This window comes from Sorghum bicolor, chromosome 3 (genome assembly GCF_000003195.3).
Source record: "Sorghum bicolor cultivar BTx623 chromosome 3, Sorghum_bicolor_NCBIv3, whole genome shotgun sequence".
Taxonomy (NCBI): domain Eukaryota; kingdom Viridiplantae; phylum Streptophyta; class Magnoliopsida; order Poales; family Poaceae; genus Sorghum; species Sorghum bicolor.
In genome coordinates, this window is record NC_012872.2 from 47,172,475 (window position 1) to 47,244,563 (window position 72,089).

The 72,089-nt window shown below is 44.4% G+C and overlaps 2 protein-coding genes across 5 annotated transcripts; both read left to right on the forward strand.

The window, feature by feature from the left end:
- Positions 28,532–33,357, forward strand: LOC8074974. Of its 3 annotated transcripts, none has more exons than XM_002455691.2 (3): positions 28,532–28,746; positions 28,823–28,974; positions 32,958–33,357. In XM_002455691.2, the coding sequence occupies exons 1-3, from the start codon at positions 28,656–28,658 to the stop codon at positions 33,012–33,014; spliced, it is 300 nt and encodes a 99-aa protein (XP_002455736.1). In that variant the 5' UTR covers positions 28,532–28,655; the 3' UTR covers positions 33,015–33,357. The 3 variants fall into 3 exon arrangements, with proteins under 3 accessions (XP_002455736.1, XP_021313346.1, XP_021313347.1); XM_021457671.1 differs by lacking the exon at positions 32,958–33,357 and adding an exon at positions 32,716–32,930 and having other exon boundaries at positions 28,541–28,746; XM_021457672.1 differs by lacking the exon at positions 32,958–33,357 and adding an exon at positions 32,570–32,708 and having other exon boundaries at positions 28,541–28,746.
- Positions 37,638–57,665, forward strand: LOC8075436 (ABC transporter B family member 11). Of its 2 annotated transcripts, XR_002450899.1 has the most exons (13): positions 37,638–38,098; positions 50,925–50,979; positions 51,171–51,346; positions 52,417–52,638; positions 52,752–52,990; positions 53,330–53,855; positions 53,948–54,221; positions 54,666–55,332; positions 55,766–55,994; positions 56,084–56,350; positions 56,433–56,696; positions 56,776–57,473; positions 57,594–57,665. XR_002450899.1 is itself a non-coding variant. In XM_021455669.1 (12 exons), exons 1-12 carry the CDS (start codon positions 37,787–37,789, stop codon positions 57,418–57,420), a joined length of 3,876 nt encoding a protein of 1,291 aa, XP_021311344.1. In that variant the 5' UTR covers positions 37,638–37,786; the 3' UTR covers positions 57,421–57,665. The 2 variants fall into 2 exon arrangements, 1 of the variants encoding a protein (XP_021311344.1); XM_021455669.1 differs by having other exon boundaries at positions 56,776–57,665.

The window sequence follows — 72,089 nt, forward strand, 5'->3', positions numbered from 1 at the left end:
CGAATGACACCACGTAGCCCTCGGGCGGCTGAGGCGCCCTGTGGCTCGCCGGCGGCGCGATCCACTCTGGCGACGACAGCGAGGTACGGCGGCGCAGCAGTCCCTCCTTCTCAAGCTCCAACAGCCGGCGCTCCGTCATCGACGACGGGCGCCAGTCGTCGGCGGCAACGAGTCTTACAGGCATCTTGGCTAAAGGGACGGCGAGTTCGCTACAGCTCGAGGGGGCGTAGGCGCGTGAGATGGCAAGAAGGCAAAGGCAGCGAAGGAACAAGAGCAAGAAGGCGGAAGAGAGAGGAACGGCGGTGCCGCGACGACGTATTTATAGGCAGCCGTCCGCCAACGGACAGATCCGAGAAGTAAGGTAACCCCCCCCATAAATGCGCCGCCTGACAGTTCTCTCTCTCTCCTCACAGGCCGGACTCTCCGAATTCCTCGCCGATACGGTGTTGTAACGTCATCCGCCTAAAAAGACGCGCCCAACGGGCAGAAAGGCGAACCGCCACGGCCGTTTCCTTCCCTCGTAAACCAAGAGACATAACCGCAAAAGTCTCGAGAGGTCGATGGCTGGCCCGCCGAAAGGGTTCGACAGCCGATCTCGAGCGCCAGAGTCAGGGATCCCCAGCGAGCGGTCGAAGATCGAGGCCCGCCTCGAGGACTTGCTGGCGATGTTCAAGGTAGGGTCGAGACAGTCGAGAGGAATCCCACCGAAGGGAGGCATCGAGCCACTGGACTCTATCGAATGAGACCGGTATCCCCGACCACGTCGACCCTGCTTTATGAGGACGCCTCCGGGCTACAGCTGACCCCCTCGAAGGGGGCACAGGTTCTCACTTGGACTACCCGCTAGGAACTCAATTTGGGGTGGAAGACGCTCGCTCTATCGAGAGTACGTCAAAGCCCCCGGGCAAAAACGAGCTAGTCAGAACCTTCCACCACTGGTGTCGAAAGCGCTTCTGCGAATTAGATAACATAACCCTCGAAGGAGTTAAAAACTCCTCCGAGGGCTCGGGGGCTACCCCGCGGGGTCGCTCGCGCGCCCCCACGAAAATTCAACCGTAAATCAAAAACCTCCATTCGAGCGCTAGCGCTCAAATGGAGGCTCGGGGGCTACTGTCGAGGGTATCGGTAAGGGGTACCCTCAGCGATGCGCATTATGAGATTGCCCGTACGAAGGTTGGGACCCTCAATGCGACGCTTTAATCTTACGTACGCGCCGCCATCGACGGTCACAGCCTCGAAGACGGAAATAGCGTCGAGCGAATCGGTCAGGGCTCGAGCGACGATTACCGTCGAAGACGGAAGCGAGCTCGAGCGAACCGAGAGACGTCGAGCGTCAGGACACTGTCCGCCGCCTGACGCGCGCACGCGGGCGGGAGCATTAAATGCATCTGACGTTTCCCACCTAACACACGGGTCGCGGAAGGCGTGATAGGGAACAAGCTTCTGTCCCATCGTTCTTTTTGCAGCCTTCCCACCGAACGACCCAGGGTGTGTCAGGACGCAGGAAACGAGGATGGAACGTCTAATCGGGACCCCCTCGAGACACCCAAGGTCAGCGCTACGGATAACAGCATATTACGCGGCGCCCGACCCTCGACCGAACAAGGTCCCTTCCCAGGGACAAGCCGGGCGTCGACTGACAACACCACAGCTGCTCCGCCGGATCCGCCACCATACCGTACAAGCATGCGACCTCAGAACCAGCACAAGGCGGCTGGCAGGGCAGAACACAGGAGCACGCGCAATCATCACCGAGCTATCAAGATGGGACAGCTCGAGGCCATGCCATACGGAAGCCTCGAGTAGGTCAGCGCTCCATGCGGCTATCGATCCCTACTCTAACATCTATGCATGTACCCTGTGACTCTCCTTGGAGCTATAAAAGGAGGGACTCAGGAACAGGAGGAAATATAGATCACAACACAAGCACACACACACGTAGTAGAGCTATACACTTCATACCACGCTTGTATTCGCCCCTGTACAAGCACTTAGGTGCAAGATAATACAAACTCTCTCCCCCCGCTGGACGTAGGGCCTTCCTTTGCCCGAACCAGGATAAATCTCTGTGTCTTCTTGCATCACCATCTGGAAAGGGGAGCACGCATACAAATTTACTCGTTGGTGTGACCCCCCGGGGGAAAAACACCGACACCTGCATCAATAGCATCAGATTCGAGCGCGTGCTCGTGGACGGGGGAAGCTCCATCGACATCCTCTTCCGCAACAGCCTGCCCGCCCTCAAGATATCACCGGCACAACTAAAACCTTACGACGCCCAATTCTGGGGGGTTTTGCCAGGTCAAAGTTCGGTGCCCCTCGGACAGATAACATTGCCTGTCCAATTCGGCACACCCGATCATTTCCGGACGGAGTTCATCAACTTCGTAGTCGCGGATTTCGACAGGACCTATCACGCCATACTGGGCCGCCCATCGCTGACAAAGTTCATGGCAGTCCCGCACTACTCATACCTAGTCCTTAAGATGCCCACGGAGAAGGGTGTCCTAACCGTCAGAGGCAACGTCTACACCACGTACACCTGCGAAGAAGAAAGCTTCAAGATCACCGAGGCAATCGACCTCTCAATCCGCATGGCGGAAACAGCAAACCAAGCCGCACAGCTGCCTCCCGATCAGCTCCGATTACCTGAGCAGGAGACAGCCAGAAAGAACTCAAAATCCAAGGAATACAAAGAAGTGCAGCTGGTCGAAGGCAACCCCGAGAAGACAGCCCTCATCGGGGCTAACCTGGATCCAAAATAGGAAGACGCGCTCGTCAGGTTTCTAAGGGACAACATGAGCGTTTTCGCATGGAAACCCGCAGACATGCCCGGTGTCCCACGAAACCTGATCGAGCACTCCTTAAATGTCTCGAAGACCGCAAGACCAATCAAGCAAAAACTGCGACGGTTCGCTCGTGACAAAAAGGAGGCTATTAGGACAGAAATAACACGGCTTCTAGCAGCCGGATTCATAAAAGAAGTGTATCACCCCGATTGGCTCGCCAATCCGGTTCTTGTACGCAAAAAGAATAATGAATGGAGAATGTGCGTTGATTACACCGATCTCAACAAACACTGTCCTAAAGATCCTTTTGGTCTTCCTCGCATCGACGAGGTGGTCGACTCAACGGCCGGATGCGAACTACTCTCCTTTCTAGATTGCTACTCTGGTTATCACCAGATCTCGCTAAAGGAAGAAGATCAGATCAAAACATCCTTCATCACACCCTTCGGCGCATACTGCTACACTACCATGTCTTTCGGACTTAAAAACGCCGGGGCCACTTATCAAAGGGCCATCCAGCAATGCCTCCACGACGAGATTCGCGATGACCTCGTCGAGGCCTATGTGGACGACGTGGTCGTAAAAACAAGGGACGCGAGCACCCTAATCGACAACTTAGACCGAACCTTCAAGGCACTCAATAGGTACAAGTGGAAGCTCAACCCCAAGAAATGCATTTTCGGCGTTCCTTCCGGTCTACTGCTCGGCAACGTCGTCAGTCGCGACGGCATACGACCAAACCCTTCAAAAGTCAAAGCCGTACTCGACATGCGACCACCGAAGAACGTCAAGGATATTCAGAAGCTAACCGGATGCATGGCCGCCCTCAGTCGTTTCACCTCAAGGCTGGGAGAAAAAGGCCTCCCTTTCTTCAAACTATTGAAAGCGTCAGAAAAATTTTCTTGGACAGAGGAAGCCGACGCTGCGTTCACTCAGCTTAAGACCTTCCTCACTTCACCACCTGTCCTCACAGCGCCTCAGCCCAATGAAGACCTACTCCTTTACATTGCTGCAACCGACAGGGTTGTTTCCACGGCAATAGTGGTCGAGCGAGATGAACCAGGTCACGTCTTCAAGGTCCAGAGACCCGTTTACTTCATAAGCGAAGTCTTAAACGAGTCCAAGGCCAGGTACCCACAAATACAGAAGCTTATATACGCCATCCTGATAACGTCAAGAAAGCTGAAGCACTACTTCGACGGCCATCGAGTCCTGGTGACAACCAGTTTCCCTCTCGGGGACATCCTGCGCAATAAAGACGCCAATGGCAGAATCGTGAAATGGGCAATGGAATTATGTCCATTTTCCCTGGAGTTCCAGAGTCGCACCACTGTCAAGTCTCAAGCCCTGGTCGATTTCATTGCCGAATGGACGGATCTCAACGAGCCTTCTGTTCCCGATGTCTCAGACCACTGGTCAATGTTCTTTGACGGGTCCTTGAACATCAACGGTGCAGGCGCTGGGATATTGTTCGTATCACCCAACAAGGACAAACTCTGTTACGTCCTTCGGATCCTTTTTCCGGCGTCAAACAACGTCGCCGAATACGAAGCATGCTTGCATGGCATACGACTAGCCGTTGAACTGGGGGTCAAGCGCCTCTACGTCTATGGCGACTCCGCTTTGGTCATCAACCAGCTCAACAAGGAGTGGGACACAACCCACGAGAAGATGGATCTCTACTGCAAAGAAATTCGCAAATGGGAAACTAACTTCTATGGCATAGAGTACATCCACGTGGTCCGGGATAAGAACCAAGCAGCAGATGCGTTGTCAAAGTTAGGCTCATCTCGGGCCCAAATCCCGCGGGGTATTTTCGTCCAGGACATCCATGAGCCGAGCGTAAGCTCCCCCTGGTCGACAAGCAACCCACCGAGGCAATGCTCATAGATGACGCCACTCCAACAACCGGCGGGCGTGACTGGCGTACCCCGTTCATCAAATACATATCAGACGGGACAGGCTTTCAGGACAAAACAGAGAACGAGCGCCTCATCCGACGATCAAAGAACTACATCCTGGTCGACGGAAAACTCATGCGGAAAAACGCAAGCTCCGAAGTACTGCTCAAGTGCATACCCCAAGATGATGGTATCAAGCTCTTGGAGGACATACACGCTGGATCCTGCGGCAATCACGCCGCATCTAGAACGCTGGTCGGAAAGGCTTTCCGAGCAGGTTTTTATTGGCCAACCGCGGTCGGCGACGCAGAAAAACTGGTTCGGCATTGCGAAGGATGTCAGTTTTTCGCTAAGAGGACCCACGTACCTGCCCATGAAATTCAAACCATCCCGTCGTCTTGGCCCTTTGCTTGCTGGGGGCTTGACATGATCGGACCATTTAAACCAACCCCGGGCAATTTCAAGTTTGTCTTCGTGTTAATCGACAAGTTCTCCAAGTGGATTGAATACATGCCCCTGGTCAAGGCAACCTCCGAGAAGGCTGTGGAGTTTCTCAATCAAATCATACACAGATTCGGCATCCCGAACAGCATAATCACCGACCTGGGCACCCAGTTTACTGGCACCACTTTTTGGGATTTCTGCGATGACAGAGGCATAGTCATAAAATATGTGTCAGTGGCACATCCACGTGCCAACGGTCAAGTCGAACGTGCTAACGGAATGATCGTTGACGCCCTAAAGAAAAGGCTGTACACCGAAAACGACAGAGCACCCGGTCGATGGATGAAAGAATTGCCGGCAGTGGTCTGGGGCCTCCGAACTCAGACCAGTCGAAACACAGGGGTGTCTCCCTACTTCATGGTATACGGTGCAGAGGCGGTCCTGCCGTCTGACATACACTTCGGATCCCCTAGAATCGAGCACTTCGACCAGGCGACCGCCGACAACGCCAGAGAACTCGAAATCAATTGCATGGAGGAAAAGCGTTTAGTTTCATGTCTCCGAACAGCAAAATATCTCGCGGCAGTCAGGCGATACTACAACAGGAACGTCAAGGACCGTTCCTTCGTGGTCGGCGATCTGGTGCTTCGATGGAAAACAAGCCAGCAGGGAATGCACAAGCTATCCACTCCCTGGGAAGGACCCTTCGTGGTGACCGAGGTCACACGACCTACGTCCTACAGATTGGCATACCCAGACGGAACACGAGTGCCTAACTCTTGGCACATCGACAAACTGCGACGTTTCTATCTATAAAGTTTTAATCACTTTCTTTTGTAAGTATCTTATAATTTTTGATAATGAAATTCTCTATTTTTTGCCTATACCTTGTCACACACAGCACTCGGCAAAACTCCTGCAATGGATGCTCTTAGCGACAACCAAGACAAATACGGTGACACGTCACTCAGATATTTTTACAGCGCTCAAAACAACAGTCATGACAAAAAGTAAACTTTATTACAAACTTTACATACAAAGTTTACAATAAATACCCTGACGGGCAGACACTAGTCTATTCCTACAGACTACTTTATTGGCCTAGCTGCTCGGGCTGATCACCCGCCTGGCCCTGCTGCCCGGACGAAGGGGTCGGGGCCACCGGCGCCTGGCTGGTCGAGACCGCAGGCGTCGACCGCCCATCTCCAGCAACGGACGCGCCCGACAACTCCCTGGCCGACCTATCTGAGCTCTGCTGGTCTGGAGGAGTGGCCGTTCCGCACAGATTGATGTCGCCGATCACTGTCGACGACAAGTCCAGCAGACTACTCCGAAGCTCGTCCGCGTCCTGCGGGCCGACTTCCTTCGGGTACCCCTTCTCCAGCCTGCTCAAGTCGACCAGGGGGTAGTGGGCGCGCACCATGCTGAGGACGTGCGCGCCGGCAAACTCCCCGGCGTCCTTCACAAACTGCTGGAGCCAGTCCCACGCCCGTTGCGCCTTCTCGACCGGGGTCAACTGCGGCGCGCGGGGCTGGCTCTCCGGGAGCTCGGGACTGATCAGGTCTAGGACCGGGGACACTCCTTTCCAGATCCTACAACAGTTGACCTTCCAGGAGTCCCGGTCCTTGGTCAGATCGTCCAGGTGCTTTTTGGCGTTCACCTTGAGCACTGCAAACGAAACGAAGCGTTATTTTCGGCATAAAAAAGGGGCAGGCAGTAACCAACAAGGCGGTAACCATTACCAGATAGCTCCCGGTCTTTTCGACCCAACTCCTCTCCTGCTCGCCGCCCGGACTCCAGCGCACCGGCGAGCTGTTGGCTGAGCTGCTCCTTCTCTTGTTGGAGGCTCGCCACCTCCTCCTCCAAGTCTGCGTGAATCCTAAACTGGTCAGCAAAGCAAACTATACAAGTACGCGAAGCTGCTCGGAGCGTGTGACTAACCTTCTTGCAGCCGGTACTGGTCGGCCAAACGACGAGCGAGGTCGAGACGACGCTCCTTTTCGGCACTCATCTCGACCACCTTCTCCCCGACCTCCGCCCGCAACCGGTCTACCTCCGCGGCAAGGGCCTTGTTCTCGGCCATGACGCCTTCTATCTGGTCAAAGCACCGTTTCCGGTACTTCGCCGTTTTCATTGCGTCCTACAAAGCAAGCATATAACGACCATGCAAGACAAGGCAAAAGAATGTGCAGCAGTGCAAAAAGCCGCTTACCTTGACTTCGTCGACGAGGCGCTTGGCCGCGCGCTCCACCCTAGCGGCCTCTTCGGTCTCGGCGAGCTCCTCATGCCCGATAAAGTGATCCCCGCGTTGGCGCCACACATACACGTGTTGGCGGCCATCACGGGGACGACCCTCGATCTCTTCCACCTCATCATCGGAGGCCGCCCGGGTTTCCTCCTCCTGTGCTGCGTCACCCCCGGTGGTGGTCCCAGGTATTACTGGCCCTTGGACCAGACCTGGGGAGCCCGCAGCAGAGGAGGCTCCTGCTCGGGGCGGCGTGGGGACTTCACTCCCCCCGGCAGGAGGAGCGGTCGGAGATCTTCCCTTCTCTGAGGAGTCAGTTGGGGGAGCCTCTCCAGCCCTGGTCGGGCTGCTTGTCGTAGTCGGTGCCGCGCTCGGGAGCCCCTCGGTGCTCCCAGGCGCGACTGCAGCTGTTGGCTGCTCTGTGGTCTGGGGGGCCGCATCCCCAGAACCGCGGGCAGGCTCGCCCGTCCCTTGGCTGGCAACCTGGCCGGGGTCGACATCCGACGCCGCACTACAGGAACAAAAGTCAAATTTCAAAAAAAAAAAATCAAAGAGGAGTCCAAAAATACGTAAGTCGAACACTTACAGGTCTGATCGACGGTGGGTGGCGGTGAACCTCCTCCTCGCCCGGCCGGTCGGCACCTGCGCCCCCGTCTCGACAACTTGCGGTGCAGGGGCGTCGCTGGCCACTCGATCAGTAGCGGCCGGCGCATTATCTGGGCGACCCCGGGGCCGTCGGACCAACGACGGCGCAGCCTCCTCGTCGTCGTCGTCGTCAACGATCCGCACGAGCCGACGACGCTTCGGTGCTTGGCTGCTCTCCGCCGGAAGATCCGCCGGCAAAGGATCTGCCGGCAATGGCCTCTTCCCCGCTACCCTCTCCTCGGAGGTCGGGATGGGGCGGGCTTGGTCCTCTTCACTGCTGGTGTAATGAGTACACCGAGCAGCGTCCTCCTCTGGCGGGTCTTCTCCCGCAGGATTTTCCATCCCCGGTGCCAGTGATACATACACTGTGCACCGGTCGACACCGCCGATCTGCAAAAGCAACAGAGATGAGTCAACTGCCGATGATATACGAATGCTAAAACAGAATCTGCTACATACCTTTGGTGCTGGTCGTCCTAACTTGAAGGCTTGCACCCGATCACTGCCACGGATGAAGCCTCCGTCTGCGAAGTTAAACAGCTCGTTCAACAGCTGTTGTACCTCCACTTTCTCCAAGATCTCCGACCGCATCCTGGTCGGGTTTGCGCTTCCGGCATACTCGTACGCCGAGTGCACCCTCTTCTGGCAGGGCATCACCCGGCGGCAAATGAAGTTGCCGACCACGCCAAGCCCGTCCAGGCGCAACCAGTCGATCAGCTTCATGAGATCCGCCACTGGACCGTCGAACTCCGGGCGGTCGGTCCAGCTCGTCCTCTTCTCAGGAATGTATCCCACGTCGCAGAACGTGGAGCTGCCCGGTTCCTCCCTGATGTAGAACCACTTCCTGTACCATTCGGTCAAGGAAGTGTTCCATGGACAGTGCAGGTAGCGATTCTTCATTCCATCACGAAGGTTGAGGTATACTCCACCTGCAACCTTGGAGCCTCCAACTGCTCCCTTCTTCCTCAAGCAGAAAAGATACCGGAAAAGATCGAAGTGCGGCTCTATGCCAACATAGGCCTCGCACAGGTGGATAAAGGTGGAAATGAGGAGAATTGAGTTCGGGTGCAGATTGCAAATCCCGATCTCGTAATACAAAAGAAGACCTTGAAGAAAAGGATGAACAGGAACACCAAAACCCCTCTTAATGAAATCTTCAAATACGACGATCTCACCGGCACGAGGGTCGGGGTAGCTCTCCCCCTCCGGTGCCCTCCAGCCGTCGAGCTCCGGGCCGTGCAGAAGCCCCATATCGACGAGGTCACCAAGAGATTTTGTGGTGCTGCGAGACTTCTTCCACTCCTTGGCCATCAGTTCGGCCCTCTTCCTGGAGTCGCTCTTCGCCATTAGAGGTGCGAATGTGGGCTTGAGTTAGGAAGATGCAGGAGATTGGAGAAGATGAGAGCGGAAGGTTTGAAGGCAATGGCAGGGTAAGCGGTACAGGCGGACCTATTAGGCTCTTATCAGCCCGCAACTCCACCTCTCCCACTTCCTGTATTCTCGGGAAGTGAGCAGGCCATGCGGCGGACGCGGCGTTTCGGTTTACAATGATTATAGACAATTAATGCGGCGGATTTTTCGTACCAATTGATGGTTTCCTTTTCTCAAACCATGCAAAGGCGGTTGCACAAGTTGCCAGGCGCAACTTTTCATGCATCCGTCTGACACCCCGTCAGGAGGCCTCGTCACGTCAATTTTAACTGGGAAGATCTTTTCAAAAAAAACAAGACGACACATACGCCAGAAAGTCAACAATCCGGGGACTGCACCGACCATCGGGCATTCGACGCTCGGGGACTGGTCGCCCAGTCTATCAGCTCGGAATTTCAAGGACTGCGCCGACCACCGAGCACTTGACGCTCGGGGACTGGTCGTCCAGTCTATCAGCTCGGAACTTCAAGAACTGCGCCGACCACCGAGCACTCGACGCTCGGGGACTGGTCGTCCAGTCTATCAGCTGGAAGCTTTAAAGGACTGCACCGACCACCGAGCACTCGACGCCCGGGGACTGGTCGCCCAGTCTATCAGCTAGACGCTTTAAAAAACTGCACCGACCACCGAGCACTCGATGCTCGGGGACTGGTCATACAGTACAGCGACACAGGATTCTAAAAAACACTTGGTGCTTGGTGACTGGTCGATTAATCTATTCAATTGCAGTCAGACTGGTAAATTCCACTTTTTAGACCTTGCTACAAGGTTCATACTTCGCCTTCCAGCAAGCTCGGGGACTACATCGGTACGATGCATCTCAGTTACAGAATTTCTTTGAGGACTTTTGTTTTGACCCTGGCACCACGTGCCTGCGTCACCTACTACCAGGCTCGGGGACTAAGTGGGCACACTTCACCTTGCGGTGAATTTGCTTGCTTTTTTGACGTTTATACCTTTCAAAAAAGTAAAGTGGGCACACTTCACCAGGAAAGAAATCTTTTTTGATTTAGAGCACCATGCATTCTTCGAACAACCTGCTTCTTTGAACCTGCTTCTTCAATGTCAATGTTGATCAACTGTCTTTTGAGTTGGTCAAAATACCGTTGCAACTGTTCGGGCAACTTTCCTGAAGACGTCAAGCCTCACTGATTGAAGAAGCTCAAGACGGCGTGTTACACCATAATACATGGTGCTCGGGGACTAGCTGTGGGGGTATAAACCCCTATACCCTTACGGCTGGACTTGGGCCAGGAGGCTTGGCCCATTACGAGACGAGTCCAAAGCTTGATCCGACAACCTGGAGTTCCGCGCAAGGAAACAAGACGTGGAGATCAAGCAGGATTCTGGTCGGTTAGAATAGGAATTGATATCGAATTATCTATGGCAATTGTAACCGACTAGGATTAGTTTCTAGATCTGTAACCCTGCCCTCCAGACTATATAAGGAGGGGCAAGGGACCCCCCTAGGACACATCATATTCTCTCAACACAAATCAATACGACCAGACGCAGGACGTAGGTATTACGCCAACTCGGCGGCCGAACCTGGATAAAAAGCTTGTCCGTGTCTTGCGTCACCATCGAGTTCGTAGTTTGCGCACCGTCTACCGATAAACTACTACCGTGGGTATACCCCAAGGTAGACTGCCGACTAGCTTTCGTCGACAGCCCCTTTTTATTTTCTCGTATATTTTTGCATAACCCATGCCTCTTCGGCATTGAATCTTTTTAGAGAGAGAGAATAACAATATTCGAGACAGTGAGTAAAAATATTTTTAGCAATTTTAATGATTGATGATGGATGCTGTGGTAGATGCGTGCAAGTGAATATCTTAATTTAACCGCATGAAAAGCTCCTAAGGGTCTACACAGCTCGATCAAACTCAATGTGAATATAGTAAAAGATGTTATAGCAAGTATGGCTGTGGTAGGTAGTTTTGTTATGCTAGGAACTCATCATGTGATTTGTAAGTTTTCAAAAATAAATCTCTAGAACTTGGTGTAGTAGGAACAAGATAAACAGTGGCTCAACTTTATATCATGCCTTTCTCTTACTAGACTTTAGTTTTATGCTTCCCAAAGATAGTAATTTTAGTTTTAGTAATTCCTGGAAGAATTCTAATATAAAAGCTAGGTACTTGTAAGTGAGCAAACAGAGCAACTATTCATCATTTCCATCATGTATATTTTTTGTCTTTTTTATTTTTTTTCTAGAGATTAAACTTAGCAGAAAAATAAAACACACTTATCTACACACTCTTTTTATTTTGTTTTCATGTTTATAAAGTGCAGTAAATTAAAGCAAGAAAATATTTATTTGGTTTTCTAAGCTTTTCCTTTTAAGATAAATTAAATACTAAGACAGAATAGAATAAATAAGAAGAGCAAATAAAAACTTACTTGATAAATTTGGGAGGAACTCCCCCAAGCTGGATGTTGACGTCGGTCTTACCCGATGTTCCAGAACCGCATCATGGTTGTGATGTTGTTATTCATTGTTGTTGTATCTTGTCTTAGCTCTTGTACTGCAGCGGCATGGTCCTGGTTCCATTTTTGTTGTTCTTCTAGGAGTCTTCCATGTTCTGCTTGCGTGTTCTGGATGTCGAGGAGGGTGTTGTCGGTACGAGTGAAGAAAGCACCGGCCTCTTGATAGTAGTCATTCGTGAAGGCGTAGGAGGCGTCGGAGTATCGTCCTGCATCCAATTGGGGCGGAGGTCTGGATCCTGAAGCTCTGTATGGATCAGTGGAGTACCTGCCCGTATGAAAAGGCGGGTTTGTCCACTGGTGATCTTGGCTCTCTAGCCATGTCTCCTCTGTCGGCTCTTGTGGTTGCGCAGGACGAGCCCATGGGTCTCGAAGGACTCGAGGGTTATAATCGCAATAATGCAGGTGTGCTGCTTCTTCTGGTCCAGGGTCAGCTCCATACCAAGTGCGTTCTCGGTGAGTGGTTATCCTTTCAGATGCCACTCGTTGTGGAGTTCTCTGGTTCACTGGTGTTGCTGCAATCTCAATCAAAAAGTTTTGCACAGCGTAGAGGCCAAGGTTCGGGTTAGGTAACCGAATCTTGCCTTTATCATCATATAGCATATACATTATATTCCCCTCTTTCTTTAACATCCGAGCTTGTCTAAATGTGTCATAGCCATGATAAATTCTTAATTCTTCTATGAAGTTCAACGATGAATTTTCTAGTAAGTGAAGATTAGTGGCTAGACGAGTGATAAGTGAAGTACATCCTACTGGTCTCTGAAGACTAGGTATACTAAGCCAATGTGAAACTAATAATGTAACAGGTGAAGTAGGTACTTTACTAATAGCAGCATATAAAAGTTGTAAATCTCCTACTCTTACTTTCCTAATATCGTCACGATAGAAAAGATTGTACCCAAGCCATTTGTGAAACATCCTAAGAGTGGGGTGTTCCATGTCACTGGTTCGGGCTTGACTATAAAAATTATCTCTAGATATTTCTCTCCAAAACTGGTGTCTCTCAAAATTGGGTAAATCGGAGTCAATGTTCAGGATGCATCTTGAAGAGAAACCAAGATGGTCGCTCAGCTCTCTCCAAGATAACATAATTTCCTGTTTAAACATCCGAAAAACAATTCCCCCCTCATAGTATTGTAAGGTGCAAAGAAATTCGAGGGTGAGAAGACGAGAACCCAACTCAGTTATATTGCAAAAATTTGTCCAACCCATCATCTGAAAAATTAAGTCAAATTCAGTGTCCATACCTGTTTCTCATAGTAGGATTGGATCGATAGTAGGGGTGTGAATGAAATCCTTGTTCTTCAATTGCTAATAGACTTCCTTCTCTCTTCGGGTCTTCAGTCCAAGGTCTCCTATCTTGAGAAGGACCTTGACTTGCTGGCCTGATGAAGATGATGGAGCTTGTGTGGGTGTCGGGTCGACGCTCATCTCTGATGGCTGTGAGGAGTGTCGGGATGAACTCCTTGTTCCAATGTTCTTGAGAGCCTTCCCTGCATTCTTCACCTTCTTAAACATCCTGCAAACAATAGTTGGCAAAAACACAACTAGTGGAAAATGTGAGATAAAATGTTAGTGGTCAGCTGTCCGGAATGTCAGTAGTCCAGGGGTTAATCGTTGAGGACAAGTTTCTATTTTGGTAGAGCCTCCCCCTAACAACTTTTACTTCCGCTTAGACAACGGGATCACTACTTGCTAGGTGATAATCACTCTCCCAACCTTATCTTCCACTCTCCTCTTTCTCTCTACTCTCTTCTCTTCACTACAAAAGCTCCTTCTCGGGAAACTGATACTTGTGTGGTTTTCTGGAGTGCTTGTGTGGAGAGAAGGGAAGCTAGAGGTGGCTTTTTATAGGCTGAGCAGGGGACAGGGCGGGCGCCCAAGGTAGGTGGGCGGGCGCCCACCCCTGGTGTCCATCCTGGGTGTGCCTCCTCCACATGCTTCCTTGCTTTGATCTCACGCAGAATAATGTTGTGTTGGTGGTGGTTGGACGGTGGAAAGATGTCAAGTGAGTGGAAACATATTGGTGGATGAAATTATGTGATGGGATGTATGTGAGGTGAAGTGTATGACATGTGGGACCCAAAGAGTGTGGGTCATGCTTCTAGAAGATTAATATGATTAAATATAATGCAGGAAAATCTATGAGAATCGAAACTTATTGAAAATGATATTGGAAAATATTTTTGTGCCTCCATAATAATTAATAATATGGGTTGTTACACACCACAAATATTATTTATATGGGGCTTTTTTATTATTATAATTATGCTATGAATGTATATGACTAATGCAAGAATGCAAGAATTTAAATACGAGAAAATTAATAATGCGGATAAATACCGATTTACCTCCCGGTGAGGGTTTGGGTTTTTAGGTCCCCCAAGCTGGACCTCCAAATCTTTTAATCTTCTGAGTTACCTTCCTCTGGAGATGGTGTCTCCAGTGGTTCTTCGTGAACTTCCTTCACTGTAGAGTCTCTCTCTGGTCTGGGTTTGAATGTGAAGTGTTCTTCTTGACCGTTTATGTTGAACTTGATTTCTCCTTTCCCGACATCAATGTGGGCATTGGCAGTGCTCAGAAATGGCCTTCCAAGGATGATGGACACTTTCGAGTCAGGACTCATGTCCAGTACTACGAAGTCTACTGGCACCAAGAAATCTCTGATCTTGACTGGAATGTTCTCGGCGATGCCCAATGGGTGTCGAACCGATTGATCCGCTAGTTGTAGGCACATTGATGTTGGTTCTAAGGCTGCATGATCAAGCTTTTTGTAGACTGATGCTGGCATCACACTGACACTTGCTCCGAGATCACAAAGTGCATTATTGAAGTGTTGGTTTCCGATCGAGCAATCAATAGTGGGACATCCTGGATCTTCCTTCTTCTTTGGTGGTTTATTGAGGATGGCCGCACTACATTCTTCTGTCAGCTTGATAACCTCAGTGGTGGGCAGTGGTCTCTTCTTGTTAAGAATATCTCTGATGTACTTTGCATATGTAGGTACCTGTATGGCATCGAGCAGAGGTATGTTGACATATAATTTCTGAATGACCTCTACAAACTTACCAAACTGCTCATCCGACTGCAGTCCTCTGTTTCTTCTGGGAAATGGCAAATAGTTGGTGTCGTAAAAATCTTTCCTCATTTCTCCAGTTCTTGGTAGTTGGAGCAGATCTTCTGCTCCAACTGGGCTTTCCTCTTCTATTACTGCTGGTTGCACTGGTGCTGATGTTCTTTGTTTCTCTTTTGGGTATGGTGGATCTCTGGTAGCTTTGCCTCCTCTAGTAGTTATATTCTTTACCTGCTCAAGGTTAGTAGCAACAGGCAGTGCAGCAGCTAATTTTATTAATTTAAGCTCTACCCTTTTATTAAGAGTGTTTTGCTCATCAAAGGCAGTTAGTAGAAAATCCATTTTATTGTGTATATCTTTTAGAGATGATTCATTTGTATCTAGCCTTTGTTTAACTTCATCATTAATTTTGGTTTGTTGAGCAATTATCTCTTTTAATGAAAGTTGCTTGAAAGTATTACATGAATTCATACCTTTGCTATTGGGTTGACTTGAAGTTGGTTGATATTTGTATGTTGTCTCAATGGCCCTTCGATCTTCTTTGAACTTGGCCCTCTGGTCAATCCAATGGAGCAAATTTTCCATCTTACTTGATAACACATTTACTTCTTCTGGTATTTCTTCAGTTTGATGACATTGTTGAGCTTTATCTTGGAACCAGCTTTGGTTTTCTGCTATCTTATCCAAAAGTATCTCTGTTTTTCCAGTTGTAAGCTCCAAGAATGATCCTTTAGCAGATGCATCTAGGCACTCACGAGCCTTCTAGGTTAATCCATGGTAGAAGGTCTGCATAAGTAACCATGTGGCCATTCCATGGTGAGGACAATCTGATATGTATCCCTGAAAACGCTCCCATGCTTCTGAAATGGCTTCTATCTTCTGCTGTTGGAAACTGACAATATTTCCTCTTAAGGCAGTTGTTTTGCCTATAGGGAAAAACTTTGATAGAAAGGCATCTGACAAGTTCATCCAGTTGTTGATGTTATCTTGATGAGTGTAGAACCACTTCCTCGCTTTTCCTTCTAGTGAGAATGGAAAAAGGCGAAGCAGTATGACGTCTTTGTCAACTCCGTTGATGTGGATTGTGCTTCCAATCTCTAAGAAATTCTGCAAGTGTCCACTAGCATCTTCATGTGCCTTTCCACTGAATTGTGTAGCTTGCACCAAATTGATGAGGCTTGACTTGAGCTCAAACTCAGGTATTCCTTCTTCTACTGCAAATCTTGGACCAGTTAGAATGTTCTCAAGGCTTGGAGCAGAGAATTCTTGCAAGGTCTTTTGTGCCATAGCTTCAGCAATTGGTAGCTAGCTTCTTCTTCTCTTGATTGCTTTGGTTCTGATGATGAAGAGTTGAATGTACCCAAAGTCAATCCTGTTATACCCTGTATAAAAATACAAACATAGAAAAACAACAGGGTGAACCTGCCAAAGCAGCGGTGCCTTGTTATGATTTCTCACTTAGTAGCTGTTTTTATGCAATTATTTCTCTATAGTCTAGTCTAAAATTTTATATGAATAACCTTGATTGATTTTCTGGCTTTCCTTAATATTACCCTTTTGTTCCCTTTTATGACTTATTCCTGAGGCTCATATAATTCCTATAATTTCCTGTAAGTTCCTATAAGTTCCCCGGCAACGGCGCCAGAAATGCTTGTTGACACTAGCTAACACCACTTAGATACTAGGTTGTCGTCCCTAGCATGGCGCCAGAGTGTACAAAAGTATTTATAAATGTAAAGGATCTCTAGAAAATAATCTATTCTATCCGCAAGCGCACAGATAAAACACCTCATTGTAGCATTTCACCAGGATAAGTATTCCAGGTATCGTTATTTATAATTTTGCTCTGGGGATCTAAAGAAGATGGAATTAAATCAAGGGACAAAATCTATCAAGGCATAGACTAGAGATAAACTTGAAAGAACATGATTACTAATGAGAAACTCGTCACACAGTCACATACTTTAGCAGGGGGTAAACCATAAAGATAATGATAATAAAGTATAAGTTCATGGGTAGATAGCACAGCGATTAGAAAATAGACTACTACTCATATATGTAGGTGATGTCGGATTAGCTAGAGAATGGATTCTAAGTGATCTACTAACTACTAAGTCATAATCTACTATAGTTATCTACAAGATCATATATAGCATAAAAGACTCTTCATTCATGTATAAGGAACATTGATAAAGTAAATCAGAGCATCGCATGACTTACTCCACAATACCGGTTCCGCCTGTCCTATCAACGGAGGGTGGACTATATAAGAATCAACGAAGCTGTCACTATCGCGAACTACCACACGACCCGGCCAATAGGATACATTTGCAGATAAATAACATCTAAGCACCACGCTCACATGTGATCTATCACCTAACTCCCTCGCGTCAAGAGCTAAGCGCTTTGCAAACTTATACATAAACTCATTATCAATTAGAACTATATCAAATATAGAACTAGAGCAAACTAAGAGCATAATAATTAGAGACATAATGCAATTAGAACAATAGAATTAGAGAAAGATATGAATAATACCAATCTTTGTTACCGAAGATCCGAATCCAGAGCGTAGTGCTCTACTTCTCTAATTGCTATCTAATCAACCTCTAAACTTGAAGGATTAGGGAGTAGCTAATTCTAATTCTCTGTGGGAGAGAGATCTAAACCCTAACTTTGATGGCTACCTCTGAATAATGATTTCTCCTCTCTCCTCCAGGGGCCAGGGAGTCTGGTTTTATAGTCCCCTCAAGTGAACGTGAGCCATTGGATCAAACCGACATAGATTGTATGGTTTAGATTGATCCTTTAGGTTGGTGGAGCCTTGCCCCAAAGCAGAGTCCTGGTTGGCTTCCTGGCCAGGGCGGGCGCCCAAGGGGGGTGGGCGGCCGCCCAGCCCCCGAGCCCGAATCGCCTCCCGTTCGTTCCCGTGGCTTCTGGATCCTTCTAGATGGAGGAAAATTGCGCGGCACGTAATTATCTCGTTGTAAACATGACATGTGGGCCTTCTCTCCATATTTTCTGATAAACCCCTGCAGAAATAGATAAACACCAAAGCTCGTGGAATTCTGTCAGATAAAACCCTAATTCTAGATGTTTGTTTCATATTGATCCTTTTTCATGTTTATTTGATTATTAATTTTAGTACTTAAGGACCGTCAACATGGGTGTCCTGTGTTTCTTTTCTGCGGAGGTAGGAACCTAGCACCTAGGGCAGGAGGACGATACTATTGACGTCCTGCCACTGGTGCCTTGGACTGAGACGATCCAGCTTCAAAAGCTCTCTTGTGTGACTTGGATGCACTATAGTTGTTGTTATTGTTCTCTTGAGTCAGACAGTCGCTGATGTAGGCATTGAAGGTAGTCTGGGTCCCTGTACCCATAGTCTTCAACATCTTCGGGCCTAAGCCTCTCTGGAAACTGGCAATCTTCTTGGCCTTTGTGTTCACAAACTCGGGAGCGTAACGATTAAGATTGTTGAAAGCGCGCAGATACTCTTTCACGGACTTAGTCCCCTGAAACAGCTTCATGAATTCTCCAACCTTCATTTCCACCACACATGGAGGAATATAATTTCCCCGAAAGGCGGTGGTGAAGCGGTTCCAAGTGATTGGGGTCCCCCCTAGATAGGTGGTGCGATGATGGGACCACCAAATCCCAGCAGGCCCCTGCAACTGATGCGCTGCATACTCTGCCTTGAGCTCTTCGGTCATTCGAAGGAGACAGAACTTCTGCTCCATGGTGTTAATCCATTCATCTGCCTCAAGCGGTTCCATGGCCTCCTTAAAGACTGGTGGTTTGGTATCCATGAAGTCCTTGAAAGAGCTGTACTGATTTACTTCACGGCCGCCTTGGTTATCCCCACGGCGGGTGTTGTCGGCGATATTGCGTAGGGCTTCTTCCATGTTGCGCTGCATCTGTTCCATGTTGCGTTGGCTCCCTAGAAACTACGCGAAAAACACGTCCGCATTGTATGGAGGGGGTAGTGGTGGCGGCGGTGATGGTGCTCTTTCGTCATTCCTATGAGCCCCACCTCCAGAGGAACCTTCTCCAACACCGGGGTTGCTGTTACCCCCGCCACGCGTTTGCACCATCTGCATGCGTCAACGATAAGCAAGCATTAGGAGTTGTGATCAACCGGTAGATATATGCAAAATCGTGCCACACTGAATTTACTGATGAGAGATAAATCCACATAATAAACAGAGGCACAACAATTCATCATCCACACACAACATCGCTAACTGATTACTTAGCATGTAGCCAACAGGGTTCGCATACATCCAAAATTGCCAGCATACATACACTGGACTTTCAGCGTCAATACATCTCAACACATAAAGTCTTACACATCTGAGATCCAACAGATTACAACACACGTCATGCGACAACAACAGCAAAAGAAGAAAGACTAACTCTAGAGCCCTAGCATCTACTCGCTATGGTCACTGTCCATGCTGGAACCTTCCTCGTCCTCATCTCCACTAGCGTCTGCCTCCATCTCCGGATCCTCATCCATCTCATCCTTAGAATCCAGCTCAGCTGCTCCAGGCAGGTGGTGAGGGTGGAGCTGGTTATGCAGCTGGTGGGTCTCCTCATGTAGGTTCTCATTGTACTCCTCAGCATTAGCTAGCTGCTGCTCAAGCTCTAGCTGTCGGGCTCTCAGGGTGTCCACCTCGTGCTAGGCTTCATTCCTCTGACCAAGAACATGAACTAGCATGCGCTCGTAGTTCCTGTGAGTGGTGGTCACCCTGTCCCTCTGCTCTCTCACTGCGAGCAGATCCTGACTCAGCTCACTGTTCTTCTGGACTGCCTGGTCCCTCTCCAGAGTCACACGGGCCAACTCTGCCTGCAGCCTCTCAACCTCACTGTCAAACTCACGCTGTAGCTGGCGCTTCTCATCCTGAACTATCAGAAGAGACCCAGACAAGCGTCCCAAACAGCGCTCTAGACCCCCATAGGTCTTCATCAAGGCAAACATAGCACTGATAGCTGTGCTATCACTGTGCTGATCCTCATCCACACTCCTCTCTAGAGCATTCGCCTCGGACTGATCCCACACCGAAGTGTAGGGGTCACCCTGGGGAAACACCCCAGTGAAGGCGTGGGCCAGCTCCTGCGGAAACCTCTCCATGATATCCCTCAGAACCGCAAAAGCAGCCCTGCTGGCACCCTGGAAAGGCGTGGTACCTCAGGACTCGTACACCCAACCACCCCAGGCGGGGTCACTTCCACTGGTAGGGTCACTGCCTCAATCCCCACCAGGGTCCCGTCACCAAGCTGCTCCTTGTTCCAATAGTAGCGAGGTTCTCTTCTTTCAGGATACCCCATCGAACTGAGCACTCTCCAGAGCAAGGTAGGCATCCCAAACTCCCCTAGGAACTTGCTCTTGTGACGCGAGCTCCTAGGTGCCAACTGATGGTGAAGGGCCCGCCCACCAGTGGACTTGCGAGCGGTGAGCCTAGTGCGTGCCATCTGCTGAAAATAGAATACCTTGGGTAAGACTGAGGATTATCTTTTATTATTTTAATTAAAATTGGGACAGATTTAAATAAGGGGAGGAAGTAAGCAATGATATGGAATGAACAAGATGCATGCACGAACTTATGATCTCACAAACTTAGAAACAAAGTTAATACTAATCGGTATATGCGGTGGCACATAACGTTTTCTCATAACGTAACTAGCGTTCTATGCGAGAACGTGGTTAGCGTACCTGTAGAAGACTCATTTCAGCCCAACCACAGTATGAACATGCAAAACAAGAATTTAAAGCTATGCACCCCACACACACAGACACCACATCTATGCATATGGTGTGCCACTACCCACATCATCGCCCTAATGACGGCATCGCCTCTCAGGACAGAATCTCCCAACATATGGTACTGTTCCCAGGCACACTGAATATGCGTGCATGGCACAGCACCTAAAAGCACTTCCCTAGATCGGCAGTGTATCCGATCATGCTCTCACAACTCCCACTTACCGAGGCGTAGAGGGAAATTGATCCATACATTACCACTCAAATAAATGGCACTCATACTATTACACGCCGTATGAGCGACGAAATAGAAATATGATGCATAACCCCCAAGTTAGTACTTAATTAGCCACCTTAGAGTCCTTAACTGGGCATAAAGGATATGACCATGGCACACCGTGTAGTTTTCCAAAAACTCATTTTAACACCTTGATTATCATTAATTAGATAGTTAACTTTTATTAACCAGTTTAAGTTTGTTTTAGAACGTACTTATGAACAGTAACTCGCTAAACCTTGCTCCGATGCCAGTTGTAACAGAATCGCCCAAATTATAAGAGATTAACCCTAATAGTGACCATTTTGCCAGTCGAACCATCAAGCTTAAGCCCATATAATCCTGGTAGTCCGTGAAATCTCGAAGGATTTCACATCACAACTCGTACATACAGCCAAGATCATAATAAGTTCAGCGATCACCATTCACAGTTACATTCAGTTCACAACATTCATCACATACATCGGAGTCACTTAAAGTTATTACAAACCAAGTTCACGAGTAGCGGAAGCTTCATAGTTTTAAAATAACACACACACTTAGTCTGATACAGTGCCATAGTTTGATCATTCCCACAAAAGCAAAAGAGGAGGTAGAGTGACCATCGCCCTTGGTCTAGTCATCACCCATTGCTAGGTACAAGCAGTGAATGCAATAACCATAGTACATCTGCCCATCTACAAAACAACATGGGAATGGAACCCTGAGTACGAGAATGTACTCAGCTAGACTTACCCGTTATAAACCAAAAATAAAAGACTCCTCAAGGATCATGAAGGCTGTATAGTGGGGTAGCTAAAAAAACCATTGCATAAAAGCGTTGCCCAACTAGAATTATAATCTGGTACCCTTCTTTCTTTTAATTAGCTCAAGTTAAGTATTATCATTACCTATTATCTAGGTTTGCACCTGTACTATTGCAAACAAGTGTTGTGATATGATAGCACCTCATCGTATCATTCACGATTCATTACTTATCACGACCCAAGTGCTTCATAGTCCTTACTACGAGGACATGGCTCATGTCAAGTGCTCACTATTCAGGAGCGATGGCAATTCGAGTCGATTTCTGACCAGCTGGCGAGTTTATTCCCCACACAAACCACACTCACTGATCAAGTGAGCTACAGATCACCGTATTGCACTATCCAGGACTAATTCGCGGGTTCGACAGGCACCGCCCGTACCCGAGGACCGTTCCGGCGACCGAGGTATCCAAGGTATACCAAGGTTGCGCGCCGTGCCCTCGTCGTTCTCCTCAACCATCACCAATACAGTGCGTACATCAGGCCGATTCCCGGCCCGGATAGTGCTCAGGCTTCGCGGTCGGAATGACTTATCCTTCCAGCTAAGTGTGGGGCATGCGTTCAACATGACAAGAGGGCCGTCAACAATCGGTCCTTAATCGACATAGGCAGGGGCACTACTATCAACATCACCATAAGACCCTGTCCGGTCTCAAGTTCATTCCCACACTTGGTTACTTTTCATCATAGCATTGATAGCTAATCATTCAGGTATCCACCTATATCTCGTAGGTGACAGGAAATCACCCGACTTCTACCGTACTAAGCAAGCTAAGCATAGACTCCGAGCCTATCTACATAGGACAAGGTAGATAAACGGATGGTGATATCAAGGAGTAATTATGCATCAACGGTATCAAGCGACTCCTATCACCTAGATGCAGCATAGTAGAACAATCATAATATATTAATTAAGTTAGCGATAATAGGGAGACTTAGAATGCTCCGGGCTTGCCTTTCTCAAACGTGCTAGGCCTGTGGTCCGGGCACTCCTGCAGCTCTCCTTCCGGCTTTGGTCCTCCTAGAAGTTCCTGCTTGTCTCCTCCCGTTCCTCGGGTCCCACCTCATTCTCTTGCGAGCCTGTATGATGCATGGGTGCTCATGAGTGGAGTGCGAAATGCCTGGGGTGCAATGCTTATGCAAGTGAATACCAGATGGTCATGACATGGTGTAGGTGACATAAGAGATTATTTCTACAAGGTAGTCAACATCATCCAAGGACTTGTAACCAAATTAAGCATCTACTGCATTCTCTTCTACAAGTTGTTCTCATTGTTATCCAGCAAGCTAACATGATGCTTCGAAGATACACAAAACACCCTTTATTCCATTTATCTCATGTATAACAAGGTATAATTTATTTAATTATTATTAGACCTACAACAGTAGCATATACTTCTGATCATCAATAAAATCTACAAAAATTACAGTAGATCACTGGTTAAGTATAAAGTCCACCACAAAATTTTCATAATATTTGGGCAGGTAGTTTAGCCTACACAAAAACACAAGTTTATTCTATATAAATAAGTGTAATTACCCCACTGGTGATAAAGTGTCAAACAACAGATTTCATATTTTTATAACTTACTTACTAACATAAGAAACACCCACAAAAATTTCCAGATTAATTGCATGATTCAATTATTTATTAAAAATCATAAACCACTGACATGCAAGTATTTAAATCATTATAAATTAATTTATACAGCAAATATTGTGTGACATATTTTTCCCAGAGACTAAACATCCATGCAAAGCTAACCAAACAAGAATCACATTTTTCTGAGTTATATTCTAATTACCATGCATTTTCTAATTATCAGCAAAAACATGGATTAAATATATTTGTACAGAAAAGTTGTCCTAACATGACATGCAATTAAACCAAACTGTAGCTCTAGATTTATAGAACACACCAAAATTTATTTCATTATTTTTGGAGCCATAGATCTCAAGATACAAATTTTACAAGGTTTAAAACAATTCTGAGAAATCATTTTCTGAAATTCTTTTTCAAATCTACCCCCGGGATCCGGCTAGGTGCACCCGGTGCAGTGCACCCGCCCTCAGCGCGAGTGACCGACAGGTGGGCCATGGGTCCCACGCGTCAGCCACGCAGAGGAGGGGGAGAACTCCGGCGAGCCGGAGCTCACCGCTGGTGACCCCTTTTGGCGAACCAAGCACTCCTACGCGTTCTACGGCTCAAGGCGAACCAGATGAACCCCCTATCGCGACCTAAAGCGGACCAGAGCGAGCTCGCCGCCGGCCATGGCGGAAGGGTGGTGCTGCTCACCGTCGACCAGAGGCGTTGGCTCGGTAGAGCGCGATTGGAGTGGCTCGCAAGCGTCGCGGTGCGGAGGCGAACACGATGCGCTAACTAGGCGGTGCTGGAAGGCACGGTGGCGTGCGGACCACGTGCGCGGCGGTGGTGCTCTCGCCCGAGAAGAAAGCGAGGGCGAGCGGGGCTCACCGTGCGTTACCAATCGCTCGGAGGTGTGTCCCGCAACGGCGAAGCGAGGGCGGAGCTCGGAGTGGGAGGAATCGACGAATGGCTCACGCGCTGGGGGAGAACGGCCGAGGCGGAGCTCGGAGCTCCAATGGCGACGGTGGTGCTCTGCGCGCACGGAGCGAGGGCGAGAGAGCGAGAGAGAAGGAGCTGACGGGCGCAAATGGCGGCGGAGGAGGAGACGGGCGCTCTTGGTGGCCGACCAGGGCGCGTCCAGGTCGTCGCATGCGCGCCACGCGGCGGCCGAGTTCTGCCGGCACGCAACGGCGGCACGGCGCGGCCATCCGAGCGCGTGGACGCGGGCGCTGGTGCGGGGAGGGGGGTGACGCGCTGGTGGGCTAGGCCGCTTCGGCCAGCTGGCCAGAAGCGAGGTCGCGGCCTGCTAGCGCCCCCCTTTCTCTTTTTCAGATTTTTTTGAATTTCTTTTTCTAAATATTTTTCCAAGCTCATTTTGACCCATTTAAAATCCTTTTCAGGTTTTCCCCCTAAAACAAAAATTGTCACAAATAAAAAGCTCTACAACTTTGGTTTAGGCTGAAATTCCCAATTCCAAATAGAATTTGAAATGCAACTCAAAACTAGTTATAGATTTTTAAATAAATTCCTTTTGGAGCTTTTTGTATAAAATCCATTTCTCAAATTCTATAGCTCCAAAAATTTTACAAAATTATTCTTAATTCTCCTAAAACATATTTCAACCTACTTTGATCATCACAAGAATTTTGGAAGCAAGCATACCATTTTTATCATATTTAATTCATGTAAATTAAGCACATAAAATCACACTTGAAATGCTACTATACTCATGTGATGCTATGCTCATGCTATGCTTATGAGAGAGTTTATGAGACTAAGTGCATGCTTAACACCTAGGGTGTTACAGCACACTTCACCGGAAAAGAAATCTTTTTTCTCAAAGAGCACCATACATTATTCAAACAACCTGCTTCTTCGGTGTTGACACTGATCAACTATCAATTGTTCGGCCGTTTTTCCTACTGGTCGGAGACGTCAAGCTTTACTGGTCAAAGAAGCTCAAGACAGCATGTTACATCATAATACATGGAGCTCGGGGACTAGCTATGGGGGTATAAACCCCTATACCCTTACGGCTAGACTTGGGCCAGGAGATTTGGCCCATCACGAGACAGTTCAAGACTTGATCCAACTGTTCGGAGTTTCGCGTAAGGAAACAAGACGTGGAGATCAAGTAGGATTCTAGTCGGTTAGAATAGGAATTGATATCACATCATCTATGGTAATTGTAATCGACTAGGATTAGTTGCTAGATTTGTAACCCTGCCCTCTAAGGACCCCCCTTAGACAACACAATTCAACTCATCCCAAATCAATATAATCAGACACAGGACGTAGGTATTACGCCCACACGGTGGCCGAACCTCGATAAAAACCTTGTATGTGTCTTGCGTCACCGTCGAGTTCGTAGCTTGCGCACGTGTCTGCCGATAAACTACTACCATGGGTATACCCCAAGTAGACTGCCGACTAGCTTTCGTCGATAAAAACATATTTGTATAAATTTTTGTTGTATATGTGGACTAGCCCTTGTAGGAAAATATTAAAAATTAATTAGGAATGTTAGGGGATCATTCTAGAAATAAATCAAGGTTAAAGGTATTTTCAAAACAAATTCACACATCTTTACCTTAACCTTGTTGAAAGTAGTGATGAATAACAAAGGCATATGATACAAATTGATCTTTAACTCCTTGGCAACACTATCCTTACTTTGAATCATTTGTATGCTCCTTCGGGTGTGTGTTGTCTATTAATCCCTTGCAAAGAAGAAATAATGAGATGAGTAGAAGGTTTGAAGAGTGATAAAGGAGTGCAACATATGAGACAAGATGCTCATGAAGAACCCAAGATACTAGGAAGGAAAGGACCACCAACAATCACCTACCCTTTATCACATAGGGTCATCACACTTCAGTGATGAAGGTAACATTTTAAGGTAAGTGGTTATCCTTTTCCTCTTGATCTTGGTATGCACATAAATGAAGAGATAAACATGTTAGAGCTACAATTCTACCTGATTAACCTGATTAACTCAACATGATTTGTTCTTTAAGTTTGTTCACAATACCATTCTCTTGATCTCAGTCTTGACCGAATGAACTAAAATACTACATATCTTATCTTTAGAAGATGATAATCATAATTATGTAAACTTTGATATATTATAAAGATGAACAATCCTTTCATAGATTAAGCAACTCTATTCTTTTTGTCTAATGTTCTCAAATGCCATATTTATATTCCTGATCTTCTCACCTGTGTTATAAATGAACATTGTACACAATATCAACCCTACCATGTCTAAGGTTAGAGAAGAATAAATAAAATTTTTGGTTCTGTTGCGCTTGATCTCTACCTTGTCTATATGAGTAGAACACACTTCAATAAAAGTGTGAGGAGAATGATCCCCTAATTCTACAAAAGAAAGTTCTCGCAATGATGCACGCAAGATTGTCACTGATGATTGGCTTCAAAACATTGAATAAAGAGGAAGGAAGGAGGCACTACCCCAAGAATCTTCATCCTTACAAGTGAAATAAGGTATCGAATCAGCACTGCAATGAGCAGTCCTATCCAAAGAACTAAAAACACCAAACCCTCCTCGTGAGGTAACATCAGTAGTTATCCATATTTACCTTTTAGCATTGCATAATTTTTATTTAGCATATTTATCTTTTTGCATTAGCATAACCGATTCTTGTTGCATAATTACTTTGCTATATCTACATTAGAAAAGAAAATAAAAATATTTGCTCACTACATTGTATCATAAATCTTATGCCCCATGTAAATAGTTTTGTGGCATAAAACCCATAGGAATATTCTGTGGAGGCATAAAATATAAATAAATATTCATTCATTTTTTTATTTTCTCTTGCATCGTATCTATATCTATTTATAAAGAGCCAAAATTTCAGTCTGCCAAACTTTTATTCTGCCCGCCAGTGTGGAATCCGCCATGATACGTAGTGGAAGAAGAAAAAAGAATAAAAAATTTTCTAGGGTTCCCAATACAAAACTTTCTATACACATAAAAGCATATTAAAAATAAAAAAAATATAGGAACCTAAGTGTAAAGTTGTCCCCTTCTCTCCGTCCGAATCGCCTGGGCAGGCTGGCCGCTCGGCCTCCGTCCAGAATCGCCCCGGGCAAGCTAATAGAAGAGTAAAAAAAAGAATATACGATTTTTTAGGGTTCCTAATGCAAAATCTTTTATACACATTAGGTCAAAAATAAAAAAAGTATAGGAATCTATATACAAAGTGTTTGTCCTATTAGTTTACTAATTTATTCTTTAAATCGGCTGAAAATTGATAAATACGTAGTAATTTATAGAAAAATCAAAAAATTACAAAACAAATTTTGTTCAGCTCTACATATGTACATCCATGCAGTAAACAAAAAATATCAGAAATTTTAATATATTTTTTGCTGGAGATGCTTGCTATGCTTTTTAGTGTAGAATTAAAATTATAGTTATCTTGCTCCAATTATTATGAAAATTTTATGATAGCCTATTTAATGTGATGCTTGATTTGTGATAAAAGTTTTAGCACCATTCCTGCATATCTCACTGATTTACTAATTTACCTAAATTTATGTTTGAGGATGCTTCCACTGCCTTTGCACGATGTGTTGTTATATCATAAGAACACTTTATAAGCCCGTATGTTCATAATCTACATACATTTAACTGATATATCATATTTTATAAGAACCCTAATCTAAATAAAAAAAACTAGCAACAAACTTCTCATGTTTTAGTATATTATAAGAGGTAATATTAGAGTAAGATAAGATTTGACTAATTTCTATTTTTATTATTAAATAAATATGTCTCCAAGCTATATATATTATTGTAAATATTAAGTATTTAATATCATAGATGTCATGATTATCAATAAAATAAATTACGGACTTTAAATTTTATAAAAAGAATAAATATAAATAGATATACAACATTATGTCATTATTTTTTATGGTCATTTGATGTTTTTCTCCCGTTGCAACGCACGGACATATTTACTAGTAAACTATAAAAACTCAAAAATATTGAGAAAAAATCCTGTCGAGAAAAGATTATAAATAAAAGCTTCAGACAACTAAGACTTAACAAAGTCATTGCCAATTACCGGGCCTTCCCCTGCACTCTTGGGGTGCGGCGGCGCAAGGGTCGTCCACACCTTCACCGGGCCTTCCCCTGCACTCGTCGTTTCTCTCAATCCTCGCTGCTCCCATCTCATGGCTCTCGCGTTCGCATCTCATGCCCGCCGTCTCCTCCTTGCCGGCGCTGGAGCTCCGGCGAGATCGTTACACGCCCAGCCCTACCAAGGTATGCCCGCTTTTTCGCCCCCTTAATCTCTTCGTGTTTCTCTTTGGTGACTGGATTGGATCTTTGCCGGGCGCAGCCAGGGTCGACGTGGCGGAGTTCCTCAACGGCGTGGGAAAGCGGGTGGAGAAGCACGCCGCGAAGCCGGAGGACGCAGTGGGTAGCGATATCCAGAGGCTGATCGAGGCCGGCAAGCTGCGCCGCAAGAATCGCCGCATCCCCTGCAAGCGTGTAAGCCACAAATTCTCCTCTCTCTTGGGTGACAAATGACGAAGCGAGTGTCTGATGTGCCTCTAGTTTGAGCATTTTGCCATGGAAATGTAGTTGTTGCTCGGTGAGGTTTTGATGTCTATTATATAATTCGATCCCTAAGTAGAATTTATGGGCCGTAGCCAAATGTTGGTTTGGGAGATTTCCTGTGGTGTTTTCTGATTGAGATGCAAAATGCTAAAATTTGAGGTGACTTGGCATGTTTACAAATCAAATCGACATGTTTGTAGAATAAATTGGTCCTTCTAGTGAATTACTTTGTTCAAATAGTTTCCTAGCCTACCAAAGTTTTAAATAGCGGGCTAAGCCATTTAGTGGCTGAGCAAAAAATATATCAAACATTAGATAATTTTACACAACATCGTAAGCCAATGTATTTACAGTAAAGAGTAAATTTAATATCCTATTAACAACCACAGTAGCACGCTTAATGCACCAACCTTGAAGAGATCTGATACTCTACTTTCTTCATGGGATAAATGCCAATTTATTTGCAGTAAAGAGTAAACCAATTAACGGCACTAGCAAGCTTAATGCAGTAGTACAAAAAATCCTAAACTCAGCTATTCACTTCACCATGAGAATGAGATGCAGCAATACGTCACTCACTACTCACTACTATTCACATCCAGCATCCCAATACGTAAAGAACAGAGGAAAAATGAAAAGAGTTTGAAGAACTTGGCTGTCGCAGCAACAGCAGCAGGCCCTGCCGCTTGCACGCCGTGTGTCGCTGCCCTTTGCATTCGCTGCAACAGCAGCAGCTGGTGCCGTAGCTCGCCGCTGCTGCACTTCAGATTCCCCTCGCCGCTCGCCGGTCACAGCAGCAACAGCATCTGGCGGCGCCGCCACCAGCACTAACGCGAGCTCAGGAGGAACCGTGTAGAATGGCTAGGGTTATGCGTGTGACAGCTTCCCATCGGTATATCCCAGCGATTTGGGCCTGTGCATGATTTGGGCCGATGGATATGAAAGCCCATGCAGCATAGCAACGCTAAATGATCCTCGATTTAGCGGACATAGCGCGCTATTAGCCGCTAATAGCAGCAAAATTAATTTAGCGACAAAACTGTCGTAGCTTATTGTCGGACCTGCTAGAACCGCTAAATAGCGCTATAGCGGCCGCTAAATCCCGCTATTTTGAACTTTGTAGCCTATACGTTGCTTTGATTCTTGTGAATATCAAACCAGTTCATAGTTAATAGTTTCCTTATGATAGATTGTTTTCATAGCAAATTTGGCGTCAAGTAGTGAATCTAGGTCTCTCAAACCATGCATTGGGTGTTGAAAGTCTGATGAGCTGACAAGAACACACGATCAGTTTTTGTGTTTTCTAAACACTAAAGAGTTTTTTTTTGGTTGATGATGTTCTCTCTAGTTAGTTTTTCCTTTTGACGTTGGAATTAGTTTTCTAGAAAGTTGTGCCTGGCACAGTGGTAGTGTCCTCCCACTCGTATCCCAGTGGTCCTTATTCGGGTCAACCCCTTTGTAAAAGCTGCCTAGAGATTCCCTTTGTAAACAGCAGATGCTACTGCCCCTGCTTATTGAAGGTTGCCATGTGCTGTGCTATCTGGTTTAGTTCTTCTAGCATCTGAAGGTTGCCCGAAGGACAGGGTGTCATGGCTTCAGTCAAAGGAGCTAGACAACAAGAAGAAAATGTTTATTCATGCAACCAGAGATGGCTGTCAAGAAACCAATCTATGCAAGGAATCATAATCTCTAATGACGACAAGAAGTAGATGGATATTTTGTATTGCTAGGATCTAAGTGTCTGATTCATTTGAAAAAAAAAATCTGGAAGGTGAAATTTTGTTGGAAAATGTTCATATTCTGACAAAAGACATTACAAATAAACTCTTGCACGGTCTTTCCATCTGCCACGGTCCTTACAAGCTTGCACCAATAAACTCTTGCAGATGTAGCATTCTTGCATTCCAGAATCTCCAAAATTTCCTCAATATACAATAGAGACCATGTATCGCTATTGCAAAAATCAAACCAATCTATCTTGCTGTACATATATATCCTTTTCTTGCCAAGTCCACAAAAAGGTCCATCATAATGTATCTCCACACTAAAGTGATCATTATGAACACATGTGTATCTGGCCATGCACATAGTTAGGGAACAGATTCACAAATCATCCTTCCGTGAAAATAGAAACACATTAAAAAACATGAAGGTTCAGGCCAAGGAAATTGGATACCAACCGTAGTCAGGAGGAGTTGCGCCTGGTTCTCGACGATGAGGTTCCATGGTTAGCAGATCAAGTGGTGGCAGTCACCAGTCGCCGTCGATGTTTAACCTAGGTTTAGATAGTTGTGGCTGCTAGTTTGGTAACAACATATCGTGCAAGTTTGTTGCATACTAACATGGCAAGGGAGATCATGTGCATTCTAGAATGAGAGGTGCAAGCTAACCCGTGCCGAGATGCATGCAAGCCAAGCTGAATAGATGTGCAAGCCGAGCCGAGATCGAATCAGCCGAATACGCTACGAATACTGTGGCCCTTGATAGCTCGACATCCGTATGTTTCAATATGTTACCATCGCCATATTTGGACCATACTTGCACCACTTTGCCAGATTGTTCAACTAAATTAATCATTTTACAAGTTGCTGTTCTCTGAATGTAATTTACTCTTTTAATTAAGTTGCAACATTTAGCTAAAATGGATTTTTTTGCCATAATTTTCATTGTTGCGAAAGCCATGTAGAAGCAGTTTTCACATAGAGCCCATTATTTATGCTCGGGAATGGGGAAACAAGTTAGCATTTAATATCCAAGCTTGTTTCTGTGTAAATGGCTCTGGCTCTGGTCGTAACTGCTTGCTGCAGCTGTTTGACTAGCACAGCCGAGCAGGCTGAATATCTCCTGAACTTTGCTTTTGGTGGCTATCTAAACCAAGTTTAACATAATCTGGGTTTGTTTAAATGTGATAATGAAACAAAATTTGGTCATTGTTTAGCTAACCACTGATTTTTAATTGTAACATTTACTATGGGTTAAAACCTGTTGGATCTTGATAACAAACAATTTTATCCTGATCGGATCATCGGATATGTTTGAATCAAGTTGTTGTTAGAATTAAAAATTCTTTTAAGGAAAAGTTTGTGCATGAGCATTTTGTTATGGAACACCTTCAAAGAAAGCTAAGCATGTGACCACACAGGCATCCTCATCTTCTCATCTCATATAATTAGTTAGGTACACCATTGATAAAGCTCAATGAATGATTGTGTGAAGTGTTCTTTCCCACCAAAGAGGCATCAAGCATTGCTGTTCGCTTGCTTCTCCTGCAATATGTTCTGTTTGCTCTCTTATTCCTATCGCCTCCATTGTCGCTTGCTGCTTCCAAGGCAGGGGCTTACTGCTCACGTCACCATGTTCAGAAAAGATTGGCATATATATTTTTTGAAATAAAGAATTGGCATTTAGCAGAATTAAGAAAGGTTCTTTTGTTCTGTAAAGTAGCCTCACTTTGCAAGGTTAGTTGCTCCAGTTTCTGAACGCTACACCCTCCTTCGCACTGAAGTGAAATTCATATGCTTCTTAGTGCGCCACCAGATCAAGCTCAGTTTCCACTCGCCTGCTCGGCTGCTCACCTGAATCGAGCTCTTGATAGACCGATCAACCTTTACTGTTGCTTGGGTTTGCTCGACTATCTCCTCGTTGAGACTGAGGTCTACACTGCTAACTCAGGCCACTAGAGCATGTCCAAGGGCGGGGGAGCTGGACAGGTCAACAAAAGGAAGATGTGTGGGCTCTTCTTTTGACAGGAACAACATAATTGCATGAAAAGTTGTTGTAGTGGGCTAGTGGCTTAGCAGATAAATTGTTCATACATATAGCAGGGCTCCATTTAATAATGTAAAGATTGAGAATAGAAGTCTGTACATCTAAATTATCAATTTGTCATATTTGATTATTTTGCTACAATGCAGAGAAAGTTGATTTTGAGTCTTGCCCACAAGTTTCGTCTTGGTCTCTGGAAGCCTTGAGCAGAACCCAAGAAAGACGAATGAAGTTGATTTGTTCTTAGAATGCTCACATGGAATTATGGACAACAATTGACTGAAGCATGTTTGAGACAAAATAGATACTCTTGTAATTTGGATGCCACAATCTTCATTCTCTGCCAGCGCTTATTTTCCAACAGTTTGCGCAGAATTCTTGAAAACTTCCAACTATCTGTAGCATGTAGCATGGTTTGTTCCTTTTGTAACAACGAAAGTTACCTATAACATATGACAATTCTCCTTGATGGTTTATCACCTCAAATCTGTATTGTGACCAGACACCGAAGCACCCCCATGAAACTGTAGTGGACAATGCAGAAATATACGTTACTGTGTGTAGTAGAGAGCTCCAATCATCATATATGTGAACAGATCTTGCTAAAATGGCAAAGAAGCTTGTGGAGCTCTACGGTTTCCTGATGCAAATGGACACACAATGTGACTGACTTTTGGAAAAAAATCTACGTAACCTCTCAACTAGTTAAGATGGATTACTTCACCTTCTAAATTATAAAACTAGATTTTGTACCCCTGAATTTTTCAGCACCGGTCAAATAAGAAGCCCCCCCAATAAAAACAGTTTCGGTAATTATAGAAAAACTATAAAATGAAAAATCCAATTTTGTTAGACTTCACATGAGTAGATCTATATAGTGAATATATAATCTAATATTTTATTACAAAGTTTTTGTTATAGCTTTAGATATATGTTTTTCGTAATTAATTGGAATAATTTATAGCTGAGTTTCTATGATTCAATTATGGTAAAAAAATTTATGGTGACCTAATTATTGTATGGTTAAACTAGAGTAAAAATTTCATACTCATTGGATCATGTATAACTTAGTTATAGATTATACATGATCCAATGAGTATGAAATTTTTATTATAGTTCAAGCATATAATAATAAAGCCCACCATAAAAATTTCACCACAATTGAACCAGAAAAGTTTCAGCTATGAATTATTTCAATTAATTACAGAAAAGCATAGATCTAAAGCTATAACAATATCATATTATGTGTTCACTGTATAGGTCTACTCATATGAGTCCAATTAAATTGAATTTTCTATTTTACATTTTTTTTGACTTACTATGATTTTTTAAAGATTCAATGGAAATAAAAGAAAAGAAAAAGACAAAACCACCATCTAAAACTAATTCGGGGTTATTGGGCCGTTTTTAATAGTTTAGGGGATATAAAATTCATAGGGTCCGCTGCTATGGTATTGGCAATTTTTTGTGTTATATATCCCTTTAGCTCCACTAAACACTGTTGTTTGGCTTAGTTATGAAATAGTGACCTAGCCAAGTATTCATTCTTTACTCAATGACACAAAGGAACCATTGAATAATCATTGAATTGTTGTTTGCTAAATGTTGAATGAATACAAATGTTCATCATGTGAATGTATAAAAGATAAAGATTTTTTTTTTTGTAAAACCAATGAAATAGCTTCCACTATATCTCATTGTAGTTTTTTTAATAGTTTTGTGGGATCTGTCTTTGTGGAGGAGGTTATTGCAAAATGGCTTAGCCTGCTATTAAAAACCTTGACTCTGACTCAACCCATTCTAAACATCCGCCATGTCAAATTTAGAATTTGGTTGACTTAGAACAAGCTAGAGATGCTTGTATTTAGAACAAAGGGAGCAATTATTATTGGAGGGTTCAGCGGAACATATTGTTGTTAAGGATGAGGACGGTGCTGCAAATCGGTATCATGGTTCTTTTCTAGTGTAACTAAATGAAAAAAATGACGAAAGAAATTGTATATTTAGTTTATTTAGTTACACTATAAAAGAACCGTGGGTATCTATTTGGAGAATCATCCCATCCTTAATTGTTGCACAGACGGTGCATACAGTTTTGGATGTTGTAGCGGAGTTTTTTTTGTGGTCGCAGACTGATAGTAGGTAACCTTTCTCCCTCCATTTGTTTTTTTTTTTCATTTTCATTGTTATTTATGATCTGTCTTGCCCTGTAGAATCCGCAATTCAATTTCAAGCCTTCTGGAAACAGAATACCACCATCCATAGAAATGTTTTTTTAGCTGTGGATGCTCAATGGAACTTTGCATATTTGTATATTGTATGTTTTACACCAAGCAGGGACGTGACGCATGGTAAGCAATTTTAGTTTGTGTATATTTATATAGAGTAAAGTCCACCACCGGTCTCTAAACTTGTATTAATGTGTCATCCCGGTCTCTAAACTCGCAAATCGACCATTTAGGTCCTCGAACTTGTTTGTCTGTATCATCTCAGTCTCTAAACTTGTTTAGTTGTGTCATCTCGGTCCCTAAACTTAAAAATCATCCGTTTAAGTTCTCAAATTTGTTCAGTTGTGTCATCCGGGTCCCTAAACTTGATTTTAAGTCTCATCTGGGTCAAAACAAAGTGATCTAAAAACTCTATATTAAAAATAATTCATAACTTTTTCATATGTACTCGAATGAAGACAAACTTTATATCAAAGTTGTAGCTCTTAATGCGTTCTACAACTTTATAGTTGAAATGTTTTTTATTTAAAGTCGTTTAATATCACAAAATTTAATTTTAATTTTTAAATTTCTAGATCTAAAAACTTTCAAAAAATATTTTGGGACCCCAAAGATTTCAATTTAAAAACTTTTCAACTACAAAGTTGTAGATCGCATTGCTTACTACAAATTTGATATAAAGTTTATCTTCATTTGAGTTAATATGAAAAAGTTATGAATTATTTTCCTATATAGAGTTTTTAGATTCGCCCTGCTTTAATCTGGATGAGACTTAAAAACAAGTTTAGGGACTGGGATCTGAACAAGTTTGAGGACCTATATGGGAGATTTCTAAGTTTAGGGACTAGGTTGACACAGCCGAACAAGTTTAGGTACCTAAACAATCGTTTTGTGAGTTTAAGGACCGTGATGACACACCCAAATAAGTTTAGAGACTGGTGATGGACTTTACTCTCTATATATATAAATATATGTATGGTTGGGTTCAGTGTACGCACGCTTGCGCTTTGTTGTTTACGCGCGGCGCGCTGATTGGTTACGATACAAGGGGCCCTGTCGGTTTATACAGGCCCCGTTGGCTTCGGATTCTTGCGGCTGCGGCTATGGCTACGACTACCCACGAATAATTGTATTTCTTTAACTTATATGATTCATGTTTTTATATGGTTTATGTTTAATCGTTTGTCTTACTCAAAAAATTTTAATAAATATTATTTATTTTTTATAACTTATTTTATTGTTAAATATATTTTTATAATAGTGTATTTGTTTTATTATTTACATAACTGTCAAAGAAATGTATTTATTTGTGGGATAGAGAGAGTATATAATACAAGCTGACATGCGATCTGTACTGGGGTAACCGTAAACGGGGGTAGCTAGGTTTATACTATTTTCACTTTTATTTATTCCTATAAATGTCAATGCGACTCTAGTAACCAGCGTCTTAATAGCATTAAAATAACTGATGTGATAATGTACTGCAGCAAGCAGAGGAGAGAGAAGCTGACGAAAGATTGCATATATAATAATTAATATATATTAACTAGTTACTCCTTCTCTCTGAAAGCTTCAACTCCTAGAATCCGTGTCAGTCAAACTTTTTTAATTTTGACTAATTTTATCGAAAAGAGTATCAATATCTATGACATAAAATAAGTATCTTATGAAAATATATTTTATGATAAATCTAATGGTATTAATTTAGTATTATAAATCTTAGCGTTTTTTCTATAAATTTGGTCAAAGTTTTAAAATTTTAACTTATGACAACTCTAAAAGTTGCAGCTTTCAGAGATAGAGGGAGTATTAGTATACCTCCTCTACTAGATAGTTTTTTTTTTAGAAGGTCAATGCTCCGGGCACTGATTATTACAGGAGTATAAAAAAAATGCTCGGGCCACACACATCGATCAGGCCATCAGGGTTCATCTGGACGATGCTCACTACCGTTACAGAGAAGAAAAAAAAAAAGAAAAACATCTCGCCTACTCCCCTATTGGTTTCAAATTACAATTTACGTGACTTTCTCTACCAAACATTTGGCCATTCGCCTCATTCAAAATTTTATGTAAAATATTTTTTTCTTGTGACTTATTTTATTAATATAAGTTCTTCAAGATGATTTAGATTTACGTATATATATATATATATATATATATATATATATATATATAAGACGAATAGTCAAACAAACGATAATTTAACACTGAGGAAGGTACGCACTAGTAGACGCACGAGAACAGTGTCTCTATGCTGGAAAAGCATCTCACCTACTCTCTTCATTTGTAAGTCACTTAAATTTTTTTTGGTTCATCTATTTTTCTATGTATTGAAACATATTATTATATAGATACATAGTAAAATTAATATAGCAAAAAAGTCAAATTAACTTACATTTTGAAACAGAGGAAGTAAATACTAGCGGACACACAAGAGCAGTGTTTCTGTGCTGGAAATCTGTGTGAGCATCACGTACAGACGGAGGACTCTTGAGATAGTCACGTCATGCCGTGCAGCCAAACCACGGGCACACACAAGTCGTGACCGTTTTATATGCCAGGCCGCGCGCGGGGGCGTCAAACATACCCGCCAGCGCGCGCCAAGAAGACGGAAGCTTTACCACTTTATTACCAGCTAGCCAGCATCCTCCACCAGCAAGCAAGCCGGCCGGCCAACTAACACATCATCCATCAAGGCTGCATGTGAACAATCCTCGATCGGAGAGTAGCAGTAGTTGACCCTGATCGATGGGAGACGACGGCAGGGGGAAGGGGGCCGAAGCTAGCGCCGCCGGAGATGGAGGAGGACGGGAGGAGGGAGCTGCGGCAGCAGGCAGCCGTGAGAATTCGAATTCGAAGCCGGCGGCGGCGGTGGGGCGCGTGCCTCTGTACCGGCTCTTCGCGTTCGCGGACCGGACGGACGCTCTGCTTATGGCCGTGGGCGCCGTCGCGGCGGTGGCCAACGGGATGGCGCAGCCGACCATGACCTTCATCTTCGGCGACGTCATCGACGCCTTCGGCTCCTCCGCATCCCCTGACGTGCTCCACAGGGTCGTCAAGGTCCGTGCCACCTTTAACTCGATCATATACATCATACAGTAGCTAGCTGATAGCAATATTTCTCTCCAAATCCGATATTCATGGAAGAACACATGAAGCGGGTAGCCCCTTCCTAGGTTTGTTCGTGCACAAGTTCGTTTAGCTGATAAGCTATGTCTGAAAATAGTGTTCTTTGATTTTTCTGTGAGAGAAAAATACCAGGCTGTAAGCGGCCCAGCGCTTGGCGTTTACACTCGGGTCATCCGAAGCGGACTGAATGTTTTTAGAGCTGTGGTGATTAGATGGACTTTCTTTTTAAGGCTTTCTATAAGACAAAATAAAAAAACTAGAAAACCACACACAGCTTTGCCACGTGCCCGCGCCATACGTGAGTGGTCCAGTTGTTGGGTTAACCTATGTGGTGTTTAACTATCCTTGGCTGCATATGTGCTTCCTGGTTTTTGCTGATCAAAAGATAATCTCCAGTTTAGGTATTGTTTGGATGTAGTCGGATTCACATCAATCCACATGTGTTGTGAATCCAACAACAGTAGAGATGGAGGAGATCTGCAAAGAGACTTCAATAGGAAAAAGTGAAAGATTAAAGTCAAAATGACATTTTTTCTGCCATCATTAAGAATACAAATGCAACCAAATAAATTATGTTCCTTTAATTTCAGTTCAAAGAGGGGATTCATATTCCTTTACTAAGACCGTAAGATAGTATAAAGTTTCAGATACATAAAATTTTCATGTTCTTACAGACTGCGCTACCCCAGTTAGATAATAACATGCTGAGGAGCAGATGATAGTGAGTTGCAGCCTTCATCAGTGGTCACAATTTCGGAGTGCAAGTGCACATTTTTGTTTTTGTCTCTTTGAGAAAGGGATCGAGACTTCACAGTACATAACTTCTTTTTTTTCCAAGGAATCAGAGTACATAAATTCAGAGAAAAGAACTTTGTAATATCTTGGAACAGGAGATATAAGCCTGCTATTCTTTGAAAAATATGATATTGTAGTTATCTAACTTGTGAACTTGATTAATAGTAATCTAAATACTGTATAACCGCACTAATACCCTAACCCTGAAGCCCAACCTCGCCGCCCCTGGCGGTGCTGGCGCTCCTCTCTGCTTCCCCCTCTACCTCTACCTCCCCCACCCTTCCCACTGAAGTCACCTCACAGGATTGAAGTTTCGACATGAAGATTGAGGAGCCTAACCCTGGAGTCCCCATCCCAGCCATCGGCAGCGACGCCGGCACCCCTCTCTCCCTACCCCTCCACCTCCACCAACCTCCCCGCGGAAGCCACCTCGTGGATTTCCTCCCGGTAACCGTCCGCGTCGTGGCTGCAATCTCCCTAGATATGTGCGTAAACGCCGGATTTGGCGGGCACGTGTCCACTGCGGCGCCATCGACGCTACGGCCAACAAGCCCATCTGGGCTACCTTTGGTGATTAACAAAGTGGTCGCCAGCAACTACTTCGTGTAGTAGTCGCCGATGGCAACGGAGGCCCCTACGGTGCCTTGCACATTGCTGAAGGGTCATTAGTGACACGTATTTGGTGAACATGTCATTGCTAAAGGTCATCAATGATGCATCTTTGCTGGAAGCACCATTGCTGAAGGTCATCAATGATGTGGCTTTACTAAACACGCCGTTGCTAAGTGTCATTAGTGTCGTGTAAAAACATGTCATTGATGTGTTCACATCATAGACGTACTGTAAATGACTGTTTTTTTGCATCTCTAAAGATTGTCCAAATGTGTCACTAATGTGCTTTTCTAGCATAGTGGCAGCAGTCGACATTGAGAAGCCCTAGCAGGGATGGATCTCAAGTTGTGCGGGCTGCTTCTAGGTTTGCGTCCTTAGGGGTCACCCATGCACTTGCCATTGATCACCAAGATGCCTTCCTCATCGATCCCCTGCCAAGCCTCAAGACAATGGGTGCCGGACCAACTAGAGCGGTTCATCCCCGATGCCGTCATCCTCCCTCTCCCCCCATGTGGTTCTCTTCCAACTTGGGGAAGCTCGGTGGGGTGCTCCAAGGCTCAACATTGGGCAGACAATGACCTTGGTGACTCCAATACGGAAGCGTTGTTGGCCATCTACCCAACCTCCTACCTTTGATGTGGTTCTTCGTGAGCTGCAAGAGCTAAGGATGTCACCTCTACCTAAGAGAGAACAATCGCGCTCCATCATTGTTGTTAGCGCTTGCGGCGGTGCAGCCAGTCAGGATGCGGTAGCCCCCACGGTGGGCAAGTGCAACAACCATCGTCGACCACATCCGTGGCTCATTCATGGGCTTCATGTTAGTGGCAAGAATGTGGTAGCTAGATGTGATCATGCTTGGCATGTACTGGTCCACATGTGGCTTGGTCCGCACTTCGACGATCGCCAACACATCTCTGTCTTGGATGCTAACGATTGGCAGGAGGTCCTGATGTAGGTGCCGTCAAGCAGTGTTGGCAGGACCTACCCTGCTCGCCCTACTTCTTCTATGGATGCTCGGCCACTCACTCGCTACCCAACTGACCTACATGGTAAGTGGTTCAATTGTCTCTCGCTCTAGCTTTAGCACATATGGCACCACAAAAGGCCATCCATGACCTGGCTAGGAGCGTACCTTGGGTGCCCAGCCGCCTGCCCACGCTAGTCTGATGGAGTCCGGTGGAGCTGTGCTAGCCACCATTGGGTGTGGCAAGGATGGTCGCCACCACGAACATCAGAGAAGGTGATACTCATGTAGGGGGCCTCTATAAGCTCGACCCTTTGATGCTCATGTGATACCCAGATGCCATGCACACCATACGCAAGGTCTTGGAGGACCTGATGCTAGAGGAGGTTGTAGCATCACTTGCGATCCGTCAGATAGTGGTCAGCCACTCCATGACCAGCAATAGCCTCCCTAGATGGCGGGGAACCTTTAGTGGACACCGACATTGATCCCCGAGATGGGGATGACACATGTCTCGCCACCATGTGTGGCACAGACCACCACCCGATAGCAGACATGTCCACGGAGGATGAGGTGGGCTATCCATCAGTCTCTGCCCTGACCGAGGGGACGACAGAGGAGGACATGCTCTGTGCACTGCCTTGGGGCGGTCATTTGATCGATGGTAGCGACAACTCCGCTGCACGCCGTTTCAAGAGCTTCACGAAGCGGGTGCTGAAGAAGGTTGACTCTTTGCTAATCCATCAGCCTCTCGAGCAGCTGTCACCTACTAAGTCGAGACTCCTAAAGTGGAGCAAGCAACTGGTAGCCTAGAGCCTATCTCAAGTTCTAGCTTCCAAGCGAGGTGAGGTCCTTGTCATGCAGCTACGTCACGGGTCCTAGGTCCTTGTGAGAGCATGTATCGAGTCCAACGCCGAAGCACACTAGATGCACTCTTCATGGACGCCGAAGCACTACTACAAAATATTTCTTTAGAACCTCCTTTTTCTAATAGAAGCGGTTGCCTTAGCACGTCGCCGCTAACTTTCATATGAGGCACTGTAGCTATACAACCATTACTAGAAATCAATTTTTAGAGATGGTTCTATTAAAAAATCCACCTTTGAAAATGAGTAATCTTTAGCAGCGGTTTTATTAAGTCAACCGCTGCTGAAAATCGATTTTTAGAGGCTGTTGAGTTAAGACAAGTGCCTCTAAAAATGAGTGATTTTCAGCAGCAGTTTTATTAAATCAACCGCCTCTGCAAATCTATTTTTAGTAATGGCCATCATTTCCGTTAGTGGTCAAAAGGGCTTGTGCCCAGGTTGTTCAAAATTTCAGCAGAGTGTGTGGTTGAAGGCTATCCACATGGGTGCATGCAATCCACCCACATGCATCCTTATCTTCTCAGATCTTTCTGTGTTCTATCTCTTCGACTCTCTCAACTCTCCAACTTCTTCTTCCTTGTTTCTCTCTGAAACAACAATGGCAAAGGGAGCGCTGCTAGCGAGCAGCATGGTGAGCCTAGCGTGGAACTAGCAACAACGATGGCGAGCTAGCCGGCCTCAAGCTCCGCAGTAGCATGATCCTAGCTCGCAGCCAAGGCATGGCTGTGACTGCATGGCAGCGGTGACAATGATAGTGATGGGGAGCTGACCAGCCTCGAGCTCTGCAGTAGCACCGGTGAGCTAGTCTGTTGGCTAGCCGTGAGCTGTGTAGTAGCACCTGTGACTGCAAGCGCCAGCAAACTAGCCTGCTGGATGACCGCGAGGGGTGCAGTAGAACGTGCGACTATATGCGAGCACCGACGAGCTCTGTAGTAGCACCAGTGAGCACCTGCACTGTGGTGGCTCGACACTGATATACAAGCTGTCGTGGCAATATGGTCATCAACGAGCCTTTTTTAATGGCAAAAAATTATTTTCAAGACTGGTTGTCATAGCATAATCGTTTCTGAAAATCTCATTTTTAGGGGCGGATTTTCTAATGGAACTGCCCCTGAAAATGTATTTTCAGGAGTGTGGTTAGAAGCCCGTTGCTACAGATGCCCAATCTTCAGTGACAGTGGCACTGCAGTGGTTGTGCTGACCGTCTCTGAAAATTCATTTTAGCCACCACTAAAGAAAATTCGTGTAGTACTGACGGGTCGTCCAAGCAATAACGGAGCCGCAAGGTCAGCTCTTAGGTTGCGATTGCTATGTTTTTATTGAGCGTATACTTTGTGTGTAATATTGGAACTTAAGTTCATGTACTAGGATGGTCCAGCCTTAGGCTATTTGTCGACCTCCTAGGGCGCTGGTATGAGGCGTGTTGTTTGTTTAGTTAAACTCTTTTACTTAATATAATATAATGATGAGCAAATCTTTTGTCTATTCTAGAAAAATTATATTATAATTATTTTGGGATTATACTAGTTACCTATGCCTAGATGAAAAATGTAAGATCAACCAAACAGTTAGATGCTGCAGTGAATTCAGATATTTAGTTGAAATGAACTTTGCATTTATACCATTTGTACACAGTGCTGATTTTTAGGTTCACACCAAGCCTTAAATATTTTCCATTACAAAATCTTGCAATCTGTGGAGTGCCGAATTCATAAAGTAACGTAAACAATAATAGATGACACAATTTCATAAAAGAGCCATGAGGCAACTGAATATGGAACCGAAGAGTAACCTGATGACGTTGAATCAACAAGGTCTAAAGGAATTGGAGAAACATCATAAAAATCGCTAGCTGCTGCATGACTCTCCTAACAGATTACATTGTCTTGAAGAGAAGTACATACATAAGGAAGGAACAAATGGTTTGAATAAATATGCATTAGCTCATAGTGGAAAGGAGATTTGTAAAGAGATTGCTATCTATCTGTCGTTTTAGATGCTCCAAACACTAAGCATACAAGTTTACCACTCCCATCTTTGTCAGTTTATGGGGAACATTTTCAGAACTGGACATATCCTTGCTTCCAGGAATGTGCGAATTGAGGGTACCATTGGATCGATAGAATCTGTTTACTGAAAAATTAAGGACATCCACTGGAGCAAGTACAAATGGCTGTTTAGCACATCTTTATTGTAACTCATATACATCATACACTAGCTAGCTGACAGCAATATTTCTCTCTCTCTCTCTCTCTCTCTCTCTCTCTCTCTCTCTCTATTTCTTGCCCCTAGTATATCTCTCTATTTCTTGCCCCTAGTAGTACGTAAAGAGTACATATAACATGTTCTCTAGTATATATAGGAATCAGAGAGCTTTATCTCACACATACAATAGATGGTTACGTGGCAATTAATTGTTGATGAAAACTTTATTTTATTTTTTAAGACAATATTTACTTTATTTTATTTTCAAGACAAAATATTTACATAATATAAAACCACAGCAGGAAACCCGGCCCGTTGATAAAATTACTCTATCTCGTCCTAGCCTGCCTAGGGACTACTTTTTCAGCTTTAGTTTATCTTTACGTAAGCTAAAATCAAACGTATCGTAGCCTGTAATATGACTATAACAGTCTCATAATGTTACACCCAACAACCCACTTAGGCATATAAAGTGTGTTTGGTTCCCTGCATTTACCTCCTAGCCAGGCTTGTGTACAGCTAAAGGCTCGGAGCCTGGGGTTGGCATCCCTGTCGCGCACCATAGCCAGGCACCGTTCAAGGATCAGGTTCCTAGGTGAAGGGGATGCGAACACGAAGTTCTTCCACCTACAGGCTTGCCACAGGAAGCGAAAGAGCTATATCCCGTCTCTGCAGCATGAGGGGCTATGGTTCTCGGCTGAGCAGGCCAAGCAAGACTTATGCTTCGACTACTACAATACCATTCTGGGCATGCCTTTCCAGCGGCTTCATGCATTGCACCTCGACAGTCTCCTTCCACAGATTGACTTGGCTGGCATTGATGGTTGCTTCTCGGAAGAAGAGGTCTGGGCAGCAGTCAGGGACCTACCTGTAGATAGGGCGCCGGGACCTGATGGTTTTCCGGCTGACTTCTTTAAGGGAGCATGGCCGGTCATCAAGACAGACATCATAAACGCCTTCCATGCCCTTTGGTCGCTTGATTCGAGGAGCTTCTTCCTTCTAAACGAGGCGCTGATGGTGCTCCTCCGAAAGAACAATGCACCGACACGCCTGAAGGATTATAGGCCAATCAGTCTAATGCACAGTTTCAGCAAGCTTTTCTCCAAGTGCCTTGCCCGTCGCCTCGCTCCAAAGCTACCCGGCATTGTGGCACCAAACCAAAGCGCGTTCATCTCGGGACGCTCCATACATGACAACTTCAGGACAGTGCAACTCTCATGCCGCTGGTTGCACTCAAGGAGGATCCCGGTAGTGCTGCTCAAAGTGGACATCGCCAAGGCTTTTGATTCAGTGGCTTGGCCATTCCTAATCGAAGTCTTGCATCATATTGGATTCCCAAGAAGATGGATCAACTGGATCTGTATTCTACTTTCCACCGCAAGCACAAAAATCTTGGTTAACGGGGTTGCGGGAAGGCGGATTGCACACCCTAGGGGCCTCAGGCAGGGAGATCCCATCTCGCCGATGCTGTTCGTCATTGTCATGGAGGTCCTAAACTCTTTGTTCGGTGAAGCCGTTCGCCAGGGAGCGCTCTCGCCCTTGCCCGGGAGGGCCATCAGGCATCGGGTGTCCCTCTACGCCGATGACCTGGTGCTGCTGGTGTCGCCAACGCCGGAGGACTTAGCCTGTGTGAGACATATATTGGACCTGTTTGCTGGGGCTTCTGGCTTGCTTACAAATTACGAGAAGTGCAGTGCTATCCCGATTCGGTGCTCTGAGGAGATGATCGGTGCGATACAGAGTGCGTTCCCATGCGTCCTGGGCTCCTTTCCGTGCAGATATCTGGGCGTTCCGCTTTCACTGCAGCGCCTAAGGCACGCGGATGAGCAGCCCCTGGTTGATGCCATCGCCGCTAGGATCCCAACATGGAAGGCTGGGCTGCTCTCTAATGCTGGTCGCACCTTGCTCACAAAGGTGACGCTGTCAGCCATTCCAGTGCACTTAAGCATTGCCTGTTGCTTGTCCAAGTGGGCCGTTGATCAGATAGACAAAAGACGCCGCGCCTTCCTCTGGGCCGGATCCTCCCCATTGTTTGCCGACCATCTGGCCTTGGTGGCCTTGGGGTGCTTGATTTGCGCTTCTTCGGATTCGCCCTCCGTCTACGATGGGAATGGCTTGCCAGAACATCAAGCAATGCAGGCTGGGCAAGTCTGCCGCATAGACCAGAAAAGGTTGTTGCTACAATGGCGGGGGCAAGCATGACTGTCTCGGTGGGTAATGGTTGCTCGGCGCGTTTTTGGTCTGATTCCTGGACTACAGTTGGAGCTCTCTGCCGTTTTGCCCCGGACTTGTTCGCTGCAATCTCCAGGGCAGGAAGGAAACGTTCCATGAGCGAAGGGCTGCTGCTCAATCGCTGGGTGTGGGATATTGTTGGTGCTCCCACGGTGCAGGTTCTGGCCAGTACCTCAGGGTATGGAACGTCCTGCACGACGTATCTTTGGACCCAATGCAGGAGGACCGCTTCGTCTGGCGTTGGAGTGCGGATGGCAAGTACTCAGCCTCTTCTGCCTACCGGACGTTCTTCGTCGGATCAACATCGCTCTTGGGAGCTAAGGAGCTCTGGAAAGCAAAGGCGCCGCCGCGGGTGAAATTCTTCTTCTGGCATGCTCTACACCGCAGGCTTTGGACGGCTGACAGGCGAGTAAGGCATGGACTGCAGGAGGATGACACCTGCGTTCTCTGTGCCCAAGGAGCGGAGACTACTGACCACCTGTTCGTTGGATGTGTTTTTGCCAGGGAGTTCTGGTTCTTCGTGCTGCGTTCGCTGGGCGCGGCACACCTTCTTCCTTCAGCGGACAGCACCCTGGTTTCTTGGTGGCTAAACTGTCGCCATCAATTGGATATTGCTTCGCGCCCGCAGTTTGACTCCATTGTGTTGCTGGTATCCTGGACCTTGTGGAAAGAGCGAAACAACAGGACGTTTGACAGGTCCAGCCGCGGGCCTATGGAGCTCTTGGATGGCCTCTGTCGGGAGCTGGATGACTGGATTCAAGCGGGTTTCACCAACATCTCCGTCCTAGGAGCTTTGCTGTCGCAGCATTTGGCTTCAATGTAATAAGCGCAGCAAGAGTGTTGTTGTTGTTGTTGTTGTTGTTTTTTTCTCCTCTGTTTACCCCTCGTTTGTTCTCCGTTGTGAGCCTCCGTCGAGCTTTGGTGGACTCTCGCCGCCCGGCTCGGCTTCGGCCGTTGTAAACTTTTGTGCTTCTCTATCCTCTTAATGAAATACGGGTGAATGGCCCGATCGCGAAAAAAAAATAATAGTTGTGGATAGTTACCATCTGAACAAAATCTAAATTTCAGCTTTGTACCGCGAGGAGGTGTAGCTCCACTGGTGCATGGAATCTCATTTTATCCTTTGGTTTTTCACCAACATGTCTCAGCATGTACTATTTCATATGGGACAATACTATGGTACTACGATTACCTATTACTCTCTCTGCTCTGAAATTCAAAGGATTCAAGTTTATCCTCAGTCAAACCATATAAAGTTTAACCAAATTTATAGTGAAGAGTATTTACATCTATCACATCATGTAAAATATGACACTAGTTTGATATTATACTTTGATTTTATAATTTTGTTCAAAGTTAATACAATTTAAATTAAAACTTGTATATATCTCTTATATTTTAAGACGGAGAGGTTGGAGGTAATAGCACAGATGGATCTGAACAATTGATTTTTTATGAATTAGCTAAATAATTAAATATATAACAAAAAAAGAGAAAGATAATCATCCAAATCCGATATTCATGGAAGAACACATGAAGCGGTCAACCCTTCCTACTTCCTAGCGTCGTTTGTGCACAAGCTCGGAAAGCGCGGCCCAGGGCTTGGCGTTCTTCGTGTACACTCGCGTCGTCTGGAGGCCGACTGATTTTTTTAGAGCTGTGGTGATTAGATGGACTTGTTTTTTAGGGCTTTCTAAGACAAAATTGACCTGTGAATGACTGGCCTATAAATTTAGTGACTGAATGGTGGGATCTATCTCATATTATGTTTTTAAAAAGTTATTACTACAGTACATGAAAAGTAATGTCGTGTTACTAATCTACTTGGCTAGTAGACAATCTGATTTATAGAAAAAATACTAAAAAATACCATACATATTAAAGTATTCGATTAGAGAGAAAAAATAACTACATCAAAATATTATTTTTGTCTCTCTTCTTCCTCGCTCCCTTTCTATTCTTTTTTTTTAAGTTCAACGGGGGGAGACTTTCCCCACCTGAAATTTTATTTATATGGCTCAAAAGGCCTCAATGTACAAAGAATGTCTGGGTCTCTAGGACCAAGACCCTTACATTTACAAGAGAGTTTGAGGTTGAGAGGAACAGAAAAAAGAGTGGGTTAGCTTCCCCCTAGACCTTGTCTTGCCATTTCAAAGAGTTGACACCAAGCATCAGCGATTTGCCTTTTTGAGGGCTTCATCCTTGCACGCCAATGCTCTGCGGTTGCCTTGCAGGAGGCAAGGAGTTGGTTTGCGTTCATGAACTCTTGCCTGAAAATTGCTGCATTTCTTGCCTTCCAGAGTTGCCAGCATACCAAAGCAATGAAAGCCGAGAAATCATGGGGCGGCACCCCTCCCGTCGGGCTGATAGCATAAAATGAGGTAATCTCTGTGGACAGAACAGAGGGGCAGTTGAGAAGCTGCCAGATTTGTCGTCCCAAGGTGCAGCCTTTGATGATGTGATCTGGGTTTTCCTCGGCTTCATGGCAGATCTCACAGATAGCATCCTGAACAATGTGCTTCGTCAACACGACAGTGCGGCACTGGATCCTTCTGTGAAGTAAGAGCCACATGAACAACTGAACTCGCGGCGGTGCAGAGTTGTGCCAAATGAAGACAGCTCTAGGGTCCTCCGGCTGCCCCCTAGCTTTGAGCAGATTGTACAGGGCGCCACTGTCAAGCCCCCAGTCTCCCTTGCTGAAAGGGGTTATCCGTTTGTCAGGTGCAGGACCAAGTGTAATGCCGCTCAGGGCCTGCTGAAATAGGGCTAACTCATCCCGCGCCTGAGCCGACAATCTTGGGACGAAGGACTGCTGTAGCCCGTCCGACAACATTTCCTGGACAGTCGCATCCTTCTTGTTACAGTGGGAGAACAGGGCCGGGTAGGAGTCAGCCAGCGCTTCATCCCCCGCCTAGGCATCCATCCAAAAGGAGGCCGTCCTCCCATCGCCGAGATGGACGGTCGTGATGGCCCTGTACAAGGGAAGCAGGGAGCGCAGGGCCTGCCAGTGATCCCCATGTAGATCGCCTGAAAGGGTAGCAACAGACGCTCTATTTTGAACCCAGGCAGCCCAAGCCGAGGAATTAGGGCAGTGTAGTCTGTGCACGAGTTTGACTCTTTCCTTTCCCTTTCTCTCTCCTCACCAGCCATGTCGCCACATCTAGCAGCAGCATTATTGTTATGCTCATGCTATTTTTCAACCACAGTTAATTGGTTCATACATGTAATTTATTTTTGAATCGTGTATGTAACTTGTTTTGTCTCTGTAATTATATATGTTAGTGATCATTACATCATACCGTAATTTGACATGACATGCTTCTAATGTTTTTCTTGGTTCGTACGATGTGTTCCTCACAAGACTTCTGTATACCTTTTTTTACTATGATGTACATGAGCATAACGCTATATATATTACTTGCTAAAAAAATTACTTTTACATGGTATATGACGAGAGTCTAACATAAGGATATATTAAGTCCCTAGAAAAGAGGAAGCCGATAGATAGATCCCAGTTCTCTCAAAAAAAATAGATAGACCCCAGCTATAATGCCATAGATCAATTAGGGGCTAATACCCATCAGATATGCTCGTATTTACCCTTCAGATGGAGTCAAGGCAAGCCCGAGCACCCCCGCAGCCGTTGCCAATGCTTGGGGTCAGGGCTCAACCATGGCCCTAGGCTACTAAGTGACGGTGGCCAAGCCTAACCTCCACCTAGCGCCTGGGTAACAACCGGTATTCCAAACCATTTGCCAGGATCAGGATCTGGTTCAAGAGCTTGTCCGATGCTCGGGGCCTCATACGTATGGAGTTGTTGTGCCATCTGCCCGTTCAATGGACGTGAGGCCCTACCGATCACTCTCAAGCATGACACAACAAGACAAAAGGACTCCATGCCCACTCGTCAGCCCCTCTAGGTGGGCTGGCCCGGTTTAGGAAGCTGCCAGGGACTTGAAGACTAGAAGGTATGGAGATGTCATGCCATCTATCTGTTCAAAAGCGTGAGGACCTTTCGGCCACTCTCTCGGCAAGGTAGTGTAACCGGTATGACAAAACAAGACAAGAGACTTCACCAACTCTAGTGGCAAAGGGCTCCTAGGCCTACTTGTCAGCAGGGGCGGATCCAGAATTGGGAGAAAAGGGGGGGCTAAATAGTGAAGGTTTACAACTAAAGCTAGAGATTAATGGTAATTTGAAACAAAATACTATAAATTTAAAGGCATAAATCAGGCTTCAGGGGGGCTGCAGCCCAGGCAGCCCACCCCGTGGATCCGCCCCTGCTTGTCAGCCCCTCCAGGCGAGGTCTCTTTGCAGACCAAGTAACTCAAGAAGGCTCACCCAGGGAGGCCACGCCGCACTGATGATCAAGTGCCAGAAGGGTGGCAGCAATATCACTGATGATGTGCCAGAACGATGTCAGCAGTATCACGAGGCAGTTATGGCACTGCCGACTCCTCCCTACGTAATAAGACGACATCTAGCAAGGCCGCAACAGAGGACTCATGCACCTAGTGCATAGACTAAAACTAATCTGAGTTGTACATCGTGCCCTCGGAATATAAGAGGAGACACGGCTTCCTGTAATTTGGAATTGAAACCCAACTCAGCTAGAGAATGCCAATTTCTTACTCGCTAAGGAAGAACACAGACGAACTCTAGGATAGCACCGAGTGAGGGCCTATTAATCTCTCTCGATCTCCCCTGATTGGTCATTCTAACACGAAGATCACTATACATTGCTGGATGTAGGGCTTAGAAGCTTGAACAAGGATAAATTGAGTTCTGTCCCTTCTGTGTTTGAGTGTTCGAGCCATCGAAAACCCACACATCGACTTCCGATAACAACCATGATGCTCGCCAGGTTACGATCCGTATTGCCCCTCTTAAATAGCTTTCATGTAAAATTACAAAAAAAAATCCTTTACAAATGATTGTAAATGATGGGAACTCAAATCTGAAACAAAACTGTACTGGTCATCTAGAAAGAATAAATATAGGTAAATGAGGGCTTGTTTTATTAGGGTAACTGGCTTTGTTTTCTTTTTCTTTCTTTCAACAATGCCCTGTTTCCTGTTCCCAGGTGATAATGAACTTCGTTTATCTTGCCATTGGAGCAGGGCTTGCGTCAACACTTCGTAAGTGGAGTATTTCCTATCCGAAATTTGTCATAGCCATTACTGGGCAGAAATCCTCTTTTGATTTCAGAATTTGGAAACTTTAGGAAATGATTGCTTATACAGTAGATTTGTTTTCCTGAATTTCTTTTCAGTAATGGATATTACTAGAAACAAATATCTGTCAATTTAGTAACTTGATATTTTGCTAGAGGTATCATGTTGGACAATTACTGGAGAAAGACAAGCAGCACGAATCAGAGCCTTGTATCTCAAAGCAATTCTAAGACAGGATATTGCATTCTTTGACATGGAAATGAGCACTGGACAAGTGGTTGAGAGGATGGCAGGGGATACATTCCTAATTCAAGATGCCATTGGAGAAAAGGTACGCTCCTTTGAGACTGTAGGAAGTGATAGGCTAATAGCTAAACTACAATTTTTCTTCGATGTACATATTTTGAACTCTTTGACGTGTGGTCACAGTCCCTCTCTCTTAATAAAATTCACACAATGCATATTCTCATTTTTTTCCTTTTTGGATATCCATGACCAATGTTATCCTAAACGCTAAACGGTAAACAGTCGGTCACCCTTCGTTTAGCGTTTAAACTGTTTAGACGGTGTTTAAACGGATTAAAACGGTCTAAACGGTTTTACACAATATTACATAAATATACATATTTTTTAATGTAAAATCAATCATTCTATCATTTATACATATTTATGCAACTAAAAAACCATTTATTTTATTATGTATATATGTTTATGCATGTTATAAGAATCAAATATACATATTTATGCATGTAACAAATCAATTTTATATATTTATAAATATAATAAATTTAAGTATACAAATTGTTGATATAAAATTCAACTTGATTCATCTGGCCGTTTAGCACGTTTAATACCGTTTACAACCGTTCCGTTTAGGCCGTTTTGACCGTTTTTTCCCGTGTTTTGACCGTTTAAACGGTCAACCGTTTAATTTCCTGTTTACCCCTAAACAAAACAGTTTGCCACCGTTTACCGTTTAATGACCGTTTAATCGGCCGTTTAGGCCGTTTAGGCGAACACTGTCCATGACCAATATGGTCGAGCGTGTACAATAAAAGGCTTAAGTTTGAGTGCATTTTTTTGCTATAGATTTCTATAAGCAACATGGCGAAGATTTTTTTTTATTTCCTGAGACGAGTTTCAACAAAGTGTACTATGATTAAACATATACTTTTGCACATGACTTACAAAAAAAGTGTGTAGAAAAGCAAAGTCGAAAGAGAAGCCAAATCCTAATGTTACACAATGTTGGTAACATGAACTTGCTATCACATATTGCATAGTTTTGTACCTTAATATTCTTCAAGAAGAAAAATATATGTACTCGGTTTGTTTATGAACACTGATAGAACTGTTCCCTTGTTAACTCTTTTTGGTGTTTATGCACATATTTTTCATTAGGTTGGGAAGTCCTTACAGCTCCTTTCTACTTTTGTTGGTGGCTTTATTATTGCATTTGTGAGAGGATGGCTCTTGGCCCTTGTTATGCTCTCAAGCATTCCTCCGATTGCCATTGCTGGTGCGATTATTTCAAAGATGATGACAAGACTCTCCACCCGCATGCAAGCAAAATATGGTGATGCTGGGAATGTTGTCGAACAAATGCTTGGATCAATTAGAACGGTTAGTGCAACTTCTTTGTGGTTATTCACTCTTGCTTCCTTTACTTGTAATATGGTAGCTAGTATCTTGATGTTCTAGTAATATAACCTAGCTGATCTCCTTATGCTTTGAAGGTCGTGTCATACAATGGTGAGAAGCAAGCTATAAGAACATATAACAAGTTCATTAGAAAAGCATATGAATCTGCTCTACAGGAAGGTGCTGTAAATGGACTTGGATTGGGTTCTGTAATGGCAATCTTATTTTGCAGTTATGGGTTGGCTGTTTGGTATGGATCTAGACTGATAGTTGAGCGAGGATACAATGGCGGCATGGTTATTTCTGTGATAATGGCTGTCATGATTGGCGCAATGTAAGTATCATAACCTAAGTGATCATGATTACTGAAGATTCTTAAATGAGCAATAACTTTCATGATAAATGACCAAATTCTTCTACATGGATGGTCCTCACACCCTCGAAATCTACTTCAATATGCTATAAAACATTCTGTCAAAAAAATGTTATAAAAGTATGGTGTATATAGGGTTTGCAGTTTGCACTTCTCAGGACAACATTCTTCAATAACTTTCAATATCAACAAAACTTCCCAAACAGATTTTCAATCTCATGTGCTTTTAGTAGGGTCTTTCCATGGCTGTTCTTTTTTTTGGCAAACCAATAATTTTAGTTACATATGTCTATTGTGCAGGTCCTTAGGTCAGGCAACACCATCAGTAACAGCTTTTGCTGAAGGTCAAGGAGCAGCATATAGAATGTTCAAGACAATTGAACGGAAACCAGATATTGATATATATGATACCACAGGTGTCATATTGGAGGACGTAAAGGGTGATGTTGAACTGAAGGATGTGTACTTCAGCTATCCTACCAGGTCTGAACATTTAGTATTTGATGGATTCTCATTGCGAGTACCAAATGGCACAACTATGGCCCTAGTTGGGGAGAGTGGCAGTGGGAAGTCGACTGTGATCAGTTTGGTGGAGAGGTTCTATGATCCACAGGCTGGAGAAGTTTTGATTGACGGAGTTGACATAAGAAAAATGAACGTTGGATGGATAAGAGGAAAAATTGGTCTCGTCAGCCAAGAACCAGTGTTATTCTCAACTACAATCAGGGAAAACATTGCCTATGGAATGGAAAATTTAACACTTGAAGAGATCAAGGGAGCAACTGAGCTTGCAAATGCTGCTAAATTCATTGATAAATTACCAAATGTACATATAAACTAATGTAGTACTCACAATATTAATTAGTCGCTAACTTTCTGCCACACATTATTAATCAGTGTATCTTGTGAACATTACAGGGTCTTGACACATTGGTTGGGGAACGTGGAACTCAATTGTCTGGAGGGCAGAAGCAAAGAATAGCAATTGCTAGAGCAATCGTAAAGAACCCTAGGATCTTACTACTTGATGAAGCAACCAGCGCATTGGATATGGAATCTGAGAGGGTAGTTCAAGAAGCTATGAATAGGGTAATGTTAGAAAGGACTACAATTATCGTTGCTCATCGCCTAAGCACAGTGAAGAATGCTGATGTGATCTCTGTCCTGCAACATGGGAAGATGGTTCAACAAGGTATAATATGTGAAATTTGAAGACTAATTAAAATCCTAGAAATAGATGTGTTTCCCTTTAATGTCTAGGAAAAAAATATTGTTCCCATGTTGCCCCCATGTGCTGTCCTATAAGATTGTAGGTCACAAAGTACAATGTTTATACCAAATGAAACTGTAAATAGACACAAGTTACAGCCATATTTTTAATCTTACGAGCATATTTTATTTTATATAAATACAAAAATCATGTAAAGCACCAATGCAAGATGTTTCTGATCACTAATTGACAGATAACAGACAGGCTATCTACTAATTATGTAATAGCGATAATATATCTTTATGGCCATCCTAAAAATTGTTAGTCCTTTTGTATGGTAATAAAATATTCATTCTTTTTTGCTCAGCATGATATTTGAGCTGCATGCTTAGGTAGATAACTTTTTCTTGAATGAACTCTGAGCAGGCTCACATGTAGAACTAATGAAGATACCTGAAGGTGCTTACTCTCAGCTGATACATCTACAAGAGACACGACAAGGGGCAGACTTTTCTAGTGTTGACCCTGATATCATAGTAACAAATGGTTTTGGCTCTAGGTCTACTAATAGCAAACCAAGAAGCCAAAGAATCTCCAGGCAGAGATCAACTAGTAAAGGATCTTCCTCTTTTGGGCATAGTGGTAGGCAATCCTTCCCTACTCCACTTAGCGTACCTGATCCTATGGAACTTGATGGATCTCCTGATGTAGAGGAGACTACTGACAAAATAAATAGAGCTCCAAAGAAAGCTCCAATTGCTAGACTCTTCTATCTGAACAAACCAGAAGCTCTTGTTCTTGCACTTGGTTCTATAACTGCTGCGATGCATGGAGTCATTCTTCCAATATATGGCATATTAATTTCAACCGCAATAAAGGTGTTTTATGAGCCACCGGAAGAACTACTAAAGGACTGCAGGTTCTGGGCAAGCATGTTTGTTGTGCTTGGTGCTTGTGCATTTGTTCTTATTCCAATAGAATACTTCCTATTTGGATTAGCTGGTGGGAAGCTTGTGGAGCGTGTGCGATCACTGACATTCCAAAGTGTAATGCGCCAAGAGATCAGCTGGTTTGATAAACCTGAACACTCAAGGTGTGTTCAATTCATTATGTTTCAAAATAACCTGTTATCCTGTTATCCTAAGAAACATCCCTCCAGTCGGTATTTTCATGTATAATTATGAAATCAGTGTCATGGTTGTTTCTCTCACTTAAAATATCTTAAAATATTCGTATATATATATATTTTTGTATTCAATCCAGAGATGCAGAAATATTATAAAAACATCTTCGTAGTTTTTTTGTTCTGAACACTACAAACATCATTAATTATGTTGACTTGACCATAGAAGACAACATTATTGTGGTGTCAAATATTTTTATAAGACATCATTCATGTTTATTACACCTATTTTCAGTACTAAGAAAAGTATAAATGACCAAATGCTTTTTATGAACTTATATGCAGTTAGCACTACAAGTACCATCATCACTAATACCATAAATTTCCTTTTATTTTACTTCAGTGGAACAATTGGTGCAAGGCTATCAACTGATGCTATGAATCTTAGGCGACTTGTTGGGGACAATTTAGCACTTAATGTTCAGACTGTATCCACTGTCATATCAGGCTTCACAATAGCAGTAGTTGCAAACTGGAAGCTGGCATTGATTATCACTGTGGTGGTTCCTTTTGTGGGTTTCCAAGGCTATGCCCAAATGAAGTTCCTTAAAGGTCTCAACAGAAATGCAAAGGTACATGCTATGGATAAATCACAAATGTTGTTCCTACAAGCATTTATCGTATGGCAAAATATTATATCTAATTGTTTGGTTGGACACAGTTGAAGTATGAAGAAGCGAGTCAAGTAGCTACTGATGCAGTCGGGGGCATCAGAACTATAGCATCCTTTTCTGCTGAAAAGAAAGTGATGGACGCCTATGAGAAGAAATGTGAATATCCCATAAAACAAGGAATAAGGGAAGGCATTGTTGGTGGCTTGGGGTTTGGCTTCTCATTCCTTGCCTTCTACTTTACCTATGCACTGTGCTTCTATGTTGGTGCCAAATTTGTTCAGCAAGGAAAGGCAACATTTCCTGAAGTGTTTAGGGTGAGATCAATTTTTTTATTATTGTGCATACAATTGATCGAAACTTCACATGTTGTGGTTAACTGGTAGTAGTGGCTTTCAGGTCTTCTTCGTATTAGTTTTAGCAACAAGTGGAATCTCGCGAACAAGTGCAGTTGGCTCGGACAGCACCAAGGCTAATGATGCGGCTGCATCTGTCTTTGAAATTCTTGACCGGGAATCTAAGATCGACTATAGCTGTGAGGATGGTATCACCATCACAAGTGTGAGGGGTGAAATTGGTTTCCAGAATGTGTGCTTCAAGTATCCATCACGACCAAATGTTCAAATCTTCAAGGATCTATCATTGAACATTCCTTATGGAAAGGTCAAATTCGATAAGAATAAAGTAGTAATATACAATTTTGAACTGAACTAATTTTTTTTTGTGACATTATCACTTGCAGACTGTTGCACTAGTTGGGGAGAGTGGAAGTGGCAAGTCCACAGCGATCGCACTACTTGAAAGGTTCTATGATCCAGATTCCGGTAAGATCCTCTTTGATGATGTGGAACTTCAAACCCTCAAAGTTAGCTGGCTTCGGCAGCAAGTTGGACTAGTTTCCCAAGAGCCCGTACTATTCAATGACACCATCCGCTCCAACATAGCTTATGGGAAGCAAGGGGAGGCATCTGAAGAAGAGATTGTTGCTGCTGCTGAAGCAGCCAATGCACATCAGTTCATATCTGCTTTGCCTGACGGGTATAACACCATTGTTGGCGAAAGAGGAATCCAACTGTCAGGTGGGCAGAAGCAGCGTGTCGCCATCGCAAGGGCCATCATCAAGGATCCCAAGGTGCTCCTGCTAGATGAGGCAACAAGCGCGCTAGATGCAGAGTCAGAGCGAGTGGTGCAAGAGGCGCTGGACCATGTGATGGTCGGTAGAACGACAGTGGTGGTAGCGCATCGCTTGTCAACAATCAGAGGCGCAGACATCATTGCTGTCTTCAAGAATGGGGCAGTAGCCGAGAAAGGCAGGCATGAAGAGTTAATGCGGATAAAGGATGGAACCTATGCTTCGCTTGTGGAGCTAAGCTCTAGCTCTTCATGATCTAGTGAAAGGTCGGGCATCATTCAAAAGTTAGATATCCTCACATGGATTAGGTAAGATGTTGAAATGTAGCTACTCAGATCAACTTGAAGATAATATTATCCTTTAATATTGTAGAATTAGGCAATTACTAAGCTTAGCTTCGCTTGTTGTGTAACTATGTGAATCTGCAGTGGCGATTTAGGATGTACCCATGTTTGAAGAGGTAAATACTGAATGGGATCAGAAGAAGCTTTTGCTTGTTATGCCCGTGCAGTGGAATGCAAAAGGATCTAATAGTAGGGATTTCTTTTGCATGTATATGTCGGTCCAATCTTCAAAGATGATCATAGAGATAGGGTTTGCATGCGTGCATTCATTAGGGTCAGTGTTTGTGCATTGTGAGTGTATGAGTTATATTGTGTAGTCATTAAAAAAATGGTCAACACAAACTCGACGTAAATTGCTTGATGAACTGAAGCCATCTTTAGTTTTTTTTAATGTATCTGCAACAGATGCGTCCATTCTTATTGGAGAAAGCAGGACACATTTCATGAGCCATAACTGATCCATTTTATGCCTTATTTGGCTGCACTCGTATTGACCTCAGATGAAAAGTTAGTGTTCGATGTAAAAATCAAAAGGATACAGGGAAGGTACAAAATCTTATGCAGTTATCATTTAGGCAATGGCAAAAGCATGGTCAGGAAATGTGGTCAACATTGGGGAAAAAGTTAGTCTCCAGGTTGGCTGGACTATTTGTTCAATCTTATACATGATACAATACTAACATCTGCAATGTCCTGTAAGTATAGGAGATGGTATGTGAAATGGGTAGTTATCTGAAAGTATGCCAGGTACAGTCATTTTGTCTGTATAGGATTATCAATGGACCAACCATCTGTAGTGGTGGTGCTACAGTTTGAGGTACGAAAGACAGTTGTTATTGCTGCAAAATGACCATGCACAAACACAATTTCCTTTTAGTAACCTTTACATCTCTTTCCTCCATTAAATTAACATCTTGTAAAGAAGCGACAATTCTATGCCAGTTACTTAGATTTGCACCCACTAAGTTTCGACGAAAAGAAATATTTAGTGGAGTTGAACTAAGAACTTGTGCTACCGAATCTTGTTTTCTTCTTACAATATTAAACAATGCAGGAAATCTATCTTTAAGAGCTTTATTCCCCAACCACTTATCTTCCCAGAATCTGGTTTGTGTCCCATCTTTTACTAGAAATGAACCAAAGCCCATAAACAAGTCTTTGACATTCATTAAGCTTTTCCAAAAATGGGAATCTGTTGGTTTTTTGTTACAGCTCCCTAGAGTCTTATCTTTGATGTATTTGTTTCTCAAAAGTTCTTGCCACATGCCATCTTCATTCAGTAACTTGAACAACCATTTACTTAACAAGCACTTGTTTTGTATATCTAGATTCTGTATGCCTAACCCTCCTTGATCTTTAGGTTGACATAAGATTTTCCATTTGGCTAGTCTATATTTCCACTTGTGCTGGTCATTTTGCCAGTAGAATCGTGATCTGAAGCAGTCTATTTTTTCTAGAACACCCTTCGGCAGTTCAAAAAAAGACATCATAAACATGGATAAACTGGACAACACCGAGTTTATCAAAACCAAACGCCCCCCTACCGAGAGAAGCTTGCCTTTCCAGCCGCTAAGCCTCTTTTCGATTCTGTTCTCAGTTGTCTTCCAATCTTTGTTGTTTAGTTTCCTAGTATGCATGGGTAAGCCAAGGTAACGAAAGGGATACTTACCCACCACACATCCAAACAGCTGCGAATAGAACACTTGCTCTTTGGCTTTGCCAAAACAGAAGATTTCATTTTTATGAAAATTTATTTTGAGCCCAGATAATTGTTCAAAGGTGGTGAGTAATAATTTCATATTTATTGCTTTTTCAACATCGTGGCTCATGAAAATCACTGTGTCATCCGCATACTGAAGAATAGACAGACCATCTTGGATTAGGTTGGGGATGACCCTTTCCACCTGTCCAGCTTCCTTTGCTCTGGCAATCAGTATAGCCAGCATGTCCACCACTATATTAAATAGTATTGGCGACATGGGGTCACCTTGTCGTAAGCCTTTTTTATCTGGAAGTAGGAACCTAATTGATCATTTACCTTAATATTGACATTACCGCCTTGCGTGAACTTTTCCACCTAAGCACACCATTTTTGTGAAAACCCTTTCATTCTTAGCGTTTGTTGTAAAAAATTCTATTTAACCTTATCATAAGCCTTCTCAAAATCTATTTTAAAAATAACCCCATCTTGCTTTTTTGTGTGTAGTTCATGTAAAGTTTCGTGTAGTATAACTGCACCCTCCATAATATTTCTTCCTGGGAGAAAGGCCGTATGTGTCGGTCTAATTATCTTTTGAGCAATGGTAGATAGACTGTTGGTAGCGACTTTAGTGAAGATTTTGAAAGAAACATTCAACAAACAAATGGGCCTGTATTGTTGAATCACTTTCGCCTCTGTCTTTTTAGGCAATAAAATTATATTTCCAAAATTTAGACAATTTAGTGGTAGGGATCCGTGATGAAAATCCGTGAATAGAGCCATCAAGTCATCTTTTATAAGATTCCAGAATACTTGATAAAACTCTGAGGGGAATCCATCCGGTCCAGGTGCCTTATTATGTTCCATTTGGAAAATCGCGGCCCTCACCTCCTCTTGTGTGAAGGTATCTGTCAAATACTCATTTTCCAGATCAGACACTTGAGGGATATCAAAAGTCTGTGACTCATCTAACATGATTAGTGAGTTCTCTGGTGGACCAAATAAATTTTTATAATAATTGGTAATATGCGCTTTGAGTTGAGCATCACCACTTATTATATTATTCTCATCCTCTAACTGGAAAATATGAGTTTTTTTGTGTCTACCATTAGCCAACAGATGGTAGTACTTTGTATTAGCATCACCTTCTAATAGATGCTTAACTTTAGCCCTTTGGTACCACTTGAGTTCCTCTTCCCGAAGTAATTCAGCGAGTCTGTTGTTTAAAACATATTTTAGATCCAGTTCCGAATTTGTAAGTACAGACATTTCTGCCTTCCTATCTAATTCATCCAGTTTATTTAGAATAGTCGTTTTTTCTTTTTTATAAGCACCACTTACATTTTTTGCCCAACCTTTGAGATATTGACGAAGCCTTCTGATTTTGGCTTGCCACCTCTGTATAGGTGAGCCATCAACTTGTGTACCTTGGTACACATTAGTAACCATCTCACAAAATCCATCTCTCAGCAACCAACCCAATTCAAATTTGAATTGGGGTTGATAAGATGGAGATGGTTTATTTGTGGAAAAAAGGAGAGGTGTATGGTCTGAGATCTCTCTAGTCAGAGCATGTACAGTGGTGAGTGGAAAATTAGATTCAAAGTCTGTGCAGACTAAAATCCTATCTAATTTTTCAAAGGTTTGATTCTCCATGTGATTAGCCCAAGTAAACTTTCTTCCTGACAAATCTATTTCTCTAAGATTTAGAGAGTCAATCACAACATTAAACAAAAAGGGCCATCTATTACTGAAATTATCATTATTTTTCTCATCTGGTCTTCGAATGATGTTAAAGTCGCCACCTATGATAATAGGTAAAGCTTCTTTTGAACAAACACATACAACTTCTGATAAGAAATGTGATTTTTGATCCCCCTGTGCTGGCCCATAAATAGAAATCAAATTAAATTTAAAATCACATTCTCTAAGCCTCACCTTAAAACGTATGAAAAAATCCCCTTCCTCAATTTCCCCAACATCAAAGGATAATAAATTAATCCCTAGAATCATGCCACCGGACCTACCCCGCGGAGCCATGCAATGCCATAGAAAATCTCTGCCTGCGCAGATGTTATTCAAAGTGGATTGTGGAAAATTAGCTCTGCCAGTTTCCGATAAGGCAATGAAATCTAAGTTGTTTTCCTTTGTTAAATCCGAAAGAAATCTATATTTTTTTTGCAATCAGCGAACCCGTTGCAATTCCAAAAAATTCCCTTCATCTAGAATGATTTATTATTATTATTATTGTTTTTTTTCGCCTAGAGCGTGAGCTTCTTTTATATGATACAGGGGTTTGTAGATGCATAGGATCACAACCCCCATCACCAAGCCCTTCAGAGATTTCTGAACAAATTAAATTTAAGGATTCTAGGTCTAAAATATCGTCATGGGAACAAAAAGTCGAGGTATCATCTATCAAAACATTGTTTTCCTCAACTGAGGTTGCACTCTCATTCAATCTAGACAATTCTACTTCTCTTAGAGTCTGTAAAGAGACCGAAACAGCATGTTCACTATCCCCTAGGACAACTCCTAAAGACTTGGTTGAAAGTAACAAGGAAGAATCATCGCGGGTGATAAAGGAACAAGGCTGTGATTTTTTACCTTTAGTTGGCGCAGAATCCAGATTTTTTTGAGCCTTCAGTTTTATTGCCTTTTCCAACGAGTCTTGGTCTGTAGTTGTTGCAGTCCTCTTACTTGATCTCATAGTTGGCACTGTCCCACCATTGTTCGATTTTATTTTGTTGAGTGCTCCAGCAGTAATTTTAGTAGGCAACAGATTGGCCTTCCAATGTCCACTGTCATCTGGAGTCGCCCCATGCTGAGAAAGCACTAACACTGGTTTGCTGCTTGCTTTTACTAAATTGTTTTGATGGACTATGGAACCAGCACCTGCATCCTCTGTTTGCACAGCAAGCTGACTAGAGGTAGGTAACTGGTTTCCAAATGCCTTGCTAGGATCCTGATCCGCCTCACCATTATTACCGTCCACCTCCATGTTCTCATTTTCTTTTCCCTCGGCATGTTTTTCCTCACTAGGTTTTTCCTCATTAGGATTTTCATCCTCCATAGTAGAGTCCATGTCAATGACCTCAGGCTCACCATTGGGTACATCCTGCTCAACCCTGAATTGTAGTTCATAGACAAAATCCCCAATAACTACATCCACTAAATTTGGGATGAGAGAAGGATCGAGCACTGCTACTTTCATTCTTGCTCTACCAAACTTTTTTGTGAATTTTGTATCTACTGCTCTAGGGACACCTAAAATAGAACCAATTGCCCATATTATAGGAAATTCCCTGAACTCCTTTGGTAGACCTCTGAATTGAACCCGAACCTTGTCAATCTCATATTTATACACATCATCTTCAACACCCTTCTCAAAACGAATTTTTCCTTTTACTGATTTTGTGTCCATTGGACCCCAGTTCACCATAGTATCCAATAAGTCAGAGGATGGGAAATTAGTAATGAAGGCATCTGTACCTTTCTCCTCAATCACCCATTTATTTTTACCAGGTAGTAATTTTTCAAGTTCCACTGCCAACTGATCAGCAGTAAGAGAACCCTCTAAAACACGTACCACAGCTGATTTTTCCTCTAAATTAACTTTGGGATTTTCAGTAACCGGAATGAAATAAAAACCTAAACCTTCAACTGCATAACCGCAGGGAATGGCAGTAGTGTGCATTTTCTTCAAATTGGGGCAAATTTTGGTAACATGATCACCATGGCAAATATCGCAACAAAGCACCACCGTGCATACATTCAAAGTATGCCCTTTGGTATGGCACCTGTAACAGAAGGGTTTGCCCTTTTTTTGATTCACCTGTTGGGGAGGTTCTGGCACCTCACTTAGATTAGAACTTGGTGGGACAGTGAGTTTAGGGACCTCATGTGTCGTTGGAGTCGTCGAGGACAAGTGTGCTGGTGCTTGATTGATCATCTTCGCCTGTAGACCAGCCCCCATGGCGGGTGCCATGTTTCCCTGGACAGACTATTCCGCCATGGCCACCTCCTTGCCATCAGGAGGACCCTCGTGCGGTCCCCTAGTGTTGAACGCAGCCTGCCTCCCAGTCACCAGAGTTGGATCCTGAGTCACAGTCGGCACATGACCGTTGCACTGGAAAGACCCCTGGGGCACCTGGGATGCCTCAGCAGTAGCCGCCGGTAGTGGTGGCCCGGCCTGACCTCCGGCAGCCGGCGATTGAAACCCTCCAACCGTGGTGTAGGAGGTCTCAGCAGACTGACCGCCCGCCGGGTGAGTGTGGGCACTTTGGTGCGCCCTAGCTGGATTGTGGTACTGGTGGCTCGACCATCCTTGCCCCCCACCACCATAGCCACCATAGGGTCTTGTTCCACGTCCAAAGCCATGGTTGCCGCCATGAACACCATTGAAACCTGATCTGCCATGTCCTCCATGACCACGTCCGCGGCCGCGTTGATGGAAGACGTCACGGCCTCTTCCCCTGTCTCCAAACCCTGGATTTACATGGAAACTAATACTATAAGCAAGGACAAGTGCCTTACCATGAGGCACAAGTAGCCGCTCAACTCTCCTGGCATCATGTGTATCTCCTGTGGAAATTGAGCACGTACTGCCTAGTTACCTTCCTGAGATGAACTTTGTGTATTGCGAACTCAATTACTGTTCAAGGCTTCTCATAACTTGCACGTCGAATGAGGCTAGGTCCTCTCTAAGGATGGGGATGGCCCTTCTAATGGATACCCGCGGTTCTTCTCTAGTGTAACTAAATAAACTAAATATACAATTTGTTTTCTTATTTTTTTTCATTTAGTTCATTTAGTTATACTAGAGAAGAACCACGGGTACCCGTTTGGAGCACCGTCCCCATTCTTAGTCCTCCCCCATTTACCATACCATGATCATCTTGAGTGTATTCCTCTCATATTTCATCCTAGTATTCTGTGAAAATTAAAAGAAGGTCAGCATGCACGGTTCGTAAACAGAGCGAGTCAGAATTAGAGTGAGCAACACATAGTTAAAAAAACTCACTGAAAGGAAAACAAGGTTGAAAAAAGGAAAAATGAAAAGTGAGAACTGAATTATCCAACACAAAACAATAAACAAGTATATGTTGCAAATCAACGTAGGCAAGAGACATATCCAAATGCATGTTGAAGCCCCAAAATATAAGAGAAGAAGGGTTTTGCTCTAATAACTAAAAAAGGAGACAGTTGCCCATGTTCATCGTGTGTTGGGGGAAGATCGCCGAGTGCAGTAGGAGGGTTGCAATGGTGCTGCTTCAGAAGACCAACATGGAAGACGTCTGTTGGTTTAGGCCTTCGACTGCCTTCACCAACGGCGATTAAGGGAGGCCTCCTACTCGTTGTTGTAGGGGACGAGTGACCAAACAGACAAGAGGGGCACAAAACCATAGGACAATAAAGGCCAGTAAATTGCTTTCAACTAACTCCAAGAGGAACATTTACAATCCCTTTATATAGGGCTCGGATTTCAACCAAGATTCATCACTAAAATGTCCCGTGATGGTGGGGGAGTATCCTAGCATATTCCGCCCCCTGTCAGTGACCTACAAGGCTACTTGAGTATTTCCTCTTCAACAACACTTTACAAATTGATGTGCCAGAATTCCAACCCTGACACAACCCAGACCTCTTCTATGCCTCCACCGGAGGCTGCGGATCCTCCGCCGATCAGCTACCGGAGGATCAACGCCTGCCTCTCGAGGTCCTTCGCCGCCTCGAGGCCGACCTAGACCTTCGCCGTACCCCCGCCAGAGGCTCCGGATCCTCCACTGATCACTTGCCGAAGGATCAGTGCTCGCCTCTCGAGGTCCTACGCGCCAGGTAGGTTCTTGCACACCTGTCTCATAGAATCAGATTGGATCAGCGTTAGCTTTTCCCCCTAAAGTTCATACCTTATCGTAAGGAGGTTTGGGTTACGAAGGTTAGGCCACCGTGATTGAGTTATAGTGATCTCTGTTTTCGATGCAACTGGGGGGAGGGTATGGTTGAATCCCCAATAGTTTCCCCCCTTTTGAGCATGGGGCCACACATGCGGGCCGCATGCTCAAAAGCCTAGACCTCCTCCCTCGCCTGATAGCTGGGTGGAGGTCTCGCCTTCCCTCTTGGTGCATAGGATGTGGCTATTCATGTGTATCCTTAGTTTTTTGGCTAAAGGTTCCTGTTACTTATGTGACGGTTTGTCTGTTACTTGCTTCCCTTAGTGTTGACTGTGATTGTGCTTTATTGATGTGATGGTTGCAGATATCCGTTGTGTCTCGGGTAGCAAACCGTCGTAGGTTGCCCTATATAGGGGGGGTCATCTTGAGTTCTTATGCTTTTGCTTTCGCCTGCTCTTCTTACTGCCTTCGCTCTCGCTTGCCCTCTCCACGCTCTTTGCCATAGTTTGCGGTGGCTTCCACTCCTTTGCCTCGTCCTGTCTGGGCCAATTTCGTCAGCCCCTTCTATGATTTGCTAGGTGTTAGGTTCGAGGATTGGTCCAATTTCTTTGAGGAGTGCATGTTAGATGTTGTTGCTGCTCAAGAATTGAAAGAGGACCTGTACGGAGTTGAAGCTTCTGTTGGGGACCTAATCAGTGTAGAGGAGTTTTTCTCGATGGCTGGTCCCATGTTTGAGTTTGGGGAGTCCCTTTGTGACTGTGAATGATATTGTAGAAATGGTGGAAGGTGGCTATTTTTAAGGAAGGCTGGGCGAAGGAACCTTCTGTTGGCCAGACAGTTCCGGATACGTAGCCTGGTTACACTATGGTGTTTAGGGATTACTTCACTTGTGGTCTCCGCCTTCCCCCTATGGGTTTCTTCACTAGGTTATGGAGGTGTTTGACCTGCAGTTGCACCATTTTACTCCCAATGGGATTCTGACTCTCAACAAGTTCTTCCGGGCCTATGAATCGTATGGTGTTGTGACCAACATCAACATGTTTTGCACCTACTTTGAGCTCCAGAAGCAGCCCAAGAAGGTAAAGACCGCTGAAGGCAAATTTATTGCATAGTATGGGAGCTGTGCGTTTATGCCTAGGTGGACACAGCTTAGAGAGTGTCTTGAGATGTCTTATTGCCAGAAGAATAAGTGGGAGAGGGACTAGATGAAGTTATGGTTTTATGCAAGGACTCCTAGCCTAGTTTGCACTTGAGGATGGGGGTGAAGTTACATTGTATCCCTATGCTTCTAGGATGAAGAAGATGAGGCCATTATCCAAGGCGGATCCTATGGTGGTGATCTCCGATGAGCACAAGGTGTGCGACCAAGCCTTCGCTCTTGCTTGCCGGTACTCTAGGGGCCAGGACTTGGTTGAGGAGATGGTTGCTTCTGATTTCTGGCCGCTTGGGCGCCGGAATGAGACTATTAGGATTGAAATGGTGCAGGTCCCAGTGTTTGGTCCTCCCAAAGGTCTCCCATTCCCATGCTTCGACAAGGAGCTAGACGAGGGTAGGACCAAGGAGTCGTTTTTGGAGCAGGTTGAGTCCTATGCTAGAGGATTGTCAAGAAGATGATGGACCAAGAATATCTCGCTCCTTGGTGGTGACTTCACTCTTGTTGGCATAGAACCATTGCTTCGCATTTCCTAATAGCGAGAATGGGAAAAGGCAGAGACAGATGGTATCTACGGGAACATTCTTGATAGTGAAGGTACCACACACCTCCAGGAAGTGTTGGAGATGGGCGTAGGCGTCCTCGTGCGGCTTTCCATAGAAAGGGTTTGCTTGCACCATATTGATGAGTGCTGGCTTAAGCTCAAAAGTTACATCCCCCAAGTTAAGGTGCGGACCTGTGTCGACATAGTCGGCCGACGATGCAGAGTACTTAGAGATGGTCTTTTGGACCATAGCTTCCTTGATGACTGGTGCATAGCCCCCTTCCTTGAACAAATTTAGGTTTGAGATGAACCTTTGAGGTGGAGCTTGATGACGTCTAACTCTCTTCAACAACTACTCAAGATCTTCAACAAAATTTGATGGCAGTTGGAAACCGCTCATGCACCTTCTAGTTCCACAATAACGAGAAACAAGATAGGTGAGGGATAATCCCCTACACTAATTGATAACTAGACTGATAGTAGACTCCAGATTCACTTTTATTAAAATTCCTAGGCTAACGCTTTCCTTGACAAAGGTGCTAGAAATGCTTGTTGGCAAATCTTTGCATTGCTACTAAGAATAGAGTTTTAAATCTACTCTCATAAAGGGCACCAAAAATGCCTATTTGTGTACTTGTTATGTCTATTGGATTATTCCGCAAGCGCACATAATATACCAATGTAGCACTTCACCGAAGATGAGTATTCCAAGGTATCATTATTTATTTTATCCCAAGAGAAAGCAGTGCTAGGAATGTTTAATAGAAAGGAAGAAAAATCCTTATGTCTATTATGATATAGTATCGACTAGTGAAGAAGGGGGGGTAAGTAAATGATAGGAAGGATAGAAAAGTAAGGTAGCAAAGAATCTAATACTGATAGAGAGTTAGCTAGATGGAAGGACAATGAGTGAGTATAGGACTCCTATGTATGCAAATTTACTCTTGTGGACTTAATCCTAATAGATAACTGACTTAGCTAGACTGACTCCTTACTACTTGTGTGAGGGGGATAGCCGCGAAAATAGGAGATAGAACCCTGCTAAAGCGACTATACTCTTATGGACACTTTGGCATTTAAGAACTAGTTTGTACGTGAGGAGATCCTAATGCCGAGCACGACCTATCACGTCCCGTCATTGCGCTCCTACTATCTCTCCAAACCAGCGACCATCAACAGTGACTCTTAGTCTAAGCACCATGCTTACACTAACTCTCACAACTCTAGCTAACACGCAGATAGCTAAAGCTCCTATGCAAGATAGGACAATGATACACACACAAGGAGTTGGTACAGGAAACCACTCCACTTAAGAAAATTACACTACTAAGACAAGCACACAACAAGACTATAGTGACTATAGACTTGCACTAAGTAAATACATAAGTAAATACTAAATAAAGTGAAGAAAGAATAATATATTGATAAAAGGAAAGTCTTACAAAAGAGGAAAGGTACAAGAGCTATACCAGACTCTCTAGAAGATGACTCTAAAGAGCTTCGCTCGACTCGACTCCAACTCCCACTCTAGACTAACTACCACTACTCTTGCTACCTCATCCTTGAAGGATTAAGAGACTTTGGGCTCATTAGGATGCTTCTCAAGGGTGGAGGTAGCCTCTATTTATAGAGGAAGGAGAGGGGATGCCATGTCCGCGATCTATGTGCTCCATGCCTCTCCACCCTTGGATTAACCAACCTTGCAACCACCATAGATGGACGACATTGGTGAAACCACCACGTGGGAAGCATGGTTAAATCGGTGAGGAGCTAAATGACCTGGCTGGGCACTAGGAGGGTGTCGCCCGACCCCTCTATGGTAAGTGGGCCCAACTTGGCTCTTCTAGAAGGTGGTACCATTTGTCATGTGAAGTGGCTCCACCATTTGTCAAATATTTGTCATGTTGCTTGCTTACTTGTGGGCCCATGGATCCATGTGAAACAATCTTTCACCATACACTTTGATTTGAGGGTGGAAATGGACTCTAGGGGTCCTCACATGGATCATGCCCAAAGCTCAACTCAAGGTGGGCCCATAGTGGGGTCGCCCGACCCCCTATGTGGGACCTCCCAAGCCAAGTTTTGTGTTATATGTAATAAGGAGCTTAAGAGTACAAGTGGAACCAGTTATTGATAAAATATGTTCATGTCATGCTATTCTTCCTTGAAACCCAGGCATGTTGACAGTGTTTTGAGTGTGGATTTCTATGGTATATTCACCATCAACAGCAGGTAAAAGCCCCATGGTTGAAGAAACATGAGTAAGTTTGAAAGTCAGTGCAGTCCACCCTAGTCTAGAAGAAGAATTCTTGTTTGAACGCATGTGTACCCTTTAAGCGTGAAAGCATTGCAGCAACTCCTGATCCATCTTAAGTTTAGTTGTTTGCTCAAGGATGAGGAAGAGGTAAGCTTGGGGGAGATTGTTGACGGTTCTTAACCATCAATTTTATAAGTCAACAAGAGTCTAAAGAAGGGTTAACAATGAGCTTCACCATGGGCTTAGGGGTTTTAACTGATAATTTCTATGAGTTTTGGTGAATGTCTATTTCTATAGGGGTTTATTAAGAAACAACCAAAAGAGGACCACAAGTCAGATTTACATAGAGAGAAACTAGCCCTACTGGGAAAAAGAATAATCTAGAAGACTTGAGAAGGCAACCATGCAAAGGAGGAGGCCATCTGGCCTAACAGGTAGCCCGCTCCTGTGGCTCGGCTAATTAGGGACAACCTCATGGATCTTGCCTCTAGTGCCTTTGAGGATGAATAAAAACCATAGATCAATATTGGTTTGCTCTGATGACTGTGGTGCTTCCTAGAGGTCTATATAAATAGAGCCCTTGAGCCTAGGAGAAACCCAAATTTCATTAGTAGAGGAAGCCATCAGCAAAGCTAGGGTTTTAGAGAGTTTCTCTCCACCATAGAATTAGAATAGCTACTCCAATTCTTCAAAGTTCTATATAGGTTTAGACTAGATAGAGGAAGAGTTTGGGCGATTGTGCTCGGGATTCAGATCTTTGTCATCAAAGTATTTGTACAATTTTGTATCTTTTCACTATGAATTTATTCTAAATATCATTATGTTTCTATTTATTATGTTCCTAGTTTGCTCTAGTAGTACAATTTATGATTGATAATGAGTTTATGTATACGTTTGCAAAGTGCTTAGCTTTCTTCATGAGGGAGTGGTAGATCACATGTAAGCATGAAGCTTAGATGCTATTTACCTGCAAATGTATCCTATTGGTTGGGTCATGTGGTAGTTCGCAGAAGTGATAGTTTTGTTTAGTCTTACATAGTCCACCCTCGTTAAAAGGATAGGCAGAATCAAAGTTACGTAGGATGTCTTGCTATGTTGTGGCTTTCTTCAGCAATATTCCTTATACATAGTGTTGACACCATTTTTGGGCACGTGTCTAGGATGGCAGGATAGGGTGGCAGTACGATGCGGGTTGCTGATGAGGATGATTGCCGATGAGGGAGAGGTTGAATGTGACTAAGTCCACAGGCAGTAATATGGTGCCGATGGCTGGATAAAAAGGTCTGCCGATGACTATGGCAAGGGGATTGCCGATGATGCGAAGGAGGAGTCCGGAAGCTGCCAGTTGTCATGTGGAGGAGTTTCGGTTTGTCACGAAGGATAGTTTTATTATTTCCTTAATTATTTGCATCGTTTTGTATACGGATTCCGTGTAATTTGGAATTCGAATTCTAATCGTGTCTGGTTGTAGCTCTTTGAGCAGGGTATAAATATAAACCCTAGGACCTTGTAATAATCAATCAAGAAATCAATCAAACACACGTTTTTACTCATATTCCAGCATCTACTTTTCGACGACTTCGTCATACTTTTTTCTTTTTATTACGAGTTCTTAAGAATTCGTCGACTTAAGCTCGGTGTGTTCTCGAGTTCCGCGTGAGTACCTCTTAGCCGTGACATCCGGGCGCATCGCTGTTGTCAGGACTAAAGTATTCGAGTTATCACCTTTGCCGATAGCAAGGTCAAATCGGCTGGCACGCCTTAACGTTTGAATCGGGTATTAGCCCTTTGTTTTTGCAGATCAGTTTTGCATCAACACATCTTTTGGCACGCCCGGTGGGACAGATTCAAGATCAAGATCAACATGTCGATCTCTGACCTCGATCAAGAGAACGTCATCCCCGTGACGGAGGCCAACCTCAAGGATGAGCAAAAGCAAGCTATTGCCCAAGCCATGGAAGAGTTCAAGCAGCAATGCCTGAGGTCTTTCAGCATAAACAAGAGCGGCGAAGTGGTCCAGAAAGATGCACTGCCGGCACCACGGCAGGTCACCTTTGACGCCAATCCTGGCAAGCTTCAAGATATGGTTGACAATGCCATCAATCGAGCGTTGATTAACCAAGCTGGTGTACTGTCTTATACGGTTTTCAACACCGTGGCAAGAACTTTCAAGGAAGGACAAATCCCGCCAGATTATGTGGGGCCCTCCCATCATCAGCCATCGGCACCAGAAGTCACGGCTCCATCGGCTGCCTTGATGAATGCAAGTGCACAGTCTACCGTCCCTCCAAGTACATTGGGGACTACTGGTGCACTATCTATGCCGATGGCAACCAACCCACAAATTTCAGTTGGGCAGCATAAACTGACAACAGATATGTTGGCATCGGCAATGTCAGGGTTAACTCTTCCTCCCAACTGGTGGGGTTATGGTATGCCTCCAGAGTTGACGCCAGGAACATTACAAATAACTGACATAAGGGGCAAAACTCCTATGACATCGGCACCTCCCAATGCGCCGGTGAACCAGAGTCCTCGGTATACCACAACTACTACTGCAAGGCCTCACACTGGGAATCCTTAAGATTCAATGTTTCAGATGCCCAACGCATCGGCAGAGTCAATGCTGATGCAACAGAGGCCTATGGCCCAGTCGGGGTATGTCAATTCAACGACGGTACCCAATTACCAATCATCGGCAGCACCTATGCCGATGAACGCTAATAATGGATGGCTTGGCCAGCAAGCCTTTCCACAATCACCCCAGCAGGGTTATCAGACTACAGGGTTCCAGCAAGGGCAGGTCTATCCCGGGTTCCAAGGTCAGGGGATTCCCAACCAGCCAATAAATTTTGGACAGCAACTCGGAGGACAGCCAATCGGTGGACAGCAGTTTGGTAGTCCGCAGATTGGAGGACAGGTGACCAATACAATGTTCCATGCAGGTCACGTCCCGAACAGACACGTGGAGGTTCGCCACCAAGTGCCAGATCCGCAGCCGCCTCATCGGCAAGATGCCGATGCGTATTGGGC

Coding starts and splice junctions, on each gene's coding strand:
- LOC8074974 (XM_021457671.1), top strand. CDS start 28,656: ATGGCTCTCGCGTTCGCATCTCATGCCCGCCGTCTCCTCCTTGCCGGC. Junction 28,747..28,822: donor ACACGCCCAGCCCTACCAAG/GTATGCCCGCTT, acceptor TGCCGGGCGCAG/CCAGGGTCGACGTGGCGGAG. Junction 28,975..32,715: donor GCCGCATCCCCTGCAAGCGT/GTAAGCCACAAA, acceptor CTGCTAACTCAG/GCCACTAGAGCATGTCCAAG.
- LOC8075436 (XM_021455669.1), top strand. CDS start 37,787: ATGGGAGACGACGGCAGGGGGAAGGGGGCCGAAGCTAGCGCCGCCGGA. Junction 50,980..51,170: donor AGGGCTTGCGTCAACACTTC/GTAAGTGGAGTA, acceptor ATATTTTGCTAG/AGGTATCATGTTGGACAATT. Junction 51,347..52,416: donor AAGATGCCATTGGAGAAAAG/GTACGCTCCTTT, acceptor ATTTTTCATTAG/GTTGGGAAGTCCTTACAGCT.